The following is a 72,089-nucleotide window of genomic DNA, read 5'->3' as shown; positions in this document are numbered from 1 at the left end:
ACCTTGACTCTTTTTGTCAAGAAAATGGCATTATCCATCAAACATCATGCGCCTACACTCCTCAATAAAATGGTGTAACCGAACGAAAAAATCATCATATTCTTAAGGTAGCTCGAGGTTTATTATATGCCATGAAAGTTCCATACTTTTATTGGCCTCATGTTGTCCTTACGGCTTGCTTTCTTATTAATCATCTGCCATCTACTATTTTTGGTAATAAATCTCTCTACTCTAGATTATTACCGAATGATGATCCATTTTCATTACCGTTGATAGTCTTGGGATGTCAATGTTTTGTTCATAACTCATTACCTAGACACAACAAACTTGATCCTAAATCTATCAAGTGTATTTTTTTGGGATACTCTCGCACACAAAGGGTTATGTTTGTTATATTCCTATTCTTCAACATTTATTTGTGTCCCGGGATGTAACATTTTTTGACGACTACTCATATTATTATGATAGCATTCCTCCTGGTCTATCCTTAGTACCAAGTTCCCCTAGACCGGTTGTGCCTCGTGATACAGAAATCATTCAACCCCCAGAGCAAGTGGCCGACACCACACCTGCTGAGTTAACAGATCCACCAGAGGTAAGCCCTTCGTCTCCAGTTCTTTTTGGTCCTCAATATGATACTCTCCTTATTGCTATACGAAAAGAACCTCGATCATGCACTCAACCTTCTACTTCTCATCCTAGTTCCAATTTTGTGTCTCATCATCGCCTCTCACCTTTTTGTTGTCAGTTTTTTTCTTCTATTTCCTCTATATCTGTTCCACAGTCATATTAGGAGGCTCTACAACATCCAGGATGGAAGGCAGCAATGGATGAAGAAATGAAAGCCCTTAATGACAATCATACTTGGTCACTAGTTCCTCTTCCCACAGATAAAAAACCCGTTGGTTGCAAGGGGGTCTATACTATCAAACATAATCCGGATGTGTCCATTGTATGCCTGAAGACTCGACTAGTGGCAAAGGTTATACTCACTGCTATGGAATTGATTATGAAGAAACATTCTCTCCGGTGGCCAAAATGAACTCGATACGTATATTATTATCTCTGGCAGCCAATTCATCATGACCAATTTATCAACTGGATGTCAAAAATGCATTTCTTAACGGTGATATTAAAGAAGAGATTTACATGCAACAACCACCTGGGTATGTGGTTGAGGGGGAGTCTATCTGCCACCTTAAAAAATCTCTATATGGTCTAAAGCAATCCCCTTGGGCATGGTTTGAGAAATTTAGTCAAGCCATCAGACGGGCCAATTTTCACAGATGTTCTGCAGATCAATCAGTATTTATTGAAAATACAGTGAGAGGTAGGGTGGTTCTAGTTGTATATGTTGATGATATTATTATAACTGGGAGTGATTCCGAGGGCATTCAGAAAACAAAGGAGAGAATATGTGCTGAATTCAAGATGCAAGATCTTAGATTACTCAAATATTTTTTGGGTATTGAAATATTACAATCCAGTCATGGGATTGTCCTATCCCAAAGGAAGTATGCCCTTGATCTACTGGAAGAAATAGGAATGATGGGATGCAAACCAGTAGACACTCCTATGGATGCAAATATGAAATTATGTGGAGGCACTAGAGAAGATGTAGATATTGGAAAATATCAAAGACTAGTGGGACGATTTATTTATTTGTGTGTAACAAGGCCGGATATTTCATACGCAGTAAGTGTGGTAAGTCAATACATGCTCAAGCCACAACTTAGTCATTGGCAGACACTTGAAAGAATACTATGATAACTGAAAGGAGCTCTTGGAAGGGGACTTCTCTATAAAAACCATGGTCACTTCAACATCAAAGGATTCTCAGATGTAGACTAGGCCGGATCTCCAGATGACAAAAAATCTACTTCGGGATTTTTTACGATGGTTGGAGGGAATTTGGTTACAAGGAAAAGCAAAAAGCAAAATATAGTAGCATGGTCAAGTGCAGAAGCAAAATACAGGGCCATGGCACACACTGTCAGTGAACTCATATGGATAAGATCCCTTCTCACTGATTTGGGATTCTACAAAGAAACTCCAATAGATTTGTACTGTGACAGTAAAGCAGGTATACACATTACATCGAATCCAGTTTTCCATGAAAGGACAAAACATTTTGAGGTGGACTGCCATTTTATACGAGAAAAGTTCCAAGCTGGTTTCTTATCTCTGAAGCATATTTCATCACAAAATCAAGTTGCAGACATTCTCACCAAACCATTCACTCACAAGATTATGCCTACCATATGCAGCAAGCTGGAAATTTATGATGTGTTCTCACCCCCAGCTTGAGGGGGAGTGTTACAATGTGGGACCCACCATGGTGCTCGAGCTGGTGGAACCCACCAAGAGGATGTGGGACATCAAGAAGAGTCCTAGAGGACGTGGGACACCAAGAAGAGTCCTCACCCAAAGCAAGCAAGAGTTAAGGAATCAAGAAGCACAAGCTGAATTGAGTTAGAAGACTTGAAGATCAAGTGAGACCCACAAATATCTCACGAGCTGGCACTCTTATCAAGATGCGTTGGGAGATCATGAGGGACCCACAAGGATAAGGCTACGAGCTGCTTATCCCTTATATTCACATGAATGAAGAAGGACTCCTAGTTCAACTAAAGTTAGTCTTCTAGTAGTTTAGTTTGAATAGACTTATATTAAAGAGTTAGAGTTGGAATATAATTAGGATTGAAAGACAAGTTGTATAAGGACTCTACCTCCTCCTCTACTATAAATAGAGGTGTTTTAATTCAGAATTAATCAAGTTACACTTCTCATTCTCTAGTTACTCTCTCTCTCTCTCTCTCTCCCTTGCTTGGCGCAACCTCTCTTTGCTCTTTTATTTTTTCTTCTCTCTACTCGAGAATTCTTCTTCTAGTCTCTCTTTTCTCTTTATTTTTTTTCTTGCTCGGAATTATGGAAAAGGGATCCTAAATTCAACATAACATGAACAAAACATGTACATCCAAACACTCTAAGAGGAAGAGAAATGGATCTTCACCATGAAATAAAATAGAGTAAGGAGTTTTATTATGTAGAACCGATGAAGGTAACCTATTAATAAGAAAGCATGCTATAAGTATAGAATGAGGCCAACAAAAATAGGGTACCTTCATGGAGTAGAGGAGGCCCCGAGCAACTTCAATAAGGTGACGATTCTTCCTTTCAACAACACCATTTTGTTGAGAGGTATAGGCACATGATGTTTGATGGATAAGCCCATTACCCACACAAAATGATTTGAATTCTTTAGACAAATATTTCTTAGCATTATCAGACCTAAGGATTTGAATTTTCTTTCCAAATTGTGTCAATACCATAACATGAAAATTTTTAAACAGAGGAACAATTTCTAAACGTTCTTTAAATAAATATAACCAAGTCACTCGGGTAAAATTATCAACAAAAATGACAAAATATTTAACTTGGGAATTATTTGAGACACATAAAGGTCCCCATACTTCAGAATATATTAACTCAAAAAGAGCAACACTTGTAGTTGTAAGACGAGGAGAATATGTACTCCTAATGTGTTTACTTAATTGACAAACCTCACAACTGAAACTAGAAAGTACTTTTAAAGACGGAAGCAAAGAACGAAATGAAGAACTAGATGGATGACCAAGCCGGTTGTGCCAAAGTTGGGCCTCAGATGTAGTGGATGATAGGGCAGCTAATGGTGGAAGAGTAAAGTAATACAAGCCCCCCTTTTCATGGTTGCCACTAATCACCTGCTTCGGAGTGAGATCCTGAAATATACAAGAAGACGGTGAGAAGGTGATAGAGCAATTCAACTGTTTTGTTAATTGATTAACAAAAAGCAAATTTAAAGGAAATTGAGGGACAAACAAAACATCTTGAAGAAGAATGGACGAGGTAAGAGAGGTGGAACCTTTGCCAAGGACCTTGGTTCTGGTAACATTAGCAATAGTAACAAATTTATGAGAAAGACAAGGAGATAATGACTGAAACAAGTATTGTTACCTGACAAATGTTCAGAGGCCCTAGAGTCGATGATCCAAGAGGAAGAGGATGATGAGGAAGAAAACATACCTGAGGCAATAGTGGTAGTGATAGTAGATAATGGAGGAATGGAGGATTCAATTAAGGACTTCATCTTTTGAAATGCAACATAGTCTTCAGTAGTGAGAGTCATATTTCCAAACTAGGAGTCAACCTTTTCCTCACATTTCTCAATATTAACAATGACTGGGTTAGTCGTGGCCCAATCAGGCTTGCCATGAAGTTTCCAGCATGTTTCTACAAGGTGGTTCTGATCATCACAGTAAGTGCAAAGTTGAGGCTCAGTACGGTAATTATTCGGACCCGTTTGACCACCTCTATGTTTTGCCTACCCCTTCTCATATTTCTGCCCCATCCTCAGTATGAGGATGATGTACCCCGATTACCAGAGAACATAGCCGATGGAGCATCAATAGGAGAAGGAGGGGATGGATCAGGTATCAGTAGTAACATAACACTGATGTCATCAAAGGATGGAAGAGTGGAGGAACTTAAAATCTGGGTCTTTGCAACCTCAAGGTAAGGCTTAAATTTGACAAGCAAATAGCTATGGCCAAGGCCTCTTGTTGTCATTCTTGAACAACAATGTCAATGGAGAATAGCTGAACTATTTTCCATTCTTGGAGAAGGCACTGAAATTGGGCCAAAAATTCATGAATGTTATCTTCGTGTGTATGCAGCATACTTTGTAAGACATCATATACTCTTTGTAACGAGGCAGTACTCGAGTAAATCTTAGCACAAGTGTCCCAAATGTCCTTGGCTATTTCCAAGTGGACCACATTCTTAGCTACATGCTCTTCCATGCTCTCGATGAGCCAACTAATAACCATGTTATCATTTTTAACCTACTTGTGGTAGGCTTCATCTTCTTCTTCAATCAGAGGAGTGATTTTGATAACATGACTTAGAAGGTCACAAGTAATGAGAACCCTCCGTACCAATTGTGACCAACTAAGGTAATTGGAGAGACCTCTTAATGGAATCGTAGTAATGCGGAGTATGTCACTCTTATTACTTGTGTTTCCACTCCTCATGATGAGGCAAGGCAAATGTGGAGGTCAAGGGCAGGGGCCTTCTTCAAATAACAATTACACAATGGAATTTGAAGAACCCGTGGACCAAATCAGTGACCAACAATAGAGGGAAAAGGAGGACAAAATTTCTTCACGAGAGTTAGCACCAAATTATCAACAAATTTGTGCTTTTGGCAAGTGAGAATAAGATCCAGCCATCACTCAATTCCTCTTATATTCTTAAAGGAAAAATAAAGAGGAGAAGGTAGATGCAATCACTTAGGACTTAATCCAAACTCCAACATAAACTGAGAGCAAAAAAATATTTAGAGAAAATTTAGAGGCAAATCAAGGCGTTCGGAAGAAAATTTATCTTCAGCTCTTGGGAATACTTCAACATAAAAAAATGTAATTTTTGAAGTTCAAGAGCAACAAAAATAATAGGGGTAAGTGAGTGCTGGAATTTCATCAAACATATAACGGGCATCCAACAACATAACACAATCCCATTAGCAACATCAAGTGGGAGAATTTATGGCAACATGTGCTGGAATTCCACCTTGAATGAAATTGATCCAAGTTACATAAAGGTAACTGAATCTCAAACATCAATCTTGATAAGACATAAGTAGCAATTGATCTTGATCAAGCTTGTAATTGATCTACAAGAAGATCAAAATTATAACATCATTTTACTTATAAAAATAAATCTTCACAACATAAGAAGATTATCTTGACACGATGTGATTCAAAGTTCAAGAAGAAGAAAAAAACGTAAAGGAGTACGTAAATGAGAAGAAAAAAAATGTAAAGAAGAAGATAATTAACTTATCTCTTCATAGCTGAACTCCTTCTTTTACCAACTTCTTGGACAAATTTCATAACTACTTCATCAAGTGAGATCCTAAACTCCTTGCTCTGATACCATGTAGAATTTAGGATCCCATGAGAAGAACTTTAGATCAACAAGGAAGAAGAAGAAGAAGAGAGAAAGAAGAGGTGAAGAAGAAGAGCGTACAAGGAGAGAGTTTGGATTACGGGAAGAAGGGTTTGTGTCAAATAAGAAAGAGGAGGGTTGGGCGAATTTGTGGAAAGAGAGGAGAGGGCTTCAATGCTCTCTACCTTTAAGCCAATGCCTTTATTTATAGTTTTACAATGCCCTTAGGGCTACAACTTGATAAAAAAAAGACATAAAAGGAACACATATTTACACCTCTATGCCATCTTTATAGAAAATTCCATATTTTACACATATGCCACTCCTTTTACGCATGGGCTTCTTGTCTTGAGCTTGTGGGCTTTAGCCCATCTTCCAACAGTTCTTTCATGCAAGATTGGATTTGAGTTGATATGTATTGCCGCCTGATTATCGCAATATAGATATATATGGGCTTCTTTATAGAATCCTAGTTCATTAAGAAGGGATATGATCCATTGATGCTCACTAACTATGTGTGTCATGGCCCTGTATTCTGCTTCTGCACTTGACCTTGCAACTACATTCTACTTCTTGCTTCTCCATGTAACCAAGTTCCCTGCAACCATTGTACAATATCTAGAAGAAGATTTTCTGTCATTTTGGGATCCGGCCCAGTTTGCATCTAAGAATCCTTCTATGTTGAAGTGACCAAGGTTTTTATAGAGAAGCCCTCTTCCTAGAGCTCCTTTCAAATATCGCAATATTCTTTCTAGTGCTTGATAGTGACTAAGTTGTGGTTTGTGTATGTATTAACTCACCACACTTACTGCATATGATATATCCGGCCTTGTTACACAAAGATAAATGAGTTTCCCCACAAGTATTTGATATTTTTCGATATCCACATATTCTTCAGTGCTTGCAGATAATTTTGTATTGGAATCCATAGGGGTTTCTACTGATTTACACCCCATCATTCTTGTCTCCTCTAATAGATCAAGAACATACTTCCTTTGAGACAGTACAAAGTACAATCCCATGTTTGGACTGTAGTACTTCAATTCCTAGAAAGTATTTAAGTAGTCCAAGATCTTTTGTCTTGAATTTTTCACATATATTTTCCTTGGTTTCTTGAATACCCTCGGGATCACTGCCGATTAAGACAATATCACCAACATACACGACCAAAATCACTTTACCTTTAGGTGTGTCTTTAAGAAATACGGACTGATCTACAAAATATATGTGAAATTCGGCTTGCATGAGGGCTTGGCTAAATTTATCAAACCATGCATGAGGGGATTGTTTCAGACCATAAAGGGATTTCTTCAATCGACATACCGACTCCCCCTCAACCACAAATCCAGGTGGTTGTTGCATAGAAATTTCTTCCTTTATATCCCCATTGAGAAAACATTTTTTACATCAAGCTGATAGGCCGGCTAGGAAGAATTTGTAGTAAGAGATAATAAAATACTTACTGAGTTCATTTTGACCATTGGAGAGAATGTTTACTCATAATCGATCCCTTAACACTGCGTATAGCCTTTAGCAACAAGGCAAGTCTTAAGGCAAGCAACGGAGCCCTCCAGATTGTGTTTAACAGTAAAAACCCACTTACAACCGACAAATTTTTAATCTGATGGAAGAGGAACTAGATCCCATGTTTGATTCTCAGTGAATGCATGCATCTCTTCGTCCATTGCCACCTTCCACCCTGGATGTTTCAGAGCCTCCTGTGGGATTGAGATGGAGGAGATAGATGAAATAAATTGACAATATGAAGAGGATAAATGATAGTGAGATACAAAATTGGATATGGGTGGGGTGAGAAGTAGAAGGCCTAGTACAAGTTCTGGCTTATTTTCTTAAGCCAATAGGTCTGAGTATCATATTGTGGTCCAAAAACAATAGGAGAAGATGGACTTACCTCGATGGGATCCGCAAACTCTGCAGGTGTGGTGCCAGCCAGTGCTTCTGGGGGTTGAACAGTTTCCATAGCATGGGGAACAACCGGTCGAGGAGAGGCTAGTAATGAAGAGAGACGTGAAGGAGCATTGTCAGAGTAGAATGAAGAGTCTTCAAAAAAAGTTACGTCCCGGGATACAAGTAACCTTTGGAGAGTGAGATTATAGCAAATCTTCTGTGTGCAAGAGTATCCTAAGAAGATACACTTGACAAATTTTGGATCAAGTCTACTATGTTGTGGGGAGGTAATATGAATAAAGCATGTAAAACCGAAGACTTTCAAGGGAAGCTAACAAGGATAATCATGTGGAAACAATAAGGTGTATGATGATTTATGACCGAGAACGGAAGAGGGTAGCCTATTTATAAGAAAGCATGTAGTAAGGATGGGATTTCCATGGTATACAATAAACTGCGAGCTACCTCATGAAGGTGATGGTTCTTCCATTATGCTACACCATTCTATTGGGGGGTTTAGGCACACGATGTTTGATAGATAATGTCATTCTCTTGGAAAAAAATGTCAAGGTCTCTGGAAGTATATTCTTTGGCATTATCAGACCGAAGTACTTTGATTTTTTGACCAAATTGAGTGACAACCATAGCATGAAAGGATTTAAATATGGATGGTATTTCAAATCATTTAAAAAAAAAATCCATGTGGTACGAGTAAAATCATCAATATATATAATAAAGTACTTGACTCGGGAAATATTCGAGATGCTCAAGGGTCCTGTTATGGTCCTAGGGTTAAGTACCTATGCCTTCCGCTCCAAACAGGCCGGTCTTTTGGGTAGTATTAGCTAGGTGCTTAACATTTGGTATCAGAGAGGGCTCCTACGTAACGAGTTCGAATCCCCGAGGGGAGTTTCCCTGGCGCGGGTGTTGCAAGCCCCAGACGATGTGGGTGTAAGGGATTATGGGATCTTGACCCGTCCCCCATCGTTGAGTGTTAAGCCATCGTGGGCGTTGGTTCACGAAGGTGGGGTGTGATGTTATGGTCCTAGGGTTAAAAGTACCTATGCCTTCCGCTCCTAACAGGCAGATATTTTGGGTATTATTGGCTAGGTGTTTAATAGGTCCCCATACATCTGTATGGATCAATGAAAAAGGAGCAACATTTTTAAGTTCTAGATGAGGTGAGTATATGGTCCTCTGATGTTTGCTCAGTTGACGGACTTCACAATTTAAATTTGATGTATCCTTAAAAGTAGGGAAAATATGATGAAGAGATTGTGCGGATGGATGTCCCAACCGATTGTGTCCTAGACTTGTCTCAGTTTCCTTGGTGAGACGGTATTTATTTTAGGCATGTCCAGGTAGTAGAGCCCCCCTTGTTCACTGCCTCCACCAATCACCTACTTCGTTATAAGATCCTGAAACACACAAGAAGTGGGTGAGAAGGTAATTGAGAAATTAAAATGTTGTGTTAGCTGACTAACAGATAAAAGATTCAATGGAAAGGTAAGAACAAAAAGAATATCTATGAGCGGAAGTGATGATGTAACAGAGGTGGATCCTTTCCCTAGAACTTTAGTTTGGGAGACGCAAGCTATGGTAACAAATTTATTAGAGAGACAACGAGAAAATGAGTGGAGTAGATTTTTGTTACTTGTGAGATGCTCGGAGGCCCTTGAGACAATTATCCAGGATGAAGAGGAGGAAGTGGCAGAGAGCATACTTGAAGCGGTGGTGGCAGCAATAGTTGAGGTAGAACTTGGAGGAGAGACTATCAGTGTTTTCATTTTCTGGAATAAGTCATACTCATTTTTGGAAGATGGACCCAAGCCCACCCCACCAAGGAAGACCCATATATCCAAGAATGTTGGAAGATGTGATATGAACCACGTCAACCCGTGACGAAACCCGATACCAAATCTGGTAATCGTCCCTTAGACCTTTCAAGTTTGATGGAAAACCGCAACCCATTGCTTAGCAAAGCAAGAACCTTGGTATGGTGAAGACGCAACAAATGGGGATGGAAAATCTGTTTGATAAGTCATTTGAACGCCACAAGAAAAACCCTAATAAGTTCAAAAAGTTTTTTCAAGAACACAAGAAGAATAACTCTCAATATAAATAAATCAAAGGTCCCTCATCCGTGTACAAGTCCTCTATTTATAATGGAGGACAAGGTAAATCCATGTAGAATAAATCCCCTCCCCTAATTACATTCAATTAATGGAAAACTTAAGGTAACTTGGCATAAGTAGAAACCTAATATAATTCCCCGTGATCTTCTAGGATAAGTTCCCAACTCATGGATGTCCTTGTAGATTCCACAAGATCTTCTAAGATAAGTTACCAACTCATGGATATCCTTGTGGATTCCATGAGATCTTCTAACCACATGCCCTTCTAGGATAAGTTGCCAACTCGTGGATATCCTTGTGGGTCCCACGAGATCTTCTAACCACATAGCCTTCCTCAATGCACGTATATTGCTGTTGGGCCCTCTTCCAGATCAACTTTGATGAGTAAAAACAACCTTTGTTCACCCTCCATAGTGATCACACTCTCTTCTTGTTGTAGAACTCTCTGGACTAAGTTATTTAGCATTTCTTTAAATCTTTTATCTCATGCCCTCATCATTGGACCAACTGGAACATGAATTGGTTCGTGAGTTGTCTGTGCAACCTCGATGTCCTCATCAAGATGGGCCCAAGCCCATAAGATATGGACCCACAAAAGAGTTTCAGTTTAAAAGTGTTTTAGTCATGTTAATCTTCTATTTATATTGGGTTATTTTATTATTCTAGGACTTATCTTTAAGTGTTAGAGTTTGGGTGTAATTGGGACAAGGGTAGTTTAATTGTAATTGGACTCCACTACTTTCCTCTATTATAAATAGAGGTTCATGTACTCTGGTTATAATAAATCAATGAAGTATTTCTCTTTTCCTTAAATTCAACACTCATCATCGGTAATGGTTTTCTTTTCTGTTGATGGGGTAGACTGGTCCTCCTTTGTATCACTTACTAAGGCTTTATTAGCCTTGATCCAATTTGGTTTGCCATAGATTTTATGACACTTATCTATAGTGTAGCCATATTTCCCACAATGGGTGCATTCCCTTTTGAAGCACATATCTATAGTGAGACCATATTTCCCACAATGGGTACATTCCCTGCTATCTGTTATGATAAAACCATTCCCTCCACCTCTTCCTTGTCCTCCTCTATAATTTCTTCCACGGCCTCAGTCGTGGTCGATTGATGTTCCCCTATGCTCGGAGTACATAGTGGATGACACTTCAGTAATAGAAGGAGAAGAAGAGTCTAAAATACGGAGTAATGTGGCATATACATCATCAAAGGTGGGAATAGTAGAGGCGCTAAGGAGTTGATTTTTAGCAAGTTCGAGATATGGCTTAATGTTTTCAAGGCAAATGGCAGTGGCTAAGGCTTTCTTCTACTTGTCTTGGACAGAGTCATCGATGGAGGTAGGCTGAGCTAGCTTCCATTCTTGAAGAAGGCTTCTAAAATGAGCAAAATATTGATGAATATTTTCACCTTGTTTAGTGTTGAACATTATTTGGAGAATATCATATGGCTTGTGTAAGTTGTTAGAGCTAGAGTACAACTTAGCACATGTCTCCCAAATTTGTTTGGTGGTGTTGAGATGAATAACATTGTTGGAGACATGTTCTTTCATATTGTGGATGAGCTAACTAATAACCAAAGTGTCAATAGGCGGCCAAAGTTTGGTGAGGTGACCAAGTAGATCCTTTGTTATAAGGAACCATCGAACCGATGTGCACTAGCTCAAGAAATTTGATATCCCTTGCAAGAGTATGGTAGTAATCTTGAGAATATCATTCTTGTTACCCATGTATTCTTCAACCATAAGAGGCAATTCAAGGGTAAATGTACTAAAACATCAAAATAATAATCACAAAACTGAGTAGAGTTATTCAAACAACTTGGTTAATGGAGAAGCATAGCATAGAAGTTAAGTAGTTATATTTCTGAAATCCAATGGCTAAACCACCAACTCGGGGTCAATGGAGAAGCATAGCATAGAAGTTAAGTAATTATATTTCTGAAATCCAATGGCTAAACCACCACTCATGATAGACTCAAGAACAATTTTCTTTATCAGGAAAATATTGTTCCCACAAAATTATAACCTTTTATGTAGAAAATATCAACATAAACCGATTTTCAGTCAAGAATTTGCAAACTGACAAAACTGCTTTGGTAAACTTCTTCTAATCCGAGATGCATAAATCTCAATAATTTCATAAGATGAAGACAACAATAAAATTATCTCTGAACCATCTTCTAAAAGTCCAAAAAACCAAGAGCATGAAGTAATAATAACAAGAATGAAATCACACAAGCTTCAATCTTGCTTCACAAAGAGCCTTCTATGAGGAGTTTTGATCATAAATTCTTTTGATGTGGGGATCATAAATTTGATACTCTGATACCATGTTGAATTTATAACCTCATGACTGAAATATCTAACAAGGTGAGAGAGGGAGAAAAAAAAGAGAAGAGAGAGAGAGAGAGAGAGCTCGGGTAGAGAGGAGAGAAGAGAAAAGAGAGGAAAGAAGTTTAGGCTTGAGAGATATTCTTCCCGAGTTGAGAAGTGGAGAGCTTCTTGACTTGATGTAATCAGAGTACATGAACCTCTATTTATAATAGAGGAAATTAGTAGAATCCAAATATAATTAAACTACCCTTGTCCCAATTACACCCAAACTCTAACACTTAAAGATGAGTCCTAGCATAATTAAATAGCTCAACATACATAGAAGACTAACATAACTTAAACTCTTTTAAACTGAAATTCTTTTGTGAGACAAGTGATCATGGTGGGTCCCACTTGATTACCAAATCTTCCAACTCATGTGATAATGATGCCAGCTCGTGTGATCACCCAACATGCCACCTCATATTATCATGGTGGGTCCTGCTTGATTGCCAAAACTTCCAACTCATGTGATAAGGATGCCAACTCGTGTGATGACCCATCATGCCACCTCATGTAATCATGGTGGGTCCCATCTTGTAACATCCCTCTCTGTTCCCCTTCGTCCCTCTACTCTCGATCTCCCCTTCTAATCTCTCCATTTTGACACTTATATGAGCTACTACATTCTCTATTGTATGAATTTGTAGGAGAAAAAGAGTGGGAGAGATTTGGTTTATTTAACCTCTCCCCTTTTTAAAATATAAATAGTTGCTAAAATTGTCATACCTTGTAGTGATATGAGCAGAATAAGACAAAAAGGGAAAGCATATTTAGGTTAATTGGGAAAGAAATAAAATAAAAGAGGGGCATCCGATTGTTTCGAGGAGCTTCTCAAAAGGGAGGTTTGGAAAAGAAAGAAAAAGAGAAAGGAGCAGAAGGGGAGAAGAAGTAGCAAGGGGGAATAAACGAGGAGAAAGAAGGGAAAAAATGAGGCAGGGAGAAGGAAATGTAAGGAAAGGGAGAAGAACACGATATAAGAGTGATAGAGAGAAGGAAACTACCCTTCCTATTTTATTGTTATCTCATTGATTTTATAGTTTCCACTCCAATATCCTCTCCTCATAGTTCATTGTACATAAAAATTGATTTTTAGTTCGAATCGAGATGTTTTGAGTTTGGATTTGTGCCACTAGGGTTCTAAAAATTTCATGCTTCATTTGGTTTAAGTGTAATTGGTTGTGAATTGAGTTTTGATTTCCAAAATGCATGGTGTTGGATTAGATTAGGATGATTAGGTTTTGGAATCTCCTGTTCCACTTCCATTCAAGCATGATTAGCCATGTATTGAGCTCAAATTTTTTAAATTGAGGGTTCTAAATTAGACCAGGGTTGTTTAAGGGGAGGTGGTTGGTTAGTCAACTTGAATCAGGAGATGAACTTCAGTCGCATTACTCAGTTCATCTCTTGACATTGTTAGTGGAGCACCAACATCCAATTCATGTTTGTGAATCAGATGAATCCGAAGATAACACCCTCGGTTTAATTTCGGGATTTCGGATTCCACAGTATATTGTGAATCACTCTTCCCTCTCTCGATCTCCTCTTCCCTCATCTCTTCTTCATCTGAAATGTTTCTTCTCCCTCTTGGCCTCCATCTCCCTTCTCCCTTCTCCCTCTCGGCCTCCCTTTCCCTTCACTCTCTCACTGGGAACGTCCTCTTGGCCTCCCTTTCGCTTCTCCCTCTCAGCCTCTGTCATAGAGCCACCATTGCAGAGCCTCCATCGAAGTTGCCTATCGCTGCTCCGTCGCATAACCTGTGTCGCAAATCATCCAGTCGGAGCGTCTTTGTTGCAGTGCCTCTAGGGTACCATTGTTGTTGCCTCTAGCATACTATCAGAGCGCTACCTTTGTCTCCGTTACCTGCTGGCTGGCCGTTGTCTCCCTGCAATTATCGGCGACGTGAGGAAGATGTCGTAGTTGATTAAATTTTTCCTTAGTTATGAAAAATTAAACTAACATTATTTCTTCATAATATTTATTTTTTAATTATTGTATTATATTAGTGATTTAAAAGTGGTAATTAAAATATTGTTAAATCAAGCATTTGATCAACAGTTTTGGTTTAATTAACCTATTTTTATAATTAATAAAACCAATTGTTTTAAATTTAATAAAAAATTATTAATTAATAATACTTAAAAATATTAACATTTGTTCAATTATTTTCGTTTAATCATTCCTTTTTATCATAAAGTATATCTTATGTTATAAATAAATTAATAACTTAATTTATTATATATTTTTATGTTATTTTAACTTTATTTATTTATTTATAATTAATCATGTGCACTGTTAATTGGTTCACGAAATTACTGTATTAATGTACAATAAACTGCAATCATTAAATAATATAATATCTAATTTAATTAATTAGTCTATTAATATATTTTAATTATACATTAAATTACTTATTAGTGTAGTAATCATATTTGTTTAACCTAATTTTGGGTTTTGATATTATTTTTTATTTAAGTATATTATTACAAGTTACTCATTCTCTTGTTTTTTATATTTTTTTCATTTTGGGGCACTAATATTGGAAATTATTTTCCTGTGCACATGAACTCGTCCACACTACCTCCAAATTTGAAGTTGAAGTTCATGTAGATGATTGAAATGAATTTGAAGTTGAAATTCAAATTTTAAGTTTGTTGGCTAACCTCCCCTATGTTTCTGAAATTTCATGTTTCTGTTTGATTTGTGAATGATTAGTTGAGTATCGAATCTGGGAGTCTAAGTTAGGTTAAAGTTATTTAAGTTCTAAAATTTCATGTACCTTCACGATTTAGGCATGATTAGTTGGGTATGAAGTATGGGTTGTTGAAGTTGAGGCTCTGAGTTAGATTAAATGTTGTTTAAGTTGTTGATCGTAGGTTGACTTCCACATTGCTTTTGATGATAACAAATCATAATTAAACTAATAACCAGCAAATCTAGTATTTCAAATACTTCACCTTCAAGAGCATCTCAAGGTCTAAAACCTCAAAGCCAAAATGAAGACCTCAAGTACGAATTGAAGAACATATCTTGAAGAAGCACCCACAAGGAAGAAGACAACAAGAAGACACGCATACAAGCATCGTAGACAAACTTTTAAACTAAGTCAATTTACTTAAGAGATTATTCTAAATTCCTATTCCTAAAGTACTTGTGAAATCAGAGATTTACGGTATAATTTGCATATAGACATGTTTAGAATCATCATACAAATCAATTAGAAAAATGTTAAAACACTGAGAGAGAAATTCCCATTCTTTATAAAGATATACATTTTAATTTGGCATTGGAATGATCGATCAATCACTGATTGTGCTTGATTTTCCAGAACTGTGCAGGCAAAAAATATAAAGCATGATCGATCAACCATAATCGATTGATTGGAAGGGGGCTTGCCAAATCCACGACATATTGATTGTTATCATTAAGGGTAGTTTGGGCATTTCACACTTGTAATCCTGTTGCCCTAATTTTTCTTTTATATTTAGGGGTGCTGCTACTGGGGTTTTATCATCATCATTTGATGAATCTCGAGTTGCAACCCGAGAGAGGTTAGAGGTTAGAGAAAAACACCTCTAAGTGTGTGTGATTTCTCTTGCAAATTATTTTATCTTCATAGTGGATTACTGCAGTGGCGGAAGATAGGATGTAATCTCACTGAACCTGTATAAATCTAGTTGTTTTTTCCGTTCTTGCTTTTCCTTTCTTTTGAGATTATAATTATTTCTCTCGTTAGTTTGGAATTAGGGCTTCTAATTCCTAACATTGTCCTTGTGGTACATGCATGTTATTATCTTCATTAAATTGCTTTCATGCGTGATATTTTGATTACAAGCATAAATCAGTTTTAATATGGAAAACGAAATTCAAAACCCCCCTCCTCCCTCCTTACACACACACATACCCAAAGAGCTGGAATATGTTTGTAATTTTCCAGCTATTAGAGCTTAATAATGAAAAAAATTCCAAGCAAGGGTTCTTGGGCATTGACTACCACTAGGGGAACATCAAGCACAAAAAATCTTTTTGTCTGTGAAGTTGTGTAGCCTAATTAATGCCTTACGCTGAGTTAGAACAGGGGTCGACCTTCGCGGTAAGGTCGCTGTGGGGGTTGGAAGGGGGCTTCCCAAATCCACGACATATTGATTGTTATTTCATTAAGGGTAGTTTGGGCATTTCACACTTGTAATCCGGCTGCCCTAATTTTTCTTTTATATTTAGGGGTGCTGCTACTGGGGGTTTATCATCATCATTTGATGGATCTCGAGTTGCAACCCGAGAGAGGTTAGAGGTTAGAGAAAAACACCTCTAAGTGTGTGTGATTTCTCTTGTAAATTATTTTATCTTCATAGTGGATTACTGCAGTGGCGGAAGATAGGATGTAATCTCACTGAACCTTTATAAATCTAGTTATTTTTTCCGTGCTTGCTTTTCCTTTCTTCTGAGATTATAATTATTTCTCTCGTTAGTTTGGAATTAGGGCTTCTAATTCCTAACATTGTCCTTGTGGTACATGCATGTTATTATCTTCATTAAATTGCTTTCATGCGTGATATTTTGATTACAAGCATAAATCAATTTTAATACAGAAATCGCAATTCAACACCCCCCCCCCCCTACGCACACACATACCCAAAGATCTGGAATATGTTTGTAATTTTCCAGCTATTAGAGCTTAATAATAAAAAAAATTCCAAGCAATGGTTCTTGGGCGTTGACTACCACTAGGGGAACATCAAGAACAAAAAATCTTTTTGTCTGTTAAGTTGTGGAGCCTATTAATGCCTTACGCTGAGTTAGTACAGGGGTCGACCTTCGCGGTAAGGTCGCTGTGGGGGTTGGAAGGGGGCTTGCCAAATCCACGACATATTGATTGTTATTTCATTAAGGGTAGTTTGGGCATTTCACACTTATAATCCGGTTGCCCTAATTTTTCTTTTATATTTAGGGGTGCTGCTACTGGGGTTTTATCATCATCATTTGATGGATGTCGAGTTGCAACCCGAGAGAGGTTAGAGGTTTGAGAAAAACACTTCTAAGTGTGTGTGATTTCTCTTGTAAATTATTTTATCTTCATAGTGGATTACTGCAGTGGCGGAAGATAGGATGTAATCTCACTTAACCTGTATAAATCTAGTTGTTTTTTCCGTGCTTGCTTTTTCCTTTCTTCTGAGATTATAATTATTTCTCTCGTTAGTTTAGAATTAGGGCTTCTAATTCTTAACATTGTCCTTGTGGTACATGCATGTTATTATCTTCATTAAATTGCTTTCATGCGTGATATTTTGATTACAAGCATAAATCAGTTTTAATACGAAAATCGCAATTCAACCACCCCACCCCCCTTACGCACACACATACCCAAAGATCTGGAATATGTTTGTAATTTTCCAGCTATTAGAGCTTAATAATGAAAAAAATTCCAAGCAAGGGTTCTTGGGCGTTGACTACCACTAGGGGAACATCAAGAACAAAAAATCTTTTTGTCTATTAAGTTGTGGAGCCTAATTAATGCTTTACGCTGAGTTAGTACAGGGGTTGACCTTCGCGGTAAGGTCACTGTGGGGGTTGGAAGGGGGCTTGCCAAATCCACGACATATTGATTGTTATTTCATTAAGGGTAGTTTGGGCATTTCACACTTGTAATCTGGTTGCCCTAATTTTTCTTTTATATTTAGGGGTGCTGCTACTGGGGTTTTATCATCATCATTTGATGGATCTCGAGTTGCAACCCGAGAGAGGTTAGAGGTTAGATAAAAACACCTCTAAGTGTGTGTGATTTCTCTTGCAAATTATTTTATCTTCGTAGTGGATTGCTGCAGTGGCGGAAGATAGGATGTAATCTCACTGAACCTGTATAAATCTAGTTGTTTTTTTCGTGCTTGCTTTTTCCTTTCTTCTGAGATTATAATTATTTCTCTCGTTAGTTTGGAATTAGGGCTTCTAATTCCTAACATTGTCCTTGTGGTGCATGCATGTTATTATCTTCATTAAATTGCTTTCATGCGTGATATTTTGATTACAAGCATAAATCAGTTTTAATACGGAAATCACAATTCAACAAACCCCACCCCCCCCCCCCCCCCCCCCCCCCCCCCCCCCCCCCTAGCCACTTGGACAACCATTGTATCAGAACAGGCCAAGAATTAAATTGAACTCAAAATCTCCTTGATTTTGAAAATGATAAAGGGCATCTCAAGATGAATTATTCCTTCCCAAAGGACAATCTACCAACTCTCCACCATTATTTACTGGAACAAATAATGGATATTGGAAGGTAAGAATAGAATTCTTCCTTCAATCAATGGATTGGGACATTTGGAATGACCCTTTTGAGCCCAAAAAGCTTGAAAATGACATCTCAGTTGCAAAAGAATGCAGTGAATTAACTAGGGAAGACTAGGAGCAACTCAAAACTGTTGAATTTAGGATCCCTTTTCCATAATTCCGAGCAAGAGAAAGAAGAAGGAAAAAAAGAGAAAAGGGAAGAAGAGCTCTCGGGAAGAGAGAAGGAAAAAAAATAAAAGAGCAAAGAGAGGTTGCGCCAAGCAAAGGGAGAGAGAGAGAGAGTAACTCAAGAATGAGATGTGTAACTTTATTAATTCCAAATTACAACACCTCTATTTATATTAGAGGAGGAGGTAGAGTCCTTATACAATTAGCCTTTCAATCCTAATTACATTCCAACTCTAACTCTCTAAGATAAGTCTATTTGAACCAAACTACTAGAAGCATAATATGAGTTGAACTAGAACTCTTGCTTTCTTAACGTGACTATAGGGGTGAAGGCCAGCTTGTAGCCTTATCCTTGTGGGTCCCTCGTAATCCTCCAGCTCATCGTGATAAGGTTGATAGCTCGTGAGATATTTGTGGGTCCCATTTGATCTTCAAGTCTTCTAACTCAATTCTACCTGTGCTTGTTGATTCCTTAACTCATGTTTGCTTGGGTGAGGACTCTTCATAGTGTCCCACATCGTCTAGGACTCTTCTTGGTCTCCCACGTCCTCATGGTGGGTCCCACCCGCTGGAGCACCATGGTGGGTCCCACATTGTAACACTCCCCCTCAAGCTGGGGTTGAGAAGACATCATAAATGCCTAGCTTGCTGCATATGGTAGACATAATCTTGTGAGTGATTGGATTGGTGAGAATGTCTCTAACTTGATTTTGTGTTGATATATGCTTAAGAGATAAGAAACCATGTTGGAACTTTTCTCGTATAAAATGGAAATCCACTTCAATATGCTTTGTCCTTTTATGGAAGACTGGATTCGATTTAATGTGTATTGCTGCTTGATTGTCACAGAATAGATCTATTGGAACTTCTTTGTAGAATCCCACCTCAGTGAGAAGAGATCTTATCCATATGATTTCACTAACAGTGTGTGCCATGGCTCTGTATTCTGCTTTTGCACTCGACTGTGTTACTACATTTTGCTTTTTGCTTTTCCATGTAACCAGATTTCCTCAAACCATTGTATAAAATCCTGAAGTAGATTTTCTGTCATCTGGGGATCCAGTCCAATCTGCATTTGAGAACCCTTCGATGTTGAAGTGACCATGATTTTTATATAGAAGTCCCCTACCAAGAGCTCCTTTCAGATATCATAGTATTCTTTCAAGTGCTTGCCAATGACTTAGTTGTGGTTTGTTCATGTATTGACTTACTACACTTACTGTGTCTGAAATATCTGGCCTTGTTACACATAAGTAAATAAGTCGTCCCACTAGTCATTGATATTTTCCAATATCTACATCTTTTTTAGAGCCTCCACATAATTTTGTATTTGCATCCATAGGAGTGTCTGCTTGTTTGTATCCCATCATTCCTGTTTCTTCTAGTAGATCAACGACATACTTCCTTTGGATGGGACAATCCCATGTCTAGATTGTAACACTTCAATACCCAAGAAATATTTGAGTAATCCAAGATCCTTCGTCTTGAATTCTACACATATTTTCTCCTTTGTTTTCTGGATGCCCTCGGAATCGCTTCCATTTAAAATAATATCATCAGCATATAAAGCTAGAATCACCTTACCTCTCACTGTATTTTCAATAAATATTGATTGATCTGCAGAGCATTTGTGAAAACCGGCCCGTCTGATGGCTTGACTAAATTTCTCAAACCATGCTCGAGGGGATTGCTTTAGACCATATAGAGATTTTTTAAGGCGGCATACAGACTCCCCCTCAATCACATACCCAGGTGGTTGTATCATGTAAATTTCTTCTTTAATATCACCATTTAGAAATGCATTTTTTACATCCAGTTGATATATTGGCCATGATGAATTGGCTGCCAGAGATAAAAAGATACGTACTGAGTTCATTTTTGCCATTGGAGAGAGGGTTTCTTCATAATCAATTCCATAGCATTGAGTCTAACCTTTTGCAACCAGTCGAGCCTTCAGTCGTGCAATGGACCCATCCGGATTGTGTTTGATAGTATAAATGCACTTGCAACCAACAAATTTTTTAGTTGTGGGAAGAGGAACCAATGACCATGTATGATTGTCATTAAGTGCTTTCATTTCTTCATCGATTGCTGCCTCCATCTTGGATGTTGCAGAGCCTCCTGATATGACTGTGGAACAGATATGGAGGAAATAAAAGAAAGAAACTGACAACCTAAAGGTGAGAGGCGATGATAAGTAGGGGTGGCTTCGAACCGAGCCGGCTCATGAGCGGCTCGAGTTCGGTTCGGTGTCGGCTCGGTTCAATTTGGTATTTCTCGAGCTCAAGCCGAACCCGAGTTTCAAAATTGGCTCGTTTAAATTAATGAGCTGAGCTTGACTAAATCTAGGTTCAGCTCGCGTGCCGGCTAGTTAATTTAACGACCAGCGGGATTCTAAGGGATTTTGAATATTTTTGAGAGTCTCGGGACCAAAAGAGAGTTGCGTCGCGGGACTCTCTTCCATTCCATTTTTGTGATTCCTTCTCTACCATTTCCCATGTTTCTCTGCCGTTTCCATGCCGTTTCAGCATGATTTTCTCGCAAAAATCGCTGTCCATCAACAGGGATTCATGGGAAATGGGGGATTTTGGTCTTCATATCCCTCATTCTCCCTCTCCCTCTTCTATTCCCCACTCTTTGTCTCTGAGTTCGATTTCTTCATCTACGAGTTCTTCCTCTGCGATTTCTTCCTCTTTTATCTTCTTCCACTTTGATTTCATCAACCGAAGTTCTTCCTCACTAACGAGATGAAAGCGACGGTCCGACAGAAGGAGGTAAGATTTTTATTTAATCTTCTACTTTTTTTTTCGTCGCCGTCCTAACCCTACAAAAGCTCTAACTCTCTCAATTTTTTTCAGTATCATCCAAATGTATGCAAGGGGAATAAGCAACGCTCAGTTTCATCGGATCAACGAAGCTCATGATGTAAGTAATTAAAAAATACCCCTTTCTCTCCAAGTTTTAATCCATTCCCTTGCACAAAATATGAAAGATCGATTATTGATTTCTTTCGGTGACTCTTTTTTCGTGTTCAGATGGTGATGAGCAGTTTTAGGGAATCCAATGAAAACGAATCGTATTCTTACAACGCCGAAAGCTATGAATACGCGGATGGTTGCGACGAACCCTTTAGGGAAATGAATGTTTCGAGCAGGGATTTATGGGAAGAATGGATGGGTTGGGAGGGAGCCGGAATCCGAGACTACTCATTTCACATTAACCCTTACATCTAATTCCTTTCATCATCATCTTCTTCTTTGATTTTCTTCTTATTCTGTGAATTTCGTCACAACAAATGGATGATGTTGTTGGAATTATTATTTTGCATATGTTTTGAAATTTTTGTCTTCATCTTCATCTCTTCACAAATTTTCTCATTCCCATATATAATTTTAGCTCTGGAAGGATTAGATATCCTACTTCTTTATTTCTCTTCAGCATATAGTGGAAATTATCTAGTTATGTTGCCCCTCTAAGTTCTTTAATGTATCATCATCTTCAAAACTCTGTGTGATGTATTTCAACAACTATGACTTGTTTAATTGCTGTTAGTTTCGTATTTCACACTGTAACCGACACTGAGTTTTGCCACTGCTGTTTTGGTCTCTTCTTTCGAGTGTTAGTAGATATCTGTCTTTTAGTGTTCTTATTTTTTTGAGATTTCTGAAGCATGAGTGAGAGTTTTGTTTTAGTTGTGGCATCTGGAGCATATAAGTATGATAACTTTATCTTGTCTTTTCTTCTGATTATTCTTGTTTTCATGCTCAATTTATGTTCTTATCTTATTTCCAAATCTATAAGCTGCAATTTAAGGAACAATCCCAGCAATAGATATTTCTTTGTTGTTACTTGAAGCTTCCAACGTGTTTTGCTACCAGATTTGCAAACATTTTGTATTCTCCATTGCTTCCTTTGCTCTTTGCAGTTTTTCCGCCTACCATGTCATTAATAGTTTTTACTGTCAAGTATCCCTTTGGCAAGTGACTGCATCCTTATTCACTTCCATAAATGCTGAAAATTTGAATATTTCTACCAGATTCTATTTGAATGACAATAACATGGCAAATATAACAGTGATCTACATTCTGATTTCTATGGTTTCATTTCAGGTGGGTTCAACTTAAGTTAGAGATGCAAACTTCAGAATGTACATAAAACTCTTTCTTAATCAAAGAAATTTTTATCTTAATTGTCTGTATCGGTTGTTTTGGTTGTGTGGCCGTTCGGGCGGTTGCTTTTCTTTTTTCTTCTTCTTTTTGAACTTAAATAATTAACTTAATTTTTTATTCCTTCTGCACAATAGAATATGCCTTAGGAGGATGAATCATCATGAATGTGAAGAATTTTGGAAAGGACTCTAAAAAAGAACTCTTTAATAATTAAAAAATCAAGAGTGGAGTAAATATACTTCTTAGGTAGCTGAAAAGGAATATACTTGTTATTAATGTGTGACTCTTACCTCATTCGAGGATATTTGCTTGCTTATGTACACAGTTATCTTGATTCATATTAGTATGAACCTATAGTTGGTTGGTGATTGGATTTGGACTTTTGAACTATAGGTTCATATTACTAAAGACTTTTCATAGTTACTTGTAATTGGTGGATGTGGCGAGTGGTCACCAAAGTTCAAACTCCTTCCCCTACCTGAAAATTCTTTTTTTCTTTTTTTTTTTCTTTTTCTAGATTATAGGTTTTCAACGAATTTTCACTTTAAAATTTTATTAAAGTCCTACTTGAAGGTCACAAACACGACTTAACAATGTGGACTTAAAGCAATATGAGAGATGAATGTCTAATGCCCTCCTTTTTCTATTCAATTGGTGAAACGAACTTGCCAACATGAATGATTTTCCGGAACAATATTTTTCTAAGAAATTAAAAGTGAAGGCTCCTAAAAAAACCCTATTTTTTGAGGGTACGCTTCCTGGGAGATTATACTTTTTTCTAAGAATTAGTTTCTGTCTACCTAGAATAGATTTCCCAAGGGGCACGGGACAAAGTTACCCTATATATCTTTTGCAAAAGTGGAAATTATATGGGAATTCATATTGGCCCTCATGCCCAATCTTATATAGGTATTATATACATTGGTTACGTCCAATTTTATGTAGAGGTCATGGCTAATTTTATGTAAAATTTTTGCCTAATTTTATATAAAATTTATTTAATATATAATTTTTGAAAAATTTTAAATGTATGTTAAAGCTCGAGCTCGGCTCGAATCTCCTCTTGAACTCGGTTAAAATTATTGGGCTCGAGCTCGATAACAATTTTAGGCTCGAGACTGGGCTCTACTCGAGCTCGAGTTCGAAATATTTAAATCAAGCTCGGTTCGAACATAGGCAGGTTCGGGCTCGGCTCGGCTCAATGCCACCCCTAATGATGAGACACAAAATTGGAAATAGGATGAGAAGTAGAATGTTGAGTTCATGATCGAGGTTCTTTCCGTATAGCAATAGGGCGAGTATCATATTGTGGACCAAAAATAACTGGTGATGAAGGACTTACCTCGGGTGGATTTGTTAACTCGGCATGTGTGGTGTCGGCCACTTGCTTTGGGGTTGAATGATCTCTGTATCACGAGGCACAACCGGTCTAGGGGAACTTGGTACTGAGGATAGACCAGGAGGAGCGCTATCAAAAGAATATGAGGAGTCTTCAAAGAATGTTACGTCCCTAGACGCAAATGAACGTTGAAGAGTAGGACTATAACAAACATAACCCTTTTGTGTTCGAGAGTATCCCAAAAAATACACTTGATAGATTTAGGATCAAGTTTGCTATGTCTAGGTACTGAGTTATGAACAAAACATTGACATCCAAATACTTTCAACAGTAATGAAAATGGATCATCATTCGATAATAATCTAGAGTAGGGAGATTTATTACCAAGAACAGTAGATGGTAGACGATTAATAAGAAAGCAAGCCATTAGGAAGACATGAGGCCAATAAAAGTATGGAACTTTTATGGCATATAACAAACCTCAAGCTACCTCAAGAATATAACGATTTTTTCGTTCGGCTACACCATTGTTTTAAGGAGTGTAGGCGCATGATGTTTGATGGATAATGCCATTTTCTTGACAAAAAGTGTCAAGGTCTTCGGAAATGTATTCTTTGGCATTATCAAACCAGAGAATTTTTATTTTTTGACCAAATTGTGTGAGTACCATAGCATGAAATGATTTAAAAATGTATGGTATCTCATAACGCTCCTTAAAGACAAACAACCAAGTTGTGGGAGTGAAATCATCAATAAAAGTAAGAAAATATTTTGCTTGAGAAATATTAGAGACACTCAAGGGGCCCCAAACATCAGTATGAATTAACAAAAATGGAGTGTCACTTTTGACTTCTGGACAAGGAGAGTGTGTACTCCTTTGATGTTTACTCAATTGACAAACCTCACAACAAAATTCTGACCTGACTTTAAGTGATGGAAACATATAATGAAGAGACTGTGCAGAAGGATGTCCCAACCGATTGTGCCATAAACGTGTCTCATTTTCAGTAGTAGAAACCATATTGATTTTTGGAACGTCCAAGTAGTAAAGCCCTACTTGTTCATGGCCTCCACCAATCACCTGCTTCGTTACAAGATCCTAGAAGACACATGAAGTGGGTGAGAAGTTAACCAAGCAATTAAAATATTTTTTAAGCTGACTAACAAATAATAGGTTCAAAGGAAAAGTAGGAACAAAAAGAATATCAGTGAGCGGAAGTGATGCGGTGACAGAAGTGGAACCTTTCCCTTGGACTTTGGTTTGAGAACCGTCATCATTGGTAACAAACTTGTGTAAAAGACTCGGAGATAGAGAATGTAATAAATTTTTGTTACCTGTAAGATGCTCGGAGGCTCTTCAATCAATTGTCTAGGATGAAGATGAGGCATATAGCATACCTGAAGCGGTAGTGGCAGCCGTAGTTGCGGAGGAACTAGGAGAAGAACTTAGTATTGTCTTGATTTTTTGAAATAGCTCATACTCTTCGTCAGTAATATTTTTCTATGCAGCTGTTGTGTTATGGTCCTGGGGTTAAGTACCTATGCTTTCTGCTCCTAACAGGCCGGTTTTTGGGTAGTATTGGCTAGGTGCTTAACATTTGGTATTAGAGCAGGCGCTACGTCCGGCGTTCGAGTCCCCGTGCCCGCAGGAGGATCGTACGCCCCTGGCGTTGGGCCGTAAGGGATTATGGGATCCTGACCTGGCTCTCGTTGCTGTGTTAAGGCCATCGTGGTCGTCGGCTTGGGCGGGTGGGGTGTGATGTTATGGTCTTGGGTTATGTACCTATGTCTTTCGCTTCTAATATGCCAGTCTTTTGGGTAGTATTGGCTAGGTGCTTAACATTTGGTATCAGAGCATGCGCTACGTCCCGATATTGAGTCCCCGTGTGTGCAGGTGGACCGCACGCCCATGGCGGGGCACTGTAAGGGAGTATGGGCTCTTGACCCGATCCCCGTTGCTATGTTAAGGCCTTCGTGGTCGTCGGCTCGGGAGGGCGGGGTGTACTGTAATGGTCCTGGGGTTAAGTACCTATGCCTTCCGCTCATACTAGGCCGGTCTTTTGGGATGTATTGGCTAGGTGCTTAACATGTTGTTGTGGGATGTTCTTCTTTTGTATCACTCATAAAGGCTTGATTATCCCTTATCAATTATGACTTTTCATTTACTTTATGGCATATTTCTTTATAATGGCCATATTTTCCATGGTAAGTGCATGTCCTGTAACGACACTGATCTATAGTGTGGCCAAAAAATTTACAATAAGTACATTTGGTATCATCTGTTCTGCCAGCACCAGTCATTCCACCTCTTCCTCTACCCCCTCTATAACCTCTACCTCGTCCTCGACTACTGTCATATGATGATCCTCTACGGTCAGATTACATAGCGGATGATACATCAGTAGTGGAGGAAGAAGTGTCTGGAATATGAAGTAGTGTTGCACACACATCATCAAACTTTGGGACAGCAGAAGCATTCAAAAGTTGACTCTTGGAAATCTCAAGATGAGGTTTAACATTTGCAAGACAAATAGAAGTAATTAAGGCTTCCTTCTATTTGTCTTGGATAGAAATATTAGTGGTTGAGGGCTGAGCTAACTTCCACTCTTGAAGAAAGCCTCTAAAGCGGGCCAAGTACTCATGAATATTTTCTCCTTGTTTAGTATTCAACATTCTTTGGAGAATATCACAGGGTCTATGTAGTGTATCCGGGCATGAGTATAGTTTAGCACATGTGTCCAAAATTTGTTTAGCAGTATCAAGATGAATAACATTACTAGAGACATGTTCTTCCATGCTATTTATTAGTCAACTATTTACCAAAGTATCATTCTTCAGCCATTTCATAGAAAAAATATCATCTTCATCATCAGGTGGTCCTCTGGTAGTGAGGTGACCAAGTAGGTCTTTTGTTATAAGAAACCTCCGAACTGATGTGGACCAACTCATAAAATTTGATACCCCATGTAAGGGTATGGTGGTGATTCTCATTATATCACCTTTTATATTCATATTTTTGTCAGCCATGACAGGCCTTTCTTCAAAAATATTTTCTAATAATAACACCAAGTAGTAGTACTTTAATCAACTCGATGTATGGGAAAATTTAGCATCAATGCTAAATTATTATTCTTATTTTTTTTCCAAAACCACTCATAAGAGGCTCAATAACATTCTTCTATATCAGGGAACTCTTATCCCACAGAAAAAAATTCCAATAATCTGATTATGGACTGGTCTCGGTAAATAGATTTTCCAAACCAATAAAACTGTTTTGATAGCTTATTCTAGATAGAGAGACATGCACATCCATAACATAATAAGATGAAAAAAATTCACATATTCATCCTTGAATCATCTTCAAAATTCTAAAACCAGTAGCATAAAATTTTTTTTGAACACTTATCTCTCGGCTTGTGTTCTTCTTTCATAAAAGAGCCTTCTTTGAGTGGTGTTGATCATCACTTCTCTAGAGCATTCCTTTGATGAAATATCCAAAATATAATGCTCTAAAACCATGTTGAATTTAGGATCCCTTTTCTATAATTCCGAGCAAGAGAAAGAAGAAAGAAAAAAAGAGAAAAGGGAAGAAGAACTCTCAGGTAGAGAGAAGAAAAAAAATAAAAGAGCAAAGAGAGGTTGCACCAAGAAAAGGGAGGAAAAGAGAGAGAGAGAGAGTAACTCGATAATGAGATGAGTAACTTTATTAACTCAAAATTACAACACCTCTATTTATAGTAGAGGAGGAGGTAGAGTCCTTATACACTTAGATTCCAACTCTAACTCTCTAAGATAAGTCTATTTAAACCAAACTACTAGAAGCATAATATGAGTTGAACTAGAACTCTTGCTTTCTTCACGTGACTATAGGGGTGAAGGCCAGCTAGTAGCCTTATCCTTGTGGGTCCCTCATGATCCTCCAGCTCATCTTGATAAGGTTGATAGCTCATGAGATATTTTTGGGTCCCACTTGATCTTCAAGTCTTCTAACTCAATTCTGCTTGTGCTTCTTGATTCCTTAACTTGTGCTTGCTTGGGTGAGGACTCTTCTTGGTGTCCGACGTCCTCTAGGACTCTTCTTGGTGTCCCAAGTCCTCATGGTGGGTCCCACTAGCTCGAGCATCATGGTGGGTCCTACCAGCTCGAGCACCATGGTGGGTCCCACATTGTAACAAAACAAAATTCAAGGCCATAAACCTCTTGTTATGTACCTTAGTACCAAACGTGTTCAGTAGGTCTCCACATGTAACATTGCTAAGGAAATTTGGGAAAAACTTGAGGTCACACATGAAGGCACTTCTAGACTAAAAGACTCTATAATTAGTCTTTTGATAGCCCAATATGATGAATTCAAAATTGTTGAATTTATGGAAAAGAGAAATACTTCATTGACTTCATTAACTTCTATAATTCGAGTACATGAACCTCTATTTATAATAGTGGAAGGTAGTAGAGTCCAATTACAATAAAACTACCTTTGTCCCAATTACACCCAAACTCTAACACTTAAAGATAAGTCCTAGCATAATTAAATAAATTAATATAGATAAAAGACAAACATAACTCAAACTAGAACTCTTCTAGGATGTGACCATAAGATAAAGATGCCTTTGTGAGTCCTTCTTGATCTTCCAATTTATGTGATAAGGATGCCAACTCGTGGTAATCATGGTGGATCCTACTTCTTTTATGCTTGGGCTCATCTTGTGGGCCTTCCTTGGTCGTGTGGGCTTGGGCCTATCTTCCAACACTCCCCCTCAAGCTGGGGGTGGGAGAACAACATGAACTCCCAACTTTCTATAAATGATGTATAAAATCTTTTTATATAAAATGACACATCTTCCAATATGCCTTCATATTCCAACACTCCCCCTCATGCTGTTGCGCCATTCCATGAGGCCCTACTGGCATAAAATTAGTGAGAGTAAAAATTACTCCTAGCCGGTAGGTCATTGCTCCATACTCCAGTCCAAATGTTGGATGTAGGGCACACTCCGTCTTCTGTAGGTAGTGTGTCTATCGGTATTGCTCTGAAGTGTCCACTACCGTGTCTCTCCACAGGATAACGACTCTCAAGTGGTAGGAGTATTAAAAGCCATTACAGGGGGGTTGTGGGTTTATTTATAATGGTGTCCCAATTCGGACACCAACTCTCATGTTATCCCAACCGTGATATTTTTGAGAGTTAAATTTATCATAGGGGAGTACCTTTGTAGTGGTCAGCTTGTTTTGGCAAATCTCTTGAGTTCAGTCATAGGAATATTCTGATTTACTTTTGGGGCTATGTTCTCTTGGTCTTCCTGAGTAATATTCTCCATCTCAATAGTTGTAAGATTTCTCAACTGAATCACTTCAGACTTCTTGGCTTCATCACTTGTGCTCTTAGACTCTATTTTTAACCTATCTTTATACATGACACCTTCATGGAAGATCACATCATTGATTCTGATAACCTACAACTTTGGTCATCCGAGAAGCACTAACCAAACTCGGTACCACCATAGCCAATAAAGAAACATATCTTAGATTTAACATCAATTTTACTTCTAACAGTAGAATCAATATGAATATAAGAAACAAAACCAAAAACTTTCAAGAAAGAAAGGTGTAACTCTTTGCCGCTCCAAACCTCTTCTGGTATTTTGCAATCCAGCGGTGTTGAGGGACCTCTATTGATCAAATAGGCAGCGGTGCTAATTGGCTTAGACCAGAACATCTTTGGCAATCCCACATGTAATCTTATGCTCCTAGCACGCTCGTTCAAAGTTCTGTTCACCCTCTCAGCCACACCATTTTGTTGAGGTTTTTTAGGAATGGTTTTCTTTATATTGATTCCAACACAGTACTGCTTGAAATCATCATCTATGTATTCTCCCCCATTATCTAATCGCAAACACTTCACCTTCAAATCTATCTCATTCTCAACCACTGATCCTCATCTCTTGAAGGTATAAAAAACATCAGATTTATTTTTAAGGAAATAAACCCATACCTTTCTTCTTGTATCATCAATAAATATCACATAGTAGTTCGAGCCACCAAGAGAAGTAACAGTTGAAGGCCCCCACACATTTGTGTGAACCAACTCCAATTTTTCTGCCTTTTGCTCCTTTTCTGCCTTAGAAAAGCTAACCATTTTCTGCTTACCAAAAATATTGCCTTCACACAAACTATTGTTTACAATTTTCAACCCTAGTAGCTTCGCTTTGGGCTGAAGCACTTTCATTCCCTTCTCACTCATGTGACCGAACCTATAATGCAACAAGTTAGAATCAGTAACAGCATCAGCAATTGCAAATGTGTCACGATAACTGGAAGTGATGTAAAGAGTTCCAATTTTAAGTTCTCTCGCAACAACCATGGCTCCCTTAGTGACTTTCTAGGCAGCACCATTAAAAGTCATATTATGACCTTCATCATCAAGTTACCCTACTGAGTGTCTCACCTTGTGAATTTTCCACACTGACCCATTTGACCTCGCCAATATCAACAATATGCAAAGGTTCTCCATCAGCAAGATACACCACCCCGTGATCTCCAACAACATAATTCTCCATGATCTAACGGTGCGCAGTGGAGTGAAAAGAAGCTCTAGAATCTAACACCCAAGAGTAAATAGGGCTATCAATTGACAAGAGTGAAACATCTTGTATCTCTTCAGTCACCGCATTTGTAATATGTTTTTTCATTCTTCTTTGGTGCTCTGCAGTTCTTCTTTATGTGACCAGACTTGCCACAATTCCAGCAATCCACTTTCCTTTCAAATTTGGACTTGCTTCTTCCATTCCTTGACTTCCCTCTACCGTTGCCCTTGTTTGAATTCCTCTCGAAGTTCCTGCCCCTAGTATCGACACTTAGGACATAATTAGATATTGATGATTCTCCAAAGTCTTTTCTACAAATTTCCTCTTCGAGAAATTATTGATGATTCTCCAAAGTCTTTTCTACAAATTTCCTCTTCGAGAATGGCATCCCGAATATCAATAATGATCAACTTCCCGTTGCCTACAGAGTTGCTGACCGCAACCTTCATAGGCTCCCAACAATTTGGCAAAGACTCCAAAAGAATTAAAGCACAAATCTCATCACCAAATTTAATTTGTACGGATGTCAAGTGATTGACAATCGTGCTAAACTCATTCAAATGCGCCCCTAATGTATTTTTTGTCATCTTTAATTGAAGTATTTTTTCATGAGATGTACCTTATTGTTTGCAAAAAGTTTCTCATACATGTCGGACAAAATATCATCATCCCAGTAGTGGTTTTCTCCGATGCCACATTGTGAGCAATATTCTTCAAAAGTGTTAACCGGACTACTCCCAACACTTGTCTATCGAGGATAATCCACTCATCATCTTTCATACCTTCTGGTTTCATATCTAGAAGTGCTGCAAATAAATTTTTACTATAAAGATATTATTCGATCTGCATCCTCCAGAACGCAAAATCCATACCATCGAACTTGTTGATTCCAAGTGTCGATCCTTCTCTGTCAGCCATTGCTCTCAATCACTAACCAAGGCTCTGATACCACTTGTTAGGAATTAAACGCCATAATTCCAAACTAATGAGAGCAATAATAATCAAAGTGGAAGAAGGGAAAAACAAGCATGATAAAGCACAACAAGATTTATACAGGTTCACTTCAAAGTAAGACTACATCTTATAGGTGTTTCTCTCTGACCTCTCGGGCTGCAAGTCGAGATGCTCCATGGATTAAGATTATTAAACCCTAATAGCGACGACCCCAATTTAAAGAGAAAGCGAGAGTAACCGCATTACAAGAGTGAAATTTCCAAACTTCCCTTAATGAAACAACATTTGATCCGTGACCAACTTAGCGTAAGGTGTTAATTAGGCTCCACAACTTAACATTCCTCACATTGAGAGGGATTTGTATAACCAAATATGATATCATCCACATAGATTTGGATGATAATCAAGTTTTAATCATGGTTCCTAGTGAATACTGTCTTATCTACGTTTCCTCTCTTATAGCAACTCTTTTCTAATAATTCGCTAAATGTCTATTATCATGCTCTAGGAGCTTGCTTTAACCCATATCAAGCTTTATTTAATTTGTATACATATACAAGTTTTCTCATCAAAACCCTTGGGTTGTTCAACATATACTTCTTGAATGTACCCATTTAAAAATGCACTCTTTACATCCATATGGTACTATTTGCCACCGGAGCATATGTTTCTTCGAAGTCAATACCTTCTTCCTGGTTATATCCTTAGAAAACTAAGCTAGCTTGATTGCTCATTACTTTGAAGGCACTATTTTCCTTAGTTTCATGAGTTGCTCTCCTAGTTGCAATTTTGCCTTTAGTGTCACCAATGATTTGTTCTAGAGGATGATCAACCATGAACCTATAGTTCTTTGGCTCCATAGGTGGTTCTTCTTGGTTATTCGGGTCATTTAGGTTCTTTTCAAGATTTTTATCTTGAGGTTAAGATCCTAGGGATGAATCGAAGGTGTTTCCCTCCTTGTCATCTGAAATTGGAGTTGGGGTTGGATTTGGAAAATCGGATTGGTCAAACTCAACAAGAACAAACTCCTCTCCTCTCATAGATGTCTTGTTATAAACTCTATATGCTTTATTATGAGTAGAATAACCCAAGAAAATTCCTATATCAGATCTAGAGTCTAACTTCCCTAAAAATGTTTTTGGTTCTTTTAATATGAACACTTAGCATCCAAAGGTTTTAAAGTAAGTAATGTTGGGATGGTTTCCCATATACAACTCATATGAGGTTTTGTTGAGAAGTGGCCTTTTGCTAACTTGGTTAATGATATAGCATGCGGTGTTCAGAGCTTTGGCCCAAAACATATGTGGCATGTTATATGCATGAAGCTTAGCTCTAGCCATTTGAATTAAGGTTTAATTTCTTCTCTCAACAACACCATTTTGTTGAGTTCAAGGAGTTTAAATGTATGGTCTACACCATGCTTTGTACAATATTCCTCAAAGTGTGAATTTTCAAATTCTCCACCATGGTCACTCCTAATTTTGACAATGCTATAACCATGTTCATTTTGAAAATTTTCACATAGTCCCGTAAAGGCCAGAAAAGCATCATCTTTAAGAGGTAGAAAATCCACCCATATGAATTGTTTAATTTAGGATCCCTTTTCCAATATTCCTAGCAAGGGAAGAGAGAAAGAAAAAGGAGAAAAGGGGAAGAAGGCTCTCAGGTAGAGAGAAGAAGAGAAGAGGAAAAAGGTGTGTGCCAACCAAAGAGAGAGAGAGAGAGAGAGAGAGAGAGAGATTTACTCAAAAGAGAATTGTAGAAATTGATTAATTCCAAATTACAACACCTCTGCTTATAGTAGAGGAAGTGATAGAGTCCTTATACAATTAACCTTTAAATCTCCTAATTACATTCCAACTCTAACTCTCTAAGATAAGTCTATCATGAAAGGATAACACAATCTAATACAGTTCTAACATAAGTTGAACTATAGCTCTTCTTCAATAACGTGGACATAAGGGAGGAGGTCAGCTCGTGGCCTTATCCTTGTAGATCCCACATGATCTTCCAGCCCATATTGATAAGATTCCAGCTCGTGGTATTTTTGTGGGTCCACTTGATCTTCAAGTCTTCTAAATCATTTCATCATGTTCTTCTTATCTTCTTAACTCGTGCTAGCTTGGGTGAGGACTCTTCTTGGCATCCCACGTCCTCATGGTGGGTCCTACTAGCTTGTGAACCATGGTGGATCCCACACTGTACCACTCCCCCTCAAGCTAAGGGTGAGAAAATATCGTTGATGCCCAACTTGCTGCAGATGGTAGACATAATCTTGTGAGTGACCGGCTTGGTGAGAATATCTGCAACTTGACTTTATGATGATATATGCTTTAGAGATAAAAGAACGCTTGGAACTTTTCTCATATAAAATGGCAGTCCACTTCAATATGCTTTGTTATTTCATGGAAGATTGGATTCGATGTAATGTATATTGCTACTTGACTATTACAATATAGATCCATCAAAGCTTCTTTGTAGAATCCCAATTCAGTGAGAAGAGATCTTATCCATAGGAGTTCACTAACAGTGTGCGCCATGGCTCTGTATTCTGCTTCTGCACTAGACCATGCTACTACATTTTGCTTCTTGCTTCTCCATGTAACCAAATTCCCTCCAACCATTGTACAAAATCCAAAAGTAGATTTCTTCTCATTCGGGAATCTGGCCCAGTCTGCATATGAGAATCCTTCGATGTTGAAGTGACTATGATTTTTATAGAGAAACCCTCTTCTTGGAGATCCTTTCAGATATCGTAATATCCTTTCTAGTGCTTGGCAATGACTTAAGTTGTGGTTTGTGCATGTATTGACACACCACACTTACTGCATATGATATATCCGGCCTTGTTAAACACAGGTAAATAATCTTCCTACTAGTCACTCATATTTCTCGATATCTACATCTTCTCCAATACCTGTACATAATTTTTTATTTGAGACCATACGAGTGTCTGTTGGTTTGCATCCCATTATTCCTGTCTCGTCCAGTAGATCAAGGGCATACTTCCTTTGGGATAGCACAATCCCATGTCTGGATTTTAATATTTCAATACCCAAACAATATTTGAGTAGTCCAAGATCCTTTGTCTTAATTTCAGTACATATTTTTTCTTTTGTTTCTTGGATGCTCTCGGAATCACTTCCAATTAAAATGATATCATCAACATATACTGCTAGAATAACGTTGCCTCTAGGTGTGTTTTTAATAAAAATTGAGTGATCGCTAGAGCATCTATAAAATCCGCTCGTATGAGGGCTTGACTAAATTTCTCAAACCATGCATGAGGGGTCGGTTTTAGACCATACAGAAATTTTTTTAGTCCCATCAACTACATACCCAGGTGGTTGTTGCACATAAATTTCTTCTTTGATGTCCCCATTAAGAAAGACATTTTTCACATCAAGTTGATATACCTACAAGGAAGAATTAGCTGCCAGAGATAATAACACACGTACTGAGTTCATTTTTGCCACTGGAGAGTAGGTTTCCTCATTACCAATTCCATAAGATTATGTATAGCTCTTAGCCACGAGTCGAGCCTTCAGCCAAGCTACAAACCCATCAGGATTGTGTTTCATAGTAAACACCCATTTGCAACCGATGGGTTTCTTATCTGATGGAAGTGGGACTAGAGCCAATGTCTGATTTTCATAAAGTGTCTGTATTTCTTCATCCATTTCTGCCTTCCACCTTGGATGTTTGAGAACCTCCTAATAGGACTATAGTACAGATATGGAAGAAATAGTAGAGAGAAATTGACAACATACAGGGGACAGACAATGATGAGATAAAAAATTTGATATGGGATGAGACGTAGAGGGTATGGTGCATGATCTGGGTTCTTTTCTTTGTGCGATAGAGCGAGTATCATATTATGGGCAAAACAAAACTGGTGAAGATGGACTTACCTCGGTGGGATCCGTAAACTCAACAGGTGTGGTGTCAACCAGTGTTTTTGGGGGCTGAGAGGTTTCTGTATCAAGGGGCACAATTGGTCGAGGAGAATTTGGTACTAAAGATAAACCTGGAGGAGCATTGTCCGAATAGTATGGAGAGTCTTAAAAAAATGTGACATCCGTGGACACAAGTAAACACTGAAGAGTGGGATTATAACAAACAAAACCCTTTTGTATATGAGAGTATCCTAGAAAGATACACTTGATAGATTTAGGATCAAGTTTAATGTGTTTTGGGGAGGAAATATGGACAAAACATTGACACTTGAATATTTTCAAGGGCAGTGAAAATGGATCATCATTTGGTAATGATATAGAGTAAGGAGATTTATTACCAAAAATGAAAGATGATAGACAATTTACAAGAAAGCATGCGGTAAGGATTGCATGAGGCCAATAAAAGTATGGAACTTTCATGGCATATAATAAACCTCGAGTTACCTCAAGAATATGACGATTTTTTCGTTCAGCTACACCATTTTGTTGAAGAGTGAAGGTACATGATGTTTGATGGATAATGCCATTTTCTAGACAAAAAGAGTCAAGTTCTTTGGAAATGTATTCTTTGGCATTATCAGATCGAAGTATTTTTATGTTCTAACTAAACTGAGTGAGTACCATAGCATGAAAAGACTTAAAAATCAAAGGTATCATAGAATGCTCCTTAATTAGAAACAACCAAGTGGTACGAGTGAAGTCATAAATAAATGTAATAAAATACTTGACTTGAGAAATATTTGAGATGCTCAAGGGTCCCCATACATTGGAATGAATTAATGAAAATGGACTAATACTTTCTACTTCTAGATGAGGTGAGTATGTACTCCTTTGATGTTTACTCAGTTGACAAACTTCACAATTAAACTCGGACCTGACTTTAAGAGTAGCAAACATATAATGAAGAGATTGTGAAGGTGGGTGTCCCAACCGGTTGTGCCATAGCCTTGTATCTTTTTCACTGGTGGAAACAGTATTATTTTTGGCGCATCCAAGTAGTATAGTGATGTAGAATTTTAGTTACATCGGCTTTAATACCTCGCAAGCGTACGAATCGTTCATGTAATTTAGCGGGATGCGAGGGTCATATCCACAGGGAGGACTGAATTTTGTGTATCCTTCAGTCAACTAGCCTAACAAAATATGATGAATTAATCTGAACTAAACACTAATTATATCCTAAATTATCAAGTAATAATTTAATTAACTACTTGCACAACAGGAAACGTCAACTCTGGATTTTAACGTGATTCGTGCGTCTCTCGAGCGCCACGTAACCACGAATCTAGATTCTCAATCCTTGCGTCTAGCCCCTCTCGGGCGCCTAGAGTTAATGACAAAGATCAGATTACAATAGAATGCAGAGAATCAATTTCCTATTGTGATGATGCTAAAATTATTAACTCTGGATTTTACCGTGATTTGTGCCTCTCTCGAGCGCCACGTAACCACGAATCCGGATTCTCAATCCTTGCGTCTAGCTCCTCTCGAGCGCCTAGAGTTAAGGACAGAAATCGGATTAAAATACCAAAATCCAACCTAAATTATAATCCTACCCTAACTAGCCAATTTAATAAAATATCTGTAAAACAAATATTCAACAAACATTAATTATCAAATCACATTTAATAAACATTCAAAACCTAAGTTCAAACTATATAAAAGATGAAATTCAAAAATGATGAATTACTCCCCTTCTCCTTCCTCTCGCTCGGGCAGCAACTCGTTCTCACGGGTGCTGCAATTTCCCGAAATTGGTGGTGTCGGGTAGCAATAGTGAGTGGCCGGAGGTAGAGACGACGCCGGCAACGACGAATAGAAGCCGACGGACGGAGGTTACGTCCGGCGAAGAACGAAACAGAGATAAAGTTCTCTAACCGGCTCTCTCGAGTCTCGGTCGGAGTCGGAATCGCTTCGGGAATGGTCAAAAATACGTAACTGACGCCGAAGGATGGTCGGAAAGGGGATTTGGCACCGGAGAAGCCCTCTCGGATCACTTCTCGGCCTGGCGAGCGACGACTATCGAACTCACCTCGATGGAGACTCTCTCGAGCTCTCCTCGGGTTTGTTCTCTGTTGCTGGACGGCGGTGGATGACGGTGGACGATGGTGGAAGACGGTGGCGCGGTGACTAACAGTGGGAAACTCCTCTCGGGTCTTCCCCTGTTTCGGTCGACGGTGCTCCCCTGTTTTGGTCGATACTCTGTTTTCTGTTCACGCTCCCCTCTCGGGTCCCCCCTCTCGTTCCTTTAATACCATCTCATTTATTTTAAAACGATTTGACCTAAAAATCACTTCCATTTCACTAAGGGCATTTTGGTAAATATCTTCTTCTCCACCAAAATTCTCCTAAAATTCCATAATTAAATCTATAAAAAGTATTTCAGGAAGAAATAAACCTTAAAAACAATGAAATATAATTTAGGAGAGAAAAATATGTAATATCGACAGTGATTAATGCCAAATTCAATAAATGCTCATTTCATTTGAAACCCGACAAATAACCACCTATAACACAATTATAAAGGTTATTCTATTTTAATTAACCTAGTTCTCATGTCAGAATATGGCATCTATCACACCCCCAAACCTAAATCTTTGCTAGTCCCTAGCAAAACAACAATCGAACCAAAATTAAGCCTAGGAAAACAAAATGCCACTTTTGTAGGGAGCACGATTGCATTTAGCGCATGCAACAAGCCGTTAAACCCCTACTCTGCAGTAGTGGACGAGTTATGTCTCGTGAGGGTTTGCATGGAATTTACCCACAAAATTCATCTAAATCAATAATATAAAAAGAAAAACTGAAGAAAATTTACTCCTCATTAGCATATGACTAACACTTAGTATCGTAAAATATCTGAAAATCATATGAGATCTTGCGAAATTTGAAAACCTGTGTAAAATATAGCCTATTACCAATCCAAATACACTCATTGTTACTCCACCTGAACCAATGTGACCCATAAGCTATTACTTCAACAAAACAAAGAGGCAACAAATAACAATAAAATCTTGGTCACATCACAATTAAGAGAAAATAGTAGAGTAAGCCTATTGTCTGACAATCTCACAAAAGAAATATACTAATTTCAATCTTGACCTGCAACTTCTTTCAAATTACAATTCATCATCAAAGTTAAGGAAACTCATTGCTTCCAGATTTAAAACCATTTTATGCTATTACCAGCACACTTTTGCTATTACCAGCATAATTTTTTTCTTCACTGAATACTTTTGGTCTTACCACCATTTTGTATTCGTCTTCACTGCACATACACTTATTTTTAAGTAACCGACTATTCCGGTGCATGTCCCTGGGTTTGCCCAGGCTGCTTCTGAAGTTATCTGTCTTTTGCAAGCAAGAACATTTCCATTTGCATTCATACATTACAACAAGGAATTTCACTGAGGTATAAAAAAGATTGAGTTCAAACAGGCATACGAGACTATTCAGACTAACATAGATCAACACTAGATTTACATGTTCTCTTTTGCAACTAAGTTCCAAGTCTAATGCAATAGTAAGTTATCCCACTGAATTCTCATGAATCACAATAAATGATATCAGATTTCTAATAGGCATATTCTACACAAATTTACGAAAATTTTTGAAACACATTTGAACAACTTATTTTAACTCTACTAATGTTAACCACATACTAAGAGGAGTAATTTGAAAACCGGGAACAGAAATCAAAAGAAAATTATTGCTAAGACATAAAAGAGTCGTTCTCCCCCCCCAAACCTAAACCTAACATTGTTCTCAATGGGGAAAAGTAAAAACACTAGAACGACTACAAAAAGGAATAACAACTTAGCTAGTTATACTCCAGCAGGTTGAGGGTTAAGCTCCCTCAGGGCTCCTAAATCCATAGGTGGGACCATATGTGTTTGGTCATCAACAATAGTACCGAAAAGTCAATAAAGACCCCCAGGAATGATACATAGTCTCCCTCGAAGAAGGTTTCCTCGTATCAGCCGTGCCCGTATGTAATCATCCGTAGATGAAACCGCTATCCCTCATCACACTTTGAAGCAATCTCCGTGTGACTGGCCATTGAAGGCAGCAGGAATCACGCGTTGAACACAAGTCCTTAAGTTACTCACCATAAGGTTTTCATTCAATACTTCAAGATCGAATTGGTCAATCCCAGAACAGTTGTTTGAGTACAGACCTGTCAAACTAGGGACCAAAAGTCTAGTCATCGACTACCGGAACCATTTATGCTCTCAGCCGGCAAATAAGAATGAATAAACCAAAAATAAAATAAAAAATAAAAAATAAATAAATAAATAAATAAATAAATAAATAAATAAATAAAATAAAATAAAATAAAATAAAATAAAATAAAATAAAATAAAATAAAATAAAATAAAATAAAATAAAAATAAAATTATAATGTACAAAGGGATAGAAACGTGGGGATTGCCCACAATGTGCTAAGTTTATAGTTGTAAGCAAGACTCTGACGCATTCAAGATGAAATGACAGGTTCCTCCAAGAAAATCACCATCACCTCCTCCGGTGTGGAGATATTCTCAAGATACGGTTTGAGCTCTGACCGTTAACTTTGAAGACCGACCCGTATCCGTGATTGCGGATCTCAATAGCGCCATGAGGAAACACCTGTGTGACCTCAAATGGACCGGACCACCTGGATCTTAGCTTCCCTGTTGCAGGTAACTGTAATGGTTCACCCTGATTGGCCATGGTAGCTCCTACTTTGACTTCGGGTGTTTTCCTACAAATTTGTTCTACCTCTTCAACAAAGGGAGCTAATGGTCCACCTAGGGAGCGGCGCCCGTGCATAAAAACACAAAAAGAAACAAAACGAACTATCAAATTAAGCCACAAAAAGAAACAAAACGAACTATCAAATTAAGCTAACAAACTCACTACTAAAAATATGAACTAACTAGAAGAAATAAAAATAATTCCATAAAAAAAATCACCAAGCTAAAATTATGAAAGCAAAAAAAATAAAAAATAAAAATAAAAATAAAAATAAAAATAAAAATAATAAAATAGTAAAATAATAAAATAAAATAAAAATAAATCTAACCTAAGACCATGGAGAACAAAGAAATACACTTAATACGCGCCTCCCTGGCAGCGGTGCCAAAAACTTGATGTAGAATTTTAGTTACATCGGCTTTAATACCTCGTAAGCGTACGAATCGTTCATGTAATTTAGCGGGAAGCGAGGGTCATATCCACAGGGAGGACTGAATTTTGTGTATCCTTCAGTCAACTAGCCTAACCAAATATGATGAATTAATCTGAACTAAACACTAATTATATCCTAAATTATCAAGTAATAATTTAATTAACTACTTGCACAAAAGGAAACGTCAACTCTGGATTTTAACGTGATTCGTGCCTCTCTCGAGCGCCACGTAACCACGAATCCGGATTCTCAATCCTTGCGTCTAGCCCCTCTCGGGCGCCTAGAGTTAATGTCAAAGATTGGATTACAATAGAATGCAGAGAATCAATTTCCTATTGTGATGATGCTAAAATTATTAACTCTGAATTTTACCGTGATTTGTGCCTCTCTCGAGCGCCACGTAACCACGAATCCGGATTCTCAATCCTTGCGTCTAGCTCCTCTCGAGCGCCTAGAGTTAAGGACAGAAATCGGATTAAATTACTAAAATCCAACCTAATTTATAATCCTACCCTAACTAGCCAATTTAATAACAGATCCGGAAAACAAATATTCAATAAACATTAATTATCAAATCACATTTAATAAACATTCAAAACCTAAGTTCAAACTATATAAAAGATGAAATTCAAAAATGATGAATTACTCCCCTTCTCCTTCCTCTCGCTCGGGCAGAAACTCATTCTCACGGGTGCTGCAATTTCCCAAAATTGGTGGCGTCGGGTAGCAATAGTGAGTGGCCGGAGGTAGAGACTACGCCGGCGACGACGAATAGAAGCCGACGGACGGAGGTTACATCCGGCGAAGAACGAAACTGAGATAAAGTTCTCTAACCGGCTCTCTCGAGTCTTGGTCGGAGTCGGAATCGCTCCGGGAATGGTCGAAAATACGTAACCGACACCGGAGGATGGTCGGAAAGCGGATTTGGCATCGGAGAAGCCCTCTCGGATCACTTCTCGGCCTGGCGAGCGACGACTGTCGAACTCACCTCGATGGAGACTCTCTCGAGCTCTCCTCGGGTTTGTTCTCGGTTGCTGGATGGTGGTGGACGGTGGTGGATGACGGTGGCGCGACGACCGACGGTGGGAAACTCCTCTTGAGTCTTCCCCTGTTTCGGTCGACGATGCTCCCCTATTTTGGTCGATACTCTGTTTTCTGTTCACGCTCCCCTCTCGGGTTTTCCCTCTTGGGTCCCCCCTCTCGTTCCTTTAATACCATCTCATTTATTTTAAAACGATTTGACCTAAAAATCACCTCCATTTCACTAAGGGCATTTTGGTAAATATCTCCTTCTCCACCAAAATTCTTCTGAAATTCCATAATTAAATCTATAAAAAGTATTTCAGGAAGAAATAAACCTTAAAAACAATAAAATATAATTCAGGAGAGAAAAATATGCAATATCGACAGTGATTAATGCCAAATTCAATAAATGCTCATTTCATTTGAAACCCGAAAAATAACCACCTATAACACAATTATAAAGGTTATTCTATTATAATTAACCTAGTTCTCATGTCATAATATGGCATCTATCATATAGCCCCCCTTGTTCACGGCTTCCACCAATCACTTGCTTCGTTATAAGATCCTAAAATACACACGAAGTGGGTGAGAAGGTGATAGAGCAATTAAAATACTTTGTCAGTTGACTAATAGATAACAAATTCAAAGGGAAGGTAGGAACAAATAGAATATCAGTGAGCGGAAGTGATGGTGTAACAGAAGTGGATCATTTGCCTTGAACCATGGTTTGAGAACCATCAGCTATGGTAACAAACTTATGTGAAAGACACGGAGATACAAAATGTAATAAATGTCTGTTTCCTGTAAGATGCTCGAAGGCTCCTGAGTCAATTATCCAGGATGAAGATGAGGCAGATAGCATACCTGAAGCAGTGGTGACAATGGTATTTAATGAGGAACTTGAAGAAGAACCCATCATTTTCTAAAACTACTCATATTCTTCATCAGTAAAATTTTTCTTTTCGATTGATTTTGTGGGCTGATCCTCCTTTGTATCACCTACTAGGGCTTGATTAGCCTTTGTCAAGTCTGAATTGTAGTTGGGATTATAACATATTTCTCCATAGTGACCATTTTTTCCACAGTAACTCCCCTTGTAATAGCATGTATCGATAGTGTGGCCATATCTCCCACAATGAGTGCATTCTTTCCAAAAAAATTTCATGCTTTTGATTAGCCAACTAATCACAATTGTATCATTTTTTAACCATTTGTTTTAAAAAATATCTTCTTCATTAATAGGAGGTCCATAGTTGGTGAAATGACCAAGTAGGTCCTTTGTTATAAGAAACCTCCGAACCGATGTGGACCAACTCATAAAATTTGATACCCTTCATAAGGGTATTGTGATAATTCTGAGTATACCACCTTTGCTACTCACATTTTCTTTAGCCATAATAGGCACTTCAATGAAAATAATTCTCCAAAAAATTCTAATCAAAATATCCAAGTAGTATTCTTCAAACAGCTTGGTGCAAGGAGAAATTTAGCATTGACGCTAAACAATCATTATTCTGATTTTTTTCCGAGTAAGTAACCACTCTTAGAAGACGCAATATCAATCTTCTATATCATGGGAATCTTGTTGCCACAAATGTTTTTTTTCCAGCAATCTGATCATGGACTGGTCTCTGTTAAAAGAAATTCCTAACCGACAAAACAACTTTGATGGCTTCTTCTAGATCGAGAGACATTCATATCCACAATCTCATAAGATGAAAAAATTCACATAATCATCTTTAAATCATCTTCTAAATCTGAAAACCAGTAACATGAAGTATTAAAAAAAATAATGAAGGAACTTATCTCATGCTTTTTGATCTTCCTTCACAAGGAGCCTTCTATGAGTGGTGTTGATCATATCTTCTTAGAGCATTCCTTTTGATTTAGGGATCCTAAATTTAATGCATGTTGAATTTAGGACCCCTTTTCTAATATTCCTAGCAAGGGAAGAGAGAAAGAAAAAGGAGAAAAGGGGAAGAAGGCTCTCGGGTAGAGAGAAGAAGAGAAGAGGAACAAAGTGTACGCCAAGCAAAGAGAGAGAGATTTAGTCAAGAGAGAATTGTAGAACTTGATTAATTATGAATTACAACACCTCTATTTATAGTAGAGGAAGTGATAGAGTCCTTATACAATTAAGCTTTAAATATCCTAATTACATTCCAACTCTAACTCTCTAAGATAAGTCTATCATGAAAGTATAACACCATCTAATAGAGTTCTAATATAAGTTGAACTATAACTTTTCTTCAATAACATGGACATAAGGGAGGAGGCCAACTCTTGGCCTTATCCTTGTAGGTCCCACATGATCTTCGAGCTCATATTCATAAGATTACATCTCGTGTTATCTTTGTGGGTCCCACTTGATCTTCAAGTCTTCTAACTCATTTCAACTTGTGCTTCTTATTTTCTTAACTCGTGCTTGCTTGGGTGAGGACCCTTCTTGGCATCCCATGTCCTCATGGTGGGTCCCACATTATAACATGAACCTTGAATAGTCATCTACCACCACTAAGGTGAGACGATTCCTATTTTGGCTTCAGGTTTGAGTAGGTTCAACCAAGTCCATGTGGATTAGTTGAAGAGGATGAGAGGTTGAAACTACATTTATAGATTTGAAAGAAGTTTTGTGTTGCTTTCCAAGTTGGCAAGCATCACAAGGTTTCTCTCTTACAAAATTTTGATCCTGTAGTCCTCTCACTAGGTTGATTTTCACTAGTTTGTTCAAGGAATCTATTCCTATATATCCTAGTCTCTTATGCCATAACCAAGATTCATCTATTTTAGACCCCAAATAGATTCCTATTTCTATGTCCCTCCAGAACTAGTTCATCATTTTCTTTCTTTACCAACCATTTGTCCTTTTCAAATGAAACTTTGTTTCCTTTGCCACTAAATTGACTAATGCTAAGTAAGTCACGCATCAACCCTTCTAGGTAGTATACATCGGATATGAAATAGGTTGAGGCACCAATTTTACCAATTTCATTATTGGTACCTTTGCTAATGTCTCCAAAAGTTACATGACCTCCATCATTGGAATTGAGTTCAACAAACTTCTTCTTATCATCGGTCATGTGACTTGAGCAACAACTATCCAAAATTCAAACATTTTTTGGTGCCTTGGCTTGGAGACAAACCTAAATCACAAAAAGTTTAACCCATAGAAATCTATTTTAAGTTGGATCCCTTTGAATAATATTTGACGTGCTATGTGATTTGGGCAACCAAATTTGTTTGCCCATGTTCTTTTGGTTTACCACAACCCTTTCGATTGATTTGGCTACTTGTTTGATGACATTTGCATTCTTGACTTTTCAAATGTGAACATAGTGACCCACTTTGTTGCAATAGTGGCTTCTAATGTGAAGTATGGGAGAGAACTTCTTGATTTTTTTTTCTCGTTCTTCACAATTTTCCTCTTGGGTGTGAATTTGAGAGATAGAAGTTTGACTTGTTCTTCTAAGTCTAAGCTCTTCTTGTCAAATGCAAGTCTATCATATGATAGGTTGTCTATCAATCCACATTGTCTCGAGGCATTTGCTATATGGCTTTCATTAGCCTCCTTCAAGACATTACGCTCTTCTTTGAGCTTTGCAATCTCTTGTAATTGAGCATTGCATTTTTCTTTATATTTGTTAAGACTACGAATTGATTTCTCTAGTAATAAATAATTCAAGCTCAAATTCATAGTTCGAGTCACTTACCTCTTTGGAATTGGTAGACTCAACTGCCATGAGTCCAACATTGCTTTCTTTTTCTTTCGAGTGGTTGGACTCTTCATCCATAACATGCCAAGCCGAGATTAAGATCTTTTTCTTCTTCTTGGGATCTTCACAAGTGAATGGGTGGGGGTTTTATGCATGCAATAACATTATTATTTTAATTTTTTTCTTTAATTTACTTTATTTTATTTCAGTTAAAGAATTAATAGGCCATAGGGGCATTTTTGGAATATTTTATCTACAGGTATATTTTTGTAATATTTTATCTTAAAACTTGTAAGGGTGAACCCTATTTAAGGGGTAAGAGTAATAAGAAAGTCAAGTAATGATTTAGGTTAAACAGGGTTTTGAGTTCTCCTCAACGCGCTCAGGGGTGTTGAAATGTTAAGCACCGAGCCAATACTACCCAAAAGACAGGCATGTTAGGTGCAGAAAGCCAACTACTTAACCCAGGACAATAACATCACACCCGTTCTCAAGAGCCAATGTCCACGGCGGCCTGTCCAAGTGTATGCAGCTACCCACTCTAGCGGTGGCATGGCCCACACGTACGCAACTACCAACTCTAGCGACCAGACCCACGCACACGTGGCTACCAAGTCACTAGGTCACCCCTTCCGGGAGTCAAACTCGGGACGTAGCGCTGTCTCTAATACCAAATGTTAAACACCTAGCCAATACTACCCAAAAGACCGGCCTGTTGGGTGTGGAAAGGCAAGTACTTAACCAAAGACCATAACATCACACCTGTCCTTAAGAGCAGACGTCCACTGCGGCCTGGCCCACACATACACAGTTACCCACTCTAGCGGCGGCATGGCCCCTGCGTATGCAGCTACCCACTCTATCGACCTGAGCCACATACCCGCGGCTACCAAGTCACTAGGTCGCCACTTTTGGGATTCGAACTTGAGACGTAATGCTAGCTCTGATACCAAATGTTAAGCGCCTAGCCAATACTACCCAAAAGATCGACCTATTAGGTGCGGAAAGCCAAATACTTAGCTCAGTACCATAATAGGTGTGCGTTCTCCTTAACAAACCTAGGGTTTTTAAGCTTCCCTTCGGCTTGATTTTCGTCTTTCTCTTCTTCCTCCCTACGAATCCATGTGTCAGATCTGGGACCAAAACAACTGGTATCAGAGCGGGAACACAATGAGTCATTCTATATCCCAAGAAAAATAGATTGCCATGCACAAAGAATTGGAAGAAATACATGCATGGTGTATTTGCAAAGAATTGGAAAGAATACGTGAATGGTGTGCAAGTTCCATTAAATTTTTTTATGCAAGGGAGCAACTCGCTACCGCAGAAAAGGTCATACAACCTCAACTCTCCGAGCACGAAAAACTCACAGAAGGAGAGGCAGCAGACGCTGTCTTGGACAAGCAAAAAGACCAAGGGCCAGAAAATTTCAACACTTCTGAGCAGGGAAGTCTAATGACGGCCCCAAAAAAATTAATTTCCTGATCATGGGAATCAGACGACAGGGACCCTGGAAATCCAAAATCGGAGGGGTAATCTGCCAAAACCTCGTTAGCGCTGGACGATTTGGGTGCGATCTCAAATAAAAAATTGAGGACAATGGCAATCTCAGAGTAGGACGTCATGCGCAAAAATCCCGAGCAGGGCAAGGGGACCCAAAAATTCTGAAATCGCACCAACGAGGCTCACGACAAGCAACACTCAGTCCCGAACAGGAGAAGGAAAATTTTTTGGTGACTGTTCCAACCAGAAAATGTTTCCGAGAGCCCTTTGTCTCGAAAAATCTCCAAGAAAATCTCCAAAGGGCTGCGGTTCGCCACCGAAGGAGGAGACTCCGTCGGACAAATTTTTGCTCAATCTCGCCCTCTGCAGCCCAGTGGAAACCAAATTTCAACGCCTAAATTTAGGTGATAGCTTGGAATCAGAGGTTGAATTTGGCAATATTTGTGTTGAGTTAGAAGTCAAAAAAAATACCCAGGAGAGGGGCTCCATTCAAGTAGCGTTATAGAAGAAAACAACAACTTGTGTCGAGTACTAGGACAATGATCTAGTTGCTAGATCAGAAGAAAGAACTGCACAAAATGTTGTCAATGCGAAATTTCAGGAAATGGTTTCTGTCCTCTTGATTATTAATAGGATGAAGAATGAAACTTCCATTGATGAGAGGATGAGGCAACTTAAAATTGCTGCTGCTGTTGCAGTCAGCATGGTGGTTTCCTTTCATCACTTCCCTTTGAATTTGGAACTTAATGACCAATTTCATCCGAAATGGATTCAAAAAGCAGCGGTAGAGATCTCAAATAACATGGAAATGTACATATGGTGAAGTGTGTGTTGTACTCCAGGACAATGATCAACAACTTGTGATGTCTGGATTTTTGAGAAAGAACAACTGGTTGGATGCATGCGAAGCTGGGTTTTTTTGCTGATGATGGTGATGAGGAAAAATCATGCAGTGGGCTTTCTAGTGCTGTTCAGGGCCTGGCTAGTTCTACGGGGAAGCGATCTTGCTCTTGGCACTTGCACCACTTGCAGGAAATCTTCCATTACGAGGTGCTGAACTTGATCAATCTGTGATTGGCAGAGTGATTTTTTTCTACTCATGGGTTGGATTTGACACGTCAAAGGTGAGTCCCCTGCTTGGTCCTGTTAATGAGATGGAAGATATATTGTAACAAGACATAAATGAATATGAAAGGGCCTGCTGCCTCAGTTGTACTCCTTTATGCTTTTCTATATCGCCTACAACATTTTTTCAAGTTAACACTCTGGCTGCAGAGTAGTCTTACTCTCTAGTTGGTGACTGGGCTGATCTTGGTCTGGATACATTGTTTTTTGATGTGTGTTGCGGTAATGGAACCATTGGCCTTAGTTTGGCACATCGTGTTGGCATGGTAGTGGGCATTGAACTGAATGCATCCGCAGTGTTAGGCGCTCAAAGGAATGCAGAAATCAATGGCATAAAATACTGCAAGTTCCTCCGTGCCAAGACAGAAGATGTCATGAGTTTTCTCCTCAAAGAATATCAAGTTGCGCCACTGTAGGAAGAGAGTGCAAAAATAGCAGAGATATATATAATGTGTGCTGTTGAGTCTTCTCAATCCCAGGTGGCTGGTAAGGATGTGTTGTTGCCATGCTGGAAGAGTGTGGGCAGTGCAACCTTGCCAATGGGGGGCTGCCGTGAGGGGCAATTTCACACCAGTCCAAAACTGATGGAGGGCAACGATGATACTTGGGGAGATATGGCGACGTTCGGCACACATCCCTACATTAGACCTTAAAAATTTGCTACTAGCGGGAATGCTTTAGTTTCAGGCATCCAGAGGGCGGACGTAGCTACCGCGGGTGCTACTTGGGAACAAGTGGAGACGTCGGCATACAAACCATACCTTCGAGCTTGAGAACAAGCTCTTTCTCTCGGGGGGGGGGGGGGGGGGGGAGGGGTGTAATGTTATGCACGCAATAACATTATTATTTTTATTATTTTTCTTTATTTTACTTAATTTTATTTTAGTTAAAGAATTAATAGGCCATAGGGGCATTTTTGGAATATTTCATCTATAGGGGTATTTTTGTAGTATTTTATCTTAAACCTTGTAAGGGTGAACCCTATTTAAGGGGTAGAGTAATGAGAAAGTCAAACATTGATTTAGGTTAAACAGGGTTTTGAGTTCTCCTCAAGGAGCTCAGGGGTGTGCATTCTCCTTAACGAACCTAGGGATTTCAAGCTTCCCTTTGGCTTGATTTTCGTCTTTCTCTTCTTCCTACCCACGGATCCATGTATCAGATCCGGGACCATAATAGGCGGGGATTGAATTGAGTTGATCAAATTAAAATTGATTTGTGCATGTAATCAAAATATCAAGCATAAAAGCAATTCAATATAAGCTTAAACATGCACAGACCATATGGAAAAAAAGAGTTTTTGTTCTTTATGTTCCCCTAATGGAATTGACCACACTTGCTTGGGAAAATTTCCGCTCTAGAAACTAAAATTTTGGAACTTATACTTGATAAACTAAAATTTTAAAAACCAAAACTTCATAAACTTAAAATTTCTGAATAAAAAACTTCAAAATCTAAAATTTTGGAGATTGAAACTAAAAAAACTCAAATTTCGAAAACTGAAACTTATGAAAATCAAATTTCAAAAGTTGAAACGTGAGAGCTTGAAAGTTCAGAAACTGATAATAAAGATACAGAAATATAAGTATTAGAAGCATAAATATCAGAAAACTAAAATACCAAAAACCTCTACTTTAGAAGATGAAATTTAAAAAAGTGAAACTTCATGAGCTGAAATTTTGTAAAGTTAAAACTATGGAAATAGACATTTGAAAATTTCTAAACCCTAAACTAAAATCCCAGAAACTCAATTTAGGATACTGAAACTTAAGAAACTAAAAATTTAACTAATAGTTTAGGAACTAAAATTTTGGAGACCGAAACTTCATACTCTTAAATTTTGAAAATTGAAAATTTGAAACTTAGAATTTTTAAACTGATTCTTCATAAATTGAAATTTCGGAAACGAAAACTTTTGAAATAGAAAATTTTGAAAATAAAAACTTCAGATAAAGAAACTTTAGAAACTGAAATTTTCGAAACAAAACTTTAGAAACGAAAATTACAAAGCTAAAACTTCGTAAATCAAAATTTTAATGCTGAAATTTTGCAAACTATTTGAAACGAATATCATGGAAAATCAAGCCTCAAAAACTAAAACTTTAGTTAGTGAAACTTTCGAATTTAAAATTTCAGAAACTCAAACTTCAAAACCTAACATTTCAAAAACTGAAATTTAAATAAAAAAATAAGAAAATGAAATATCAGATTATAAAAGTTTAGAAACTAAAATTCCGGAAATCGTTAACTGAAATCTTTTGATTATGAAATTTTGGTCTTTAAAACTAAAACTTCATAAACTAATGCTTCAAAAACGAAAAATTTAGAAACTGAAATTTTAGAAAAAGAAACATGACAAACTTTAATTTCTGGAACAAAAGTTTTAGAGACAAAAATTTTAGAAAAATAAAAGTTAAAATTGCAAAAGTTAAGATTTCAAAAAAATAAAATTTTATAAAACTGAAACTTTAGAAATTGAAATTTAAGAAACAAAAAGTTAATATTTAAATTTTAAAATAAAAAAATTTAGAATTTCAAACTTTGGAAATTTAAACTTCAAAAACATACATTTCCGAAACTAAAACTTCTAAAGTTAATGTTTCAAAATCAAAACTTTGGAACCTTAAATATATAAAACTGAAACTTGAAAACTGAAAAGTTTGAAACTAAAACTTAAAAAATATAAAATTTGACAATCGTCAGAAACTAAAATCTTAGAAATTTATATTTAGGAATTGAATTTTTGAAAACAAAAACTTTTGAATCTTAAATTTAAGAAACTAGACCATTGGAAACTTAAACTTTGGAAACAAAAACTTCAGAAATTGTTACAACAAAAATTGAAATATCAAGAAGAAGCACTTCCAAAACTTAAATTTTGAAAACTCAAACTTCAAGTGGAAACTTAAACTTCAAAAAATTTAAAATTTGGAATCCATTAAAAATTAAAATTTTTGAAACTTATCCTTTGTTGAATTTCTTGAAAAGATACGAACTTCACTAACTCGAGTACATGAGCCGCTTTAGAATAAAAGAAACAAGTAGAATCTAATTACAATTAAACTGCCATCATGTAGAATCTTTCTTGTACTTATTCTTCTACTTCTCCCCCTCAAACTAGGGATAAAAAGGTTATATGGAAGGAGAAAATCACTCCTTGCCATAGAACAAAGCTCCATACACCAATCAAAAATGGTTATAGTCTGAAACACACTTTTCTCAATTTTAAAGGTGGAAAAATGGCCCAACTTTAGGGCACAACAATGAGGCTACCCACTTTTTAAGGGTAGCACAGAACGTCTTGGGTGAAGAATAAAATACTTGACTCAAGCTGGATGTTGGGCATATTCCTATACTTTTTAGGTAGTGGGTCTAGGCATTTCTTTAAAGTGATGAAAACACAAGAACATAAACTAAAGTAATACTAGAGGAAAATAACTTTAACCAGAAGGAGGCGACTATGCAACACTCATACTTCCAAACGAATTCTAGAAACTAATTCTAGACTCAAAGAGATTTAAATAGATACCTAATTTGAATAAAAATGTTGTTCTTGAATCTTTTACAACCTCTTGATTTTCTTCATTTAGTAGCTTGGCCCTTGTCGACTCTGAATATCTCCTTATATATAGATCAGACTGACATAAAATTTTGTCCTTTTAAAAATAGATTTCAATACCTTTCATTCTAGTATAAAGTTTATTCATAAAACATCCATTTTTTCAGAGAAAGATTCTGATAGATTTCAAACTCTTTAATCTGGCCGAAATTTGTACTCTTTCTTTTTTGGCTAGCATAACTATTCACTCTTCCAAGATCAATATCTCCCTCCAGAAAACTCCAAAAAACTCCATTTTTTTTCTTTTTTTATGTTTTCATTAAGTGAATACAAGATTTTAAAGTGTGCTGGTGCTACTTGCCACTAGAATTTGACCTTTCTTGTGTACTTGGACATTTTGCACTTGTATTGGAATTGCACCCCATACTACCGATATGTTGGTCAAACCATTTTCTCCATATACCCTATTAAAGTTGAAGTGTTTCATATATTGTGCTCGATATATATTTTTGAAAGCCATCTTTGGAAAGTGACTTCTCGTAAAGTTGTTTCCAGTTCATCACATGCGAGAATATCACGGTCTACCTTATAGATTAACAACACTTTTTCCTCCATCAACTGTTGATGCATGGCAATGTGTATATGGAAAGACTGAAATTAATGATCCTATCTAGTGTGATGCTATATGGTTACAAGGGAGTAAAATTAAGGATATTGAAAAAATATTATATGCATATTTATGTAATATAACATACATAATTCTCTAGAATTTGTGGCAAAGGCTTGTATCCAACTACTATGCTTAGTATTAGTTACAATGCTTAATATCCCCCTTCAAAATTTTGAGATTTTTAGGTTTTGTCCCCAATTAATCAGATTAGCCCCCATACTGTGCCCCTCTACTTTGTTATAGTTTCCTCCCCCTTCCTAAACATTTTATGTTATGCCACTATCTAGCAAAAATAAGGCGTGTTGGAATTAGTGCTTATAGTTTGTTGGACAAATTAAAGTTTAATACTTGCATCTAATTATCAAGTTTATATTTGATAATTATGATATTACCGTTACATTTACTTTGAGATCATATCAGATTTATGTATTTCTTCTTACCACTTATCTATTCTTCCTTTTATTACATTTTTTAATTGCAAGGAATTGTACAATTTTTCAATATCGGGTGATACTTGTTGTTTTAATGATCCATGTAATATTTGTTAAATCTCCTCTAAGTATGGATACAACGCCTCCCTAAAAATTAATATTAATATGTTACCAACTTTAAAACCATGTTCTATACATACTTCAAATCCAATCGTAAATCCTAAAATCACAATAGTGAGTAGCAGAACATTTGTCTTTATTATCAATAGAATTCCATTCATGTTCTTTTTTTTGAAATTTTAAAACAAAGTTCTGATACAAAGGTAACTATATATTTAAAGGGACTCAAAAGGCATTTAAAATGGACTTGGCGCTTCAGCATATGGTTGTACAGGACTAGGAGTAGGGGCCTTTCCTGATGCACAGTAGTCCTTAAGTAGAAACGAGTACCAATGAGGAATAATAGGTGAGAAATACTCTACACTATCCTTCCAACATGGCAAGCTGCTTATAGCATTTTCTGCTTTGCAGCATGTTGGTGAACTGGAGAAGGTGTCATCTACTAGATGTTTTATGATCGCTGTAGCACACTCCAAAAAAGCTTCTCCTGCAACCGCTTTAAAGATTCGATCACACTTCTTAAACTCTGTATAGTTGTAGACTGGCAGCGGAGGTTCTTCATACCGAAGTATTGCATCACTTGGCACCGATAGAGACGCAATTGCAAAGGCAAGGACCATCATTAGTTGATTTCCCTTCACCATCGTTTGTTTGCTTGATGTCCCTTTCCTTCTTTTCCCTCTTTTGAGTTATCTTAAAACATTTCTGTCGGATGTACTTTTAGGGTTTAGATGCACCACCTTAAACTTGAGCTATTAAATTGATGTTCTTTGTCTTAGTCGTTACCTCTTTCCACCATAAAGACGTCACTAACGAATTTAATAGTTTATTTATATTTGCAACTTCCTAGAAATTTATTATGTAAGTTAATGTTCCACGTTAAACATGAAGTTCTAAATTAATTTCAATTAATAGACAACACATGGTTGAACCATTAAAAAAATGTGTGGGTGAGTAATACAACACGATGTAGACCCCTAATTTTAGTAAGGATTATCCATTAATTCAAGAATTTTTGAACATACATAGTTTTAACACTTGAACAAAATATATGCGTCAAAGATCTACAACACACTAATTATTAGTTTTTTTAATGTTTTTTAAATATGTTGATTTGAGATATACTCTGTCACACCATGATTCATTAGTGTAAAGAGGGTAATTCCAAGGCAATATATTTAACATAAAGAAATTAAAGAATGCATACTCATGAGTTAAATAACTTAATCAGTTCCACAAAAAAAAGAGTTTATAATAGAGATGCATTCATTGGTTCAATTTAGTGTAGTTGGACCCATGTTGTATTTTTTGACTAGGCTAGGTTCATCCCGATCCCATTTCTTGTCCAACTGTTGAGTTTAGTAGACTTAAAAGTGGAAAAAATTCTGATTGAACCTAGTAGTTTTATTGGTTAAAGGTAACCCACATGATCCACTCCTTGTTGGGTTGATCCGCTTAGACCTATATACTTATGGATATAGGAAAGAAGCTTCCACATCTCTATTTGTAGGAAAATGAGAATGATGATTCTTGCTATGCTCTCTTTAAGCACCAATTGGGAGGTGCGCTCTTTCTTGTCCATTGTCTGTCTAGGTTGACTTAAAAAGTAATCCAATGTAAATATATCCTTAAATATAGATCAGATTGACTTAAAAGTTCCTCCTTATGAAACAAGACTTAAATACCTTTTATTCAAGTATAACTTCACTTTATAAAATATACTTCTTTTGAGATAAATAATTTTATAGATTTTGGTCTCCATAATCTGGCCAAACTAAGTACTCTTTCTCCTTTTGTCAGCATGACCATTGACACTTCCAAGATCAATATCTCCATATAAGAAACTCACATCGAGAATTGGTTGAATAGGTAATAAAATATACTTACAAATCTTTCTTTTCATATAGAATTCTCCATATAAAGTCTCATTCTTGATAACATAAAATAGCTTGGAAGTTGAAGCTTTTGTTGTTGCTTGAACTCCTCTTGCAATATGACCTTTTCTGCTTCAAATATTGATTTCTCTTTGTAGAAAAATCTTGTTGCCAAAATATTTTTTTCGTTAGAAAGTGGACTCGAATATATTTCCTTAAATATATAATATATAATATGGAAATCTCAGTATAGAGGTGAAAATGCAAAGCAAACAATATGTATAGGGACTGAAAATAGAGAAAAAGGATAAATACCAACCTAAACTGCTAGAGATAATAAATCAGAAAAGGATCACATTATCTCTGTGAGTTGAACAAGTCAACTCACAGAACCTACTCTGATACCATGTTGAATTTATGGAAAAGAGAAAAACTTCATTGACTTTATGTAATTAGAGTGCATGAACCCTTATTTATAATAGAAGAAACTAGTAGAGTCCAATTACAATTAAACTACCCTTGTCCCAATTACACCCAAAATCTAACACTTACAGATAATTCCTAGCATAATTAAATAACTCAACATAAATAGAAGACTAACATAACTAAAACACCTTTAAAATGGAACTCTTCTATGGGACCTCCCTCCATTATAATTTTGGCTTTGTAAGAATTCTTATTGTGAGAGTCATGTAAGAGGCTTCCATATCTTCTCTTCAACAATTTCGATAAAGAAGTTCTTTCCTGGAGCTTCTTTTAAATATCTAAGTATTCTCTCCATAGCTTGCCAATGGGTAAGTTGTGATTATGCATATACCGTCTCACCACACTTACTGCATAGGATATAACTGGTCTGGTCATTGTATGGTAAATAAGCTTTCCCACAAGACTTTAATATTTACTTATATCAACATTTTCTTCAAAGCTTGCACATAGCTTAGTGTTGGCATCCATCGGAGTATCCACTGTTCAACACCCCATCATCCATGTGTCCTCAAGTAGATCCAAAACATATTTCCTCCGAGATAATACAATCAGTTAAGAAAATATCATCTACATAAACTACAATTAATGCTCGTCCCTTTAAGGTATTTTTGACAAAGACAAAAAAATCTTCTAAGTACTGGCTGAATCCAAAATGCTCCATTGTTTGGCTAAAATTTTCAAACCAACCCCGAGGAGACTATTTGAGCCCATATCAAGACTTCCTTAATTTACATACCGACTTCCTTTCAACCACAAAACTAGGTGGTTGATGCATATATCTCTCTCTTTAGTATCCTCGTTCAAGAATGTTTTCTTCACATCCAATTGATATACCGACCAAGAGGAATTAGCAAAGAGGGATAATAAGAAGCGTACTGAGTTTAATTTAGCCACCAAGGAGAAAGTCTCCTTATAATTGACTCCATAGCACTGCGTATACCCATTTGCAACTAGCCGAGCCTTGAGGCGAGTAATAGAACCATATAGATTGTGCTTTGTTACAATGTGGGACCCATCATGGTGCTCGAGCAGGTGGGACCCACCATGAGGACGTGGGACACCAAGAAGAGTCCTCACCGAAGCAAGCACGAGTTAAGGAATTAAGAAGCACAAGCTGAATAGAGTTAGAAGATTTGAAGATCAAGTGGGACCCACAAATATCTCATGAGCTGTCAACCTTATCAACATGAGCTGGCCTTCTCCCTTATATTCACGTGAATGAAGAAAGAGTCCAAGTTCAACTCATATTAGTCTTCTAGTAGATTGGTATGGATAGACTTATCTTAGAGAGTTAGAGTTGGCCTGTAATTAGGATTGAAAGACTAATTGTCTAAGGACTCTACCTCCTCATCTACTATAAAGAGAGGAGTTGTAATTCAGAATTTATCAAGTTACACATCTCATTCTCGAGTTAATCTCTCCCTCTCTTTTTGCTTGGCGCAACCTCTCTTTTCTCCTTTATTGTTTCTTCTCTCTACCCGAGAGCTCTTCTTCGCTTTTCTTCTTTTTATTTCTTCTGTATCTTGCTCAGAATTATGAAAAAGGGATCCTAAATTCAACATGGTATTAGATCATTATATTTAGGATCCCTCGTCAAAGGAATGCTCTAAAGAAGTGAAGATCAACACCTCTCAAAGAAGGCTATTTTATGAAGGAAGAACACAAGTCGAGAGATAAGTGTTCAATTTTTTTTCTTTTCATGCTACTGGTTTTAGAATTTAGAAGATGATTTAAAGATGACTATGTAAATGCTTTAATCTTATTATATTATGGATATGTATGCCTCTCTATCTAGAAGGAGCTATCAAAATAGTTTTGTCGGTTTGGAAATTCTGTTTACCGGGACCAGTCCATGATCAGATTGTTGGATTTTTTTTCTTGGGATAGGAGTTCCCTAATATAGAAGATTTTTATTGAGTCTCTTATGAGTGGTATTAGAGAAAAAAAATCAGAATAATAATTTAGCATCAATGCTAAAATTCCCCATACATCGAGTTGATTGAAGAAGTACTACTTGGTGTTATTATTAGAATTTTTTTGAAGAAGGGCCTATCATGGATGAAGAGAATATGAATATCAAAGGTGATATACTGAGATTAACCACCATACCCTTACGTGGGGTATCAAATTTTATGAGTTGGTCTACATCGGTTCGGAAGTTCCTTATAACAAAAGACTACTTGGTCACCTCACTACCCAAAAACCACCTATTGATGAAGATGATATTTTTTATAACAAATGGTTGAAAAATGATACTTTGGTGATTAGTTGGCTAATCAATAGCATGGAAGAACATGTCTCCAACAATTTTATTCAACTTGACACTGCAAAAAAAATTTGGGAGACATGTGCTAAACTATACTCATGCCCAAATACTCTACATAGACCATATGATATTGTCCAAAGAATGTTGAATACTAAACAAAGAGAAAATATCCATGAGTACTTGGCCCGCTTTAGAGGACTAATTCAAGAGTGGAAATTAGCTCAACCTTCAACCACAAATATTTCTATCCATGACAAACAGAAGAAAGCTTTAATTACTGCTATTTGTCTTGCAAATGTTAAACCCCACCTTGACATTGCCAAAAGTCAACTTTTGAGTGCTTTTGTTGTCCCCAAGTTTGACGATGTATCTGCAAACCTACTTTGTATTCCAGACACTTCTTCCTCCACTACTGATGTATCATCCGCTATGTATTCCAATCAAAGAGGATCATCATCTGACCACGACCGAGGCTGAGCAAGAGGTGGAAGGACTGGTGCTGGCAGAACAAATGGGAAATAATGTACTCATTGTAAAAATTTGGCCACACTATAGATCAGTGCTATTACAGGGCATGCACTTACTGTGGACAATATGGCCATTATAAATAATATGCTATAAAGCCAATGGACAGTCAAGGGCTAATCAAGCCTTTATAAGTGATACAAAAGAAGAACAACCCACAAAATCAGCAACACAATTTTTTTTTACTGATGAAGAGTATGAGACATTTCAGAAAATGAAGACAATGTTGGGTTCTTCTCCTAGTTCCTCCGTAAATACTACTACCACTACCACTTTAGGTATGCTATCTGGCTCATCTTCATCCTGGATAATTGACTGAGGAGCCTCCAAGCATCTTACAGGTAACAAAATTTTTTTACATTCCCCATCTCCGAGTCTTTCACACAAGTTTGTTACCATAGCTGTCGGTTCTCAAACCAAAGTCCAAGGGAAAGGTTCCACTTCTGTCACCCCATTACTTCCCCTCATTGATATTCTTTTCGTTCCTACTTTCCCTTTGAATCTATTATCTGTTAGTCAGCTGAAAAAAATATTTTAATTGCTCTGTTACCTTCTCACCCACTTCATGTGTCTTTCTGGATCTTATAACGAAGTAGGTGATTGGTGGAGGCCATGAACAAGGGGGGTTTTACTACTTGGACGTGCCAAAAATAAATATGGTCTCTACTACTGAAAATGATACACGATTATGACACAATCGGTTGGGACATCCATCAGCACAATCTCTTCATTATATATTTCCTTCTCTAAAAGTAAGGTCAAGATTTCATTGTGAGGTTTGTCAATTGAGTAAACATCAATGGAGTAAATACTCTCCTCATCCAGAAGTCAAAAGTGTTACTTAATTTTCATTAATTCATAATGATGTTTGGGGGCCCTTGAGTGGCTCCAATATTTCTCAAGCAAAATATTTTATTACATTTATTGATGATTTCATTCGCACAACTTGGTTGTTTATATTTAAGGAGCATTCTGAGATACCATTCATTTTTAAGTCATTTCATGCTATGGTAGTCACACAATTTGGTCGGAAAATAAAAAATTCTCCGGTCTGGTAATGCCAAAGAATATGTTTCCAAAGACCTTGACTCTTTTTGTCAAGAAAATGGCTTTATCCATCAAACATCATGCACCTACACTCCTCAACAAAATGGTGTAGCCGAACGTAAAAATCGTCATATTCTTGAGGTTGCTTGAGGTTTATTATATGTCATGAAAGTTCCATACTTTTATTGGCCTCATGCAATCCTTACGGCTTGTTTTCTTATAAATCGTCTACCATCTACCATTCTTGGTAACAAATCTCCTTAATCTAGATTATTACCAAATGATGATCCTTTTTCATCGCCTTTGAAAGTCTTCGGATGTCAATGTTTTGTTCATAATTCATTACCTAGACACAACAAACTTGATCCTAAATCTATCAACTGTATCTTTTTGGGATACTCTCGCACACAAAAGCGTTATGTTTATTATCGTCCTCCTCTTCAACGTTTATTTGTGTCCAGGGATGTAAAATTTTTTGAAGACTCCTCATTTTATTTTGATAGCGCTCCTCCTGGTCTGTCCTTAGTACTAGGTTCCCCTTGACTAGTTGTGCGTCGTGATACAGAGATTATTCAACCCCCATAGCAAGTGGCCAACACCACACCTGCCGAAATAACAGATCCAATAGAGGCAAGTCCTTCATCACCAATTATTCTTGGCCCTCCATATGATACTCATCCTATTGCTATAAGGAAAAAACCTCGATCATGTACTAGACCTTCTACTTCTCATCCCATTTCAAATTATTGTCTCATCTTCTCCTCTCACCTTTATGTTGTCGATTTCTCTCTTCTATTTCCTCCAAATCTGTTCTACAGTCCTATCAAGAGGCTCAACAACATCCAGGGTGGAGGCATCAATGGATGAAGAAATGAAGGCCCTTAATGATAGTCATACATGGTCACTGGTTCCTCTTCCCACAAGTAAAAAACCCGTTGGTTACAAGTAGGTTTATACTGTCAAACATAATTCGGATAGGTCAATTGCACGAGTGCAGGATCAAATAGTTGCCAAAGGTTATACTCAATGCTATGGAATTGATTATGAAGAAACCTTCTCTCTAATGGGAAAAATGAACTCAGTATGTATATTATTATCTCTACCAGACATTTTATCATGGCCGATATATTAACTTGATGTGAAAAATGCATTTCTTAATGGTGATATTAAAGAAGAAATTTACATGCAACAACCACCTGGGTATGTGGTTGAGGGGGTTTTATGATCCCAGATCCCACAATGCCATTCAAAGGGAAGAACAAGGAGATGAAACGAATCAAGCTCGAAGGGGAGCTTGAAACCTTGGGTTCGTTGAAGAGAACGCCGATCCTTGGTTTCGTTGAGGAGAATGCCAATCCTAGGGTTCGTTGAGGAGAACGCCGATCCTATGTTTTTGGTGAGATTAGACTTGTCTATTTCATTCCAGGTCGTCCTTTAAATAGTATTCATGAACTTAAGGTTCTAGAGAGAACTACTACAATTTTGCCCCTCCATGGCATTTAACATGAAAATAAACTAAATGACTAGATAACTAACTCAGTCAGAGTAATTGACTAAGCATGGTGTCTCAACCTGACTCTCCTTTAAATAGGACTCACTATTGGGTCCATAACATCACACCCCTCTTGGAGAGCGAGCTTGTCTGCAAACTCGAAGTGGGAAGGCGTGCCAACGTCTCCACCTCTTCCCAAGTAGCGTCTGTGGTGGTGGTCATCCAACCAATGTGGATACACATTGTCACCCATCCTGGACCACGGCGCATGACTATTCCTCTCAAAGCCGACATAGTTCTCCAAAATTGCCCTGTTGCTACCTATAGCACGTTCAAGCCACCTAGTACAACTGCAACATCCACATCTCCAATGTATGGTCTACGGTGCATCCTGGCCCACACAACAATAAGCAAGCTTGCCAGCTGTCTGGATCCTACACATGCAAAAGTGTTTCCTTCATCTCAGGTCTCCCATATAGCATCCAGAGACCATTGCCCATTAGCACAACCCACAAGTTCTACAATTTCTTTAGTTGCTGCCGTAGCAAGAAATCCAGCACCCATTTCCACTTCTTGAAGCCAAGCTACAACAATTCCTACTTCTGATGCAGCAGAACTTAGCCATGATATAAGCGAGCCAGGAGAGGGCCCTCTGTTGCCCCACAATCCAAGTTCCAGTCAATATCTTGATATTGTCATATTGTGTGGAAAGCTGCTCCCTGATTGACAACGTTGTGCGCAAAATGTTATCCATAGGTCCTGATGACAACATGCACCATCCACGAATCCCTCCATGATTAGCCAGGGTGAACACATAAGCAGCTCCAAGAGCCATCTTGATAACGGGGCCCCTGTGTGCAACCCCTCCTCCAATGAGGGCACCATCCAACTCCAAAATCTGGATAGTCCCACTTATGGAACTGACCCAAAATCGGGTTCCATGAGTACAGAAACACTCCTCTTCTGGACGATTCTCAAGCTGACCGTCTATACCAAATACTTTCAGAAGCTCCTTTGTACAAGCATCCCACAATGCAAAAGGAAGGTAGCTAGCACTCCACACCCTGCCCCTCAAATTATTTGCTAATAAAAAATTCTCGTCGCCAGCTGATATAGAACAAACACCATTTACCATCCCCTGACTTCTAAGATCAATGAATGATCTTTCCACAAACAAAGCTGCCATATGCCTTTCGTCCGCCAAAAAAGAGAGAGATTTATCCACACAGACTCCCAAGGCCAAATTGTAACCACACCACCTTCTGAACCCGACCAAATGTCCCCATATATAGTCTCCATTGCATTCTGTTGTGCTGCAATCTCATCTGAAATCATTTCATGTGACCTAAAGTATTCATAAGTTTCAGGAATATCTCTATCACATTTGAGAAGTGGGTTTCCAATAGCTACTCCCTGAATGTTGAACGTGAAGCCCGTTGAATATTTATTGTGGTTCAGCCAAGCTACAACCAACTGGGGTTTATAATGACCTGCATAGCTGTCTCTTATTAGAAACAGGTCTTTGGATTTGAACTCAGGAAAATTTTCATACCACCTCAGCCTAAAAACAAGCATGTCATTGGTAGTAGAGTATTTCCACTTGTATAGTCAGATATCATTGGCAGTAGATTGGATGCTGTATTCCATGGGATTGGGTTTATTCTGAGCGTCCTGCCATCTCCTCTAGGGAAAAATGGATGCAACTCGGTGAAGGCACTCCCACTCATGAACAAGCTAGATCTCCATTCAACCAGAGTGTCAGTGGACTGGTATGTGCATCTCCATATGCTTCTGCTAAGTATGAAAAAAAGACTTCTCCCAGCCTCGTCAGCCACGGTAATGTAACCATCAAACTGTCTATAATTCACCTTGGGCCGGCCAGGTAGCCGCACGACCAAATCCTCAAGAGGGTGGCTAGTAACACCCAAAAGCAACAAGGCCAGAAAACCCACACTTGGTCGGAGATTTTCATCGAATAGTGTCTGAGAGGACATTACTTCTCTCCCCACTCCAATTCTTTGTAGCCAAACAGGATTCCATTGATGCCTAAGTATTGTTGTCCGCCCATGGTCTTCCAGTGTCCCATCTTGTTTCTTTGCAGCAACTATTGCTGCTGCCTTTGAACTCTTGGTAGTAAGGCCAGCCTCTTTGAGACCATCAAAGGGCATTGTTGCAGCAAGTGGAAGTCTTCCCCATTTTTTTGTGTTCAACATTTTAGTGGTACTTGCTATGTCAATTGGCATGATGTCCACCCAGTACCCCACACTTGTCTGAATCCTGTTGAATATTTCCACATCTATCTTGTCGTTACAACAAACCCAACTTTGAGTGGATCTCCGTAGAACCCGTGCTGCATACCCAGCAGGTCCCTCTCTAGATGCACTTTTGTCCTTGTCAAAATTTTCAAAAGGCGTATACAGGTGGTGTTCATTTTCCACTTTATTCAGAGGCATCGTTGCAGTTATGAATTCACTATTATCAATTTTGGGAAGCGTAACTTCAGATTCTGAACGGGCATCATACCTCTTTGTGCACACTGTATTTATGTCATCAATAACTACAATAGACTGAGGAAGATCATCAACCACCCTGAAACCCTTCTGAACCCATTTTGGGGCATCTCCTAGATATTGCTGAATCAACTCAATACCAACATCATGCAAGATAGTGGCAGATGTTGAATTGGCCACTACTTTTGCAAGTAAAGTTTTGCCAGTACCAGGCTCTCCATAAGGTAGCACATTCTTCGGTGGATTGATTCGAATGTCTATTGTGTGCTTCTCAACGGTAGCCTTCTTAGTGGCAACAGTATGCTCATGCTCCGCATTCAACATTCTATGGAATTCAAGGCTAGCTTCAACCACAGATCCCTATCATTGCTAAAAATGACAAATTTGCGATCTTGGATGTTTTGGACATAATATCTCCACAAAGGTCGGATCCTGTCCTGACCACCAACATCCCACACATTGAAACTGATATTCGTATATTCTACAGTTTCCACATAAAATCCAATGGTGGGGATCGTGGAGACAACCTCTCTCAGCTTAAGCTTGTAAAGGATGGTCGTCTTACCAGCAGAATGTGCACAACAGAAACTGCCAAAAATAAATTTTGACCGGTATCCCAAAACAGAGGTTACCTTTCCCCAATTTTTACACGCAGGACAGAGGAATTCGAAGAATCACCTGGAATTGATGTCGATGAGTGGAGGTATGTCTCTATTGAGTGTGAAGTGGATGCATCTGGCTGAACGAAAACCTGCAAACCCAAATCGGGTTGTTCCGAATAGATTTTAGGTCGAACGACATTGTGTTTCGGCTCGGGATTTCTACGCTTGGTGGGTTTAGGTCGACCCTCTGTGGGATGGCTGTTCCAGATGGTGAACGAGGGGTCTCAAAAATTTCTGAGACAGGTATGCACTAGAAGTCCACACTCGAAGAAGTTAAGTAGACCCTCTTTGGAATGGACGAAATTATTCTCTGAGACAGTGGTTGCACCGTCTTCTTCCAACATGACAATTTTCCCCTCTGAATCCTTTTTCAGATGTGTCTCTAATTCGGCCCCTTTCTCAGACCTTTCCATTGAAAACTATTGTATGTCATCACGTATTGCCAAAATCATCTCTTTATGCACTGCTGCCATTTCATTTAGGAATGAAGAATCGTCCATTGTGAACCAGCTCTGATACCAAGGTGTTATGGTCCCAAATCCCACAATGCGATTCGTAGGGAAGAACAAGAAGACGAAACGAATCAAGCTCAAAGGGTAGCTTGAAACCCTGGGTTCGTCGAGGAGAACACCGATCCTTGGGTTCGTTTTCAGAGAACGCTGATCCTAGGGTTCGTTGAGGAGAACATCGATCCTTTGTTTTTGGTGAGATTAGACTTGTCCATTTCATTCCAGTTCGTCCTTTAAATAGGACTCATGGCCACAAGGTTCTTGAGATAATTACAATTTTTCCCCTCCACGGCATTTAACATGAAAATAAACTAAATGACTACGTAACTAACTCCGTCAGAGTAATTGACTCAGCCATGGTGTCTCAATTTGACTCTCCTTTAAATAGGACTCACTATTGGGTCCATAACAGGGGGAGTCTGTATGCCGCCTAAAAAAATCTCTATATGGTCTAAAGCAGTCCCCTCGGGCATGGTTTGAGAAATTTAGCCAAGCCATCATACTGGCCAGCTTTCACAGATGCTCTGGAGATCACTCAGTATTTTTTGAAAATACACCAAGAGGTAAGGTGATTTTGGCTTTATTTGTTGATGATATTATTTTAGCTGGGAGTGATTCCGAGGGCATTCAGAAAACAAAGGCGAAAATATGTGTTGAATTCAAGATGAAGGATCTTGGACTACTCAAATATTTTTTGGGTATTGAAGTATTACTATCCAGACATGGGATTGCGCTACCCTAAAGGATGTATTCCCTTTATGTACTAGAGGAGATAGGAATGATGGGATGCAAACCAGCATACACTCCTATAGATGCAAATACAAAATTATGTTGAGGCACTGAAGAAGATGTAGATATTGGAAAATATTAAAGACTAGTGGGATGACTTATTTACTTGTGTGTAACAAGGCCGGATATTTCATATGCAGTAAGTGTGGTAAGTCAATACATGCACAAGCCGCAACTTAGTCATTAGCAGACACTTGAAAGAATACTACGATATCTAAAAGGAGCTCTAGGAAGGGGGCTTCTCTATCAAAACCATGGTCACTTCAACATCGAAGGATTCTCATATGCAGACTAGGCCGGATCCCTAGATGACAGAAAATCTACTTCGGGATTTTGTATGATGGTTGGAGGGAATTTGGTTACATCGAAAAGCAAAATGTAGTTGCATGGTCGAGTGCAAAAGCAGAATACAGGGACATGACACACATTGTTAGTGAACTCATATGGATAAGATCTCTTCTCACTAAATTGGGATTCTACAAAAAAGCTCCAATAGATCTATAATATGACAATCAAGCAGCAATACACATTATATCGAATCCAGTCTTCCATAAAAGGACAAAGCATATTGAAGTGGATTGCCATTTTATACGAGAAAAGTTCCAAGCTGGTTTCTTATCTCTGAAGCATATATCCTCACAAAGTCAAGTTGCAAATATTCTCACCAAGCCAATCACTCACAAGATTATGTCTACCATATGCAGCAAGCTGGCCATTTATGATGTCTTCTCACCTCCAGCTTGAGGGGGAGTGTTAAAATGGGGACCCACCATGGTGCTTGAGCTGGTGGGACCCACCATGAGGATGTGGGACACCAAGAAGAGTCCTCACCCAAGCAAGCACGAGTTAAGAAATTAAGAAGCACAAGCTGAATTGAGTTAGAAGACTTGAAGATCAAGTGGTACCCACAAATATCTCATGAGTTGTCAGCCTTATCAAGATGAGCTGGAAGATCATGAAGGACCCACAAGGATAAGGCCATGAGCTGGCCTTCTCCCTTATATTCACGTGAATGAAGAAAGAGTCCTAGTTCAACTCATATTAGTCTTCTAGTAGATTGGTTTGGATAGACTTATCTTAGAGAGTTAGAGTTGGAATGTAATTAGGATTGAAAGGCTAATTGTATAAGGACTCTACCTCCTCCTCTACTATAAATAGAGGAGTTGTAATTCAGAATTTATCAAGTTACACATCTCATTCTCGAGTTACTCTCTTCCTTTCTTTTTGCTTTGCACAACCTCTCTTTTCTCCTTTATTGTTTCTTCTGTCTACCCGAGAGCTCTTCTTCAATTTTCTTCTTTTTCTTTCTTCTTTTTCTTGCTCGGAATTGTGGAAAAGGGATCATAAATTCAACATGGTTGCTAGTGAAAGCCCATTTACTACCCACATGTTTCTTGTCAAGATGAAGTGGAACTAGAGCCCAAGTCTGATTTTCATACAATGAATTCATTTCTTCTTCCATTAACGCCTTCCATCCTAGATGCCTCAGAGCCTCCTCATTTGACTGTGGAACAAAGATGGAAGAATTAGATGCAGAAATTGATAGCATGAAGAAAACAAACGATGGTGAGAAACAAAATTGTATATAGGGTGAGAAAGGCCTAGTGCAAATTCTAGACTCCTTTTGTAGAGCTATGGGCCTAGTATCAAACTGTGGACCAAATGCAACATGGAAAGATGGGCTTACCTCAGAGAGATCTATAAACTCAATAAGTGTGGTATTGGTTGATGCTTCAAGGAGCTGAAGTAGATCAACATCAAGTGGCACAATAGGCTTCGAAGCTGCTAAACTGATGAAATACTGAGAGGAGCATCTGTTGAATAATAAAAGGATGTGTCCTGAAACAAGATGACATGCCTGGAGATAATTAACTTATGAAGAGAAGGATTATAGCAAACATAACCTTTTTGGGTACAAGACTAACCCAAAAACAATACACTTAAGATACTTAGGGTCCAACTTACTCTTTTGTGGGGGTCTGTCATGAACAAAACATGTTCAACAAAAGGCCTTCAAAGGAAGGGAGAATAAGTCTTAATATGAAAATAACAATGTGTAAGGAGATTTATTACTAAGAACGCAACTGATTTTAATCCAAATCAGAATCATCAATTCAGAAATTGAAAAACTCAACACACCACTAAACTCACTCAAATTGAACAAAATACAAATTCAGAACCTTAACTGTTTAAAATCCGAACTCAAAACACTTTGACTCAAATTAAAACTCAAAACGATTATGTGACAAATTATGAGAATGGCAAATAGAACCAAAATTAAGAAAATCAGTGAGAGAAATGAAGAAATGAGAAGGGGTAACTTGATTTTGAACTTACCAGATACAAAATTTTGAAACTCTTTTCATTGAAAGAACAAGCATCATCTAACTTAAGGAAAGCTAAGACTTTTTATTCCGAATATAGAAAGAGGAGGAACTTGAAATCAGAAGGGGTTGAAGAGGCGGGAAAGGGGGATGACACAATTTTGGACTTACCTCTTTCTTCCTTTCCTTCTTCCTCCTTTGCTATCTTCTTCATTCCGTCGTGCGCCATCTCTCCCTTTCTCTATATGTTTCTTCTTTTCTCCTTTCCTCCAAAAGTTGAATGAACTCTTCTCTCCTTTCCTCCTCCTTTCTCCTACGTTTTTCCTTAAACCCTAGAATCTAAGAAGAACAATTAGAAGAATTTTCCCGGGCAAGGGTTCTTGGATGCTGACTACCAATAGGAGAATGTTGAGAAGAAAAAATCATTGTCTCATATGTTATGTGCATTTGATTTAATTTTCCTTTTCATTTATTTTGACTACACCTTATATGAACGTTAGATTTTTAATTTTAAATCTCAATTCATACCTTCTTGAGATGCCACTTTAGCCAATACAGGGGGTGGGCTGCTGGTAGGCAGAGAGTGAGCTACGTGGACTGCGTGTAGGCCATGCATACATAGCGCCAAGGCCTCACATGCTACATGAGGGCAGCATGCTAGCGTAGCACGCCATACAGCCATGCACGCTGGTGAAATATTATCGTAGGGAATTATTGTGATTATTTGACAAACAGTCCAAATATTTTTAAAAATAAAAAAATCATACTCGGTGAAATTATTTCACCACAAAATTGTATTTGAAGAGACATACATTTCACGGAGAAACGGTTATTTGTTGTTGGGGATTTTTTTTTTTGTGGATAGTTATTTTTTATATGAGTTAATCTTTGTAGAATTTCTCAGTGAAAATAGGCTTTTCTTGGAAAAAACAATTGTCGAGAAAAGTCAATTTTTAAGAATGATTGTTTTATGATTTTATGTAGATGACATTTTTATTTTTGGTAATGAACACATAAAAAATGTAAAGGTAAATAAATACCGAAGTGACTATTTTTTACATGAAAGACTTAGTATTAGCAAATGAAATTTTGGAATTAGAGTTGTAAAGAATAAAAATTCGAGATGGTTTAAAAAAAGTATTCAAATGATTCCATCACATGGACAATAAACAAATTACCACACCATATGATTCTAGCATAAAATTAAAAAAGAACTAAAAAACACTGTTCTACATTGAATTTTTCGTAGATTATTAGAGGTTTTATTTATTTTTAAAACTATACTAGATCAGATACTTCCTATGTTGTAGGAATATTGAGTAGGTAGACGAGTAACTTTCATAAAACTCATTAGAATGTTATTAAAAACTTTAAAAATATCTGAAATGTATCATTGACTATGCAATATCCTTTTGGATTTCCTACTGCTGTAAAAAGGGTATATTGATGCTAACTAAGAACCTCTTTTCCATGGCACAAAGGCTATTTGAATTTACATTATCTGGTGGTGTTGTTGCTTGAAAGTTTTCCAACCAAAACCTTAATTACCATTTTTGAAAGCCAGCATTGGAAAGTGACTTCTCATAAAGTTGTTTCCAGTTTATCACATGCGAGAATTTCACGATCTACCTTATTGATTAACAACACCTTTTTCCTCCATCAACTATTGATGCATGGCAATGTGTATACGGCATGACTGAAATTAATGATCCTATCTAGTGTGATGTTATATGGTTTCTTAGGAGTAAAATTAAGGATATTGAAAAAATATTATATATATTTTAAGTAATATAATGTACTTAATTCTCTAGAATTTGTTGCAAAATGCTCGTTTCCAACTACTATGCCTAGTATTAGTTACAATGCTTAATATCCCCCTTCAAAATTTTGAGATTTTTAGGTTTTGTCCCCACTTAATCAGATTTGCCCCCATACGGTGCCCCTCTACTTTGTTATAGTTTCCTCTCCCTTCCTAAACATTTTATGTTATGCCACTATCTAGCAAAAATAAGGCGAGTTGATGTTAGTGCTTAGAGAGTTTTCATACGTAATCAGCATTGCGAAGAAAGTGTTCTACATAGTTGACAAGAATTAAATTTTATATATATACCTGAGATGGTAATTTGTCTTTAAGAAAAAAAATTTAAACAACTACAAAACTCAAAAGGATTAGTTGGGAAAAATCTTTGAGGAACTGATATGGAATTCAAAATTTTGCCATGTTAATCTACATTGACTTATAGTTTGTTGGCAAACTTAAAGTTTTATACTTGCATCTAATTATCAAGTTTATATTTGATCATTATGATATTACCATTATATTTAGTTTGTGATCATATCAGATTTATAAATTTCTTCTTACCACTTATCTTTTCTTCCTTTTATTACATTTTTTACTTGCATGGAATTGTGCAGTTTTTTAATATCGGGTGGTACTTGTTGTTTTAATAGTCCATGTCATATTTGTTAAATCTCCTCTAAGTATGGATACAATGCCTCCCTAAAAATTAATCTTAATATGTTACCGACTTTAAAACCATGTTCTATACATACTTCAAATGCAATCGTAAATCCTAAAATCGCAGCAGTGAGTTGCAAAACATATTGTCATTGCTTGTCTTTATTATCAATAGAATTCCATTCATGTTCTTTTTTTTTTTTAAATTTTAAAACAAAGTTCTGATACAAAGATAACTATATTTTTAAAGGGACTCAAAAGGCATTTAAAATGGACTTGGCGCTTCCGCATATGGCTGTACAGGAACAGGAGTAGGGGCCTTTCCTGATGCACAGTAGTCCTTAAGTAGAAACGAGTACCAATGAGGAATAACAGGTGAGAAATACTCTACACTATCCTTCCAACATGGCAAGCTGCTTATAGCATTTTCTACTTTGCAACATGTTGGTGAAAAGGAGAACGTGTCATCTACTAGATGTTTTATGATCGCTGTAGCACACACCAAAAAAGCTTCACCAGCAACCGCTTTAAAGATTCTATCACACTTCTTAAACTCTGTATAGTTTTAGACTGGCAGCGGAGGTTCTTCATACTGAAGTATTGCATCACTTGGCACCGATAGAGACGCAATTGCCAAGACAAGAGCCGTCATTAGTTGATTTCCCTTCTCCATCTTTTTTTTTCTTGATGTCCTTTTTTTTTTGTTTCCCTCTTCTGAGTTATCTTAGAACATTTCTGACTGATATATTTATAGTGTTTAGATGCACTACCTTCAAGTTGAGCAATTAAATTTATCTTCTTTGTCTTAGTCGTTACCTCTTTCCGCCATAAAGACGTGACTAATGAACTTAATAGTTCATTTATATATTGCAACTTCCTAGAAATTTATTATGTAAGTTAAGGCTCCGTGTTAAACATGAAGTTCTAAATTAATTTCAGTTAATAGAGACCACATGGTTGAACCATTAAAAAAATGCGTGGGAGAGTAAAAATGTCTTGGAGAGTAATAAAACACGATCCAAACCCTTAATTTTAGCAAGGATTATCCATTAATTCAAGAATTTTTTAACATACAAATTTTAACACTTGAACAAAATATATCCGTCAAATATCTACAACACACTAATTATTAGTTTTTCTAATTTTTTTTATATAAGTTGATTTGAGATATACTTTGTCACACCATGATCTGTTTGTGTAAAGGGGGTAGTTCCATGGCAATATATTTAACTAAAAGAAATTAAAGATGCATACTCTTGAGTTAAATAACCTACTTAATCAGTTCCACACTAAAAGAAGAATTTATAATAGAGCTGCATTCATTGGTTCAACCTCACCCCATTCCTTGTCCAATTGTTGAGTTTATTAGACTTAAAAGAGGACAAAATTCCGATTGAACCTACTAGTTTTATTGGTTAAAGGTAACCCATATGATCCACTCCTTGTCGGGTCGATCCCCTTAGACCTATATACTTATGCATATAGGAAAGAAATTTAACATCTTTGCTTGTAGGCAAATGAGAACGACGATTCCTGCTATGCTCTCTTTACGCACCAATTGGCAGGTTTGCTTTTTCTTGACCATTGTCTGTCTAGTTTGACTTAAAAAGTATGAGGGGAGGTCATGGGAGCCTCCATCGTTCATTCTCATTTTCATAAGGTGGGGACAAACATTCATTCCCTTCTCCCATTTCTTTTCCACCACTAATCGAACGATCCCACACATTCCCATCCATGCAAAAAAATTCACTGCATCACAACCACCAGGTTGTAGATTCTCTGGACTCTTCCCTAAAGCAAAAGGTGGGAGATGAAACATTGCTCTCCTCCTCTTTACTGTTAGTAGGGGGGAAGCCTACAACCTACTCAGCAAAGTGAATAGGCTCCATTAGATGCTAGACAGAGTGACGATGACTCTCGATGAACCAAAATATACCGCGGGGGAGGGGTTACCTACCGCT

This window comes from Aristolochia californica, unplaced genomic scaffold, assembly GCF_029961685.1.
Source record: "Aristolochia californica isolate CCGP_79_NKW_82.1479 unplaced genomic scaffold, dmAriCali1.0.hap1 SCAF_3, whole genome shotgun sequence".
NCBI classification, from domain to species: Eukaryota; Viridiplantae; Streptophyta; class Magnoliopsida; order Piperales; family Aristolochiaceae; genus Aristolochia; species Aristolochia californica.
Note: the sequence above shows the minus strand (reverse complement) of the source record.